Source organism: Lactuca sativa, chromosome 8, assembly GCF_002870075.4.
Source record: "Lactuca sativa cultivar Salinas chromosome 8, Lsat_Salinas_v11, whole genome shotgun sequence".
Lineage (NCBI taxonomy): Eukaryota > Viridiplantae > Streptophyta > Magnoliopsida > Asterales > Asteraceae > Lactuca > Lactuca sativa.
Genome location: NC_056630.2, coordinates 23,760,900 through 23,832,988, shown reverse-complemented (window position 1 = coordinate 23,832,988; position 72,089 = coordinate 23,760,900). Strand labels below are relative to the sequence as shown.

The following is a 72,089-nucleotide window of genomic DNA, read 5'->3' as shown; positions in this document are numbered from 1 at the left end:
AGTATGCAAATTCAAGTGTTTCGGCTGACATAGTTGTCGGTGTGAGTAGTTGGTGTGACGCGGATGATAATTGTCATATTTATTGTCGAGTTGTTATGCCAGCTAACAATATAGTTTTAAAAATATTTAGCATTTCAGTTAAATTTATATGAAATCAAAAGTATAAGCTAAAATAAAAGGAGTTAAATTGACTTGTCAAAGTAATTACCTTTTTGTGTGACTGTTACGACCGGTGTTAATTTGCTCAAATCCTTGACGCATTAAAAATTTGATCAAATCCTTTATAGTGTATGATATAAAATGATATAGAGCTAGGTGTGAGACCATGTATTACATGAGTTTATTTTAAAAAATATATATATAGAATTTTAACAATTTGAAAATTTTGAATTTGTAAGAAAAATAAGAAAAATTTTGAATTATTAAAATTAGTGAGCCTTTAATGTATTGAATACATCTTCTACCCTAATAAATAAAAATGATTTTGCCACATGTCATTCTCTCATTCAATTGGCCACTTGTCATTTTGTCATTATTTTGAGATATATTTATTTTCCACTAGTCATTTACTTCATTTTTTATTTCCAATATATCATTAATATAACTTCCATAAATTAAAACTACCATAATGACTATTAATTTCAAATTTCAAATTCTAAATTTTAATTTCAATTTCAAATAAATTTACAGTTTAAACCTTTATGTTTAGCATTTTGTTATAATTTACCCGTTTAGTACACAAATTTGATAACTAAACACATAATTTTAATTAATTTATTTTTTGCATGTTTTTTTCTCATAATTTTCAGTTATCTTAAATTTCAAATTCAAATAAATTTTCCATTTAATCATTTATATTAACATTTTGTTTTAATCAACCCGTATAATATACGGGTCTCACACCTAGTTACATATATACACCATTTTTAATAAATACCTTACATATATATTACCTTACATATTAAATGTGAAATTTTAATTTAATAAAATAAAAATACAATAAAATGACTAATGGAAAATAGAAAATTTAAAAATTCTACAAAATGCCATGTGTTCAAATTAATGAGTAGAGGACATGTGGCAAAAAAAACTTTCATTTATTATAGTAGATATATTTCTATTGGTAAATGTTAAATATTTTATCTTTTAGTTTTAGTTAATATAAGATAATATAGATATGTGAAATCCTGATATTGAGGTAGGTTAGTATCATGCTTATCCACAAACCAAACCCTACTTTTCAAGTATCTAATAAATATACATACATCGATCATCAAGCTACCATATATAAACTCTATCAATGGCTTCCGAAGACATGATCACGCTTAAGCTTTTAGTCCACAAGGGAACCCAAAAGGTCTTATATGCAGAAGCCCCTAAAGAGTTTGTGGATTTCCTTCTGCACTTGTTCTCTTTGCCTCTCGGCACAATCAACCAACTCCTGGGCTCCAAACATATGGTCGGTGGGTTAGGTAAACTAAAAGAAAGCGTCGAAAGCCTTAATCCGATTTACTTTCAACCTGGCATCAATAAAGATAATATCTTTAGTTCCAAAACAGCGTTCAATGGGAACATGTTTCTGCTGTTGGATGATGTTTCTGCTAATGAGAGATTACCGGTTACATCAACAAAAAAAGTCTACACGTGTAGTTATTTTGGCATAAGTAGGAACGGTTATCAACATCAATATTGTCTTAGTACGACTGAGAATCCGGCTACTTTGTGTCCTACTTGCAGCCGTTCCATGAATGTCCCTTTGAACCTCATTGGAACACCGGTGGTAAATTTAAAGGAAGCTGATCAGGAGAAACCGAAGGCAGGTTTTGTGAAAGAAGTGGTGACTTATATGGTGATGGATGATTTGGTGGTGAAGCCTATGTCCACTATTTCAAGCATAACTCTCATCAATAGTTTTGCAGTCAAGGATCTGAGTCAGCTTGAGGAGAAAACATTACCTTTCGGAAAAGATGAGGTAATTAGTATATTTAATGATATACTTTCTTTAATGAAATACATGTACATACGATACGATGATTCTTTTACTTATTTATTTGTTTATTTTTCCTAAAAATCGACAAGGACCATTAACTCCCCCAAGATCTACCCTCAACCCTCAATGAATACCATTTCTCCATTAATTTCTCTTTCTTTTACACTATAACTAGTGACGAAAGGCTTTTTTGGCCTAATCGCTCAAAGTCACCCTCAACGCCATTTCCAAATGAATTTGGGTTTTCTAGCTAATTCATTTTCATGGCATAAGGTAAGAGAACCATGGGATGTCGATTAGATTTACATTACATAACGGAAGAAGAAGGTCCAAGAAGAAGGTAATTTTGATGTGGAAATTCATAGGTTTGAAATTCATGCTTTTGACTAGAGCTTTCCTGGAATGGTGACGAGAGGTTGATGTTGGAGAAGCGGGTGTGATGGACTTGGTTGCATGCTCACCGGCAAATTTCAAATAGAGAGGTGGGAATAGCCTCGAGTACAAAACTCTTGATAATATAAAGTGGAAACCCAAAGAACGGAAAACCCAACTATGGTCGACACTTATTAGATTTAAGACATCCTAATGGCTTTAATTTATAGCCTAATAATAGAACTCAAAAAACTCATAATAACATGAAAACTTCTTAATTAATTAATGGTGTTTATCAAGATAACACCTTAATAATGAAGAAAATTCAGTTTGCCCAGCAGCAAATGCTAACACTTTTCAAAAAAAGACTGTGTTAGGTTCATCAAAATCATATAATGCAAAATAGGGCTTTAAAGCAATATCAAACATGTTTTAGTACTGTCAACTTTGTTGTCTATATATATCTCTCTTGATAGGCATTTATTTGTTTAAATATTGACAGGCATTGACGCTCTTGAGGGCATCTTTATCAACCAATGAAGTGCTAACCACTCTATATCAGAAAACAAACGATGCTTAGATCATTGTTCTTGCTATCTTTTTGAGGGCTTTGACTTTAATTTTATATGACTGTTTTCATGATTTGATGTTGTCTATGATCTTCTTATTTAAGGTTTGAACGGTTAGATATTCTGCTTTAATTTCCTAATGAGGAGTGTTACTATATTTTTTGTTTATGAATTATGACTTTATTTGATTTTGTCCTATCTTATAATGTGTAAATTTAATAAGTATGCAACAGAAAAGGAAAAATGTACATTCTTATATGTATATATTAGGTGTGACATCCATGTATTACATGAGTTTAATTAAAAAATAAATATAAAATTTTAATAATTTGAAAAGTTTGAATTTATAAGAAAAAATGAGAAAAATTTGAATTATTAAAATTAGTGAGACTTTAATGTATTGAATACATTACATATATAAACCTTTTCTAATAAATACCTTACATATTAAATATGGAATTTTAATTTAATAAAATGAAAAATAAAATAAAATGACAAGTGGAAAATAGAAAATTTAAAAATTCTAGAAAATGCCATGTGTCCAAATAAATGAGAAGATGACATGTGGCAAAAAAACATTCATTTATTATAGTAGACTAGGCGAATGCCCGCGCGTTGCGTGGGATATAAAAAAAATATTTTATATTAAAAATAACTAAAACATTGTTATTAACAATTAAATAAAAATTTCATAAAAATATAAAAAATGATTTTTAGTATAGTTATTATGTTGAACTATATTATAAGAGATAATGTTGGAACTTGAAGATGTTTTTTATATACAAAGTTATATGATTAAAATATAAAAAAATTAGTTTTTAAAAATAAATAAATCGTTATTGTTATCTATTAAATAATAATTTCATATTAAATTAAAACGTTTATATTAAATATTATCATTATGTAGAAAATACGATAATAGAAACATCTTTTTATCTATCTTAAATTTTATCATTCTATACAACATATAATAATAGAGACAACTTTTTATCTTAAATAGTAAAAAAAATGTTTTGTATCATAAATATTACCATAATTATGTAGAACATATGATAATAGTGACGTCTTTTATAAGGTTAAAACTTTAAATTGTATTACATACATGGTTGTAAAACTTGGCTAACACAACCAAATACTCGGCATGTTACTTAAACTCAGCCTCCAATGGAAGCGAGTTTGCCTAACTCAGCCAGCCTCCAATGGAAGCGAGTTTGCCTAACTCAGCCAGAAGACACTCGGATCCTTATTAAACTTGAACCAAATCTAAAAGATATGGTCCAAAATCATTTTCGAAATTCCGAAATTTAATTAGTCACTTGTCGACAAAGACAATCTCACCAAAGAATACACTCAACGTCCTACAAAGTTAGATGCAAGGAAGATCTCATGGCCTAGTCCCTTTAAAATATTTCATAACCTTTCCTATTTATAGAGGAGAATACATTCTCTTGTTTACTCTCACGATCAATGAAGGATGAAGACATTTTAATTAAACTCATTTCTTTATTTGCCAATAATTTCATTTTGTTAAATAAAATATTAAATAATAAATATAAAACGTTATCTAGAAAATTTATTGTTCAATAGTTCAATTTTTCAGTAATCTCGTAAGTTGCTATAAAAAATGAAGTTTTTATTGAATAACTTTTTGTTAAATCCTAAAATCATAAATTCAGTTAGGTACTTAATATAGAAAGTTTGTTTATGTAACAATCGTAAAAATTAGGTCGAGGTCCACCGTATAACGACCATAACTAATTGTGATGGAGGACTTAATGTACGATGTTCTTATAAAAATAAGTATATATTTATAATAATAAGAATCGTTTAATATATATTATTATTGGAATGCGACTTATTATTGGAATACGACTAGTTATATGCTAATAAAATCAATAAGATACATACAATTATGTTTATGTAGTGAAAGAGTTATATTTATAAAAATATCTAAGTCCTTACAAATGTTATATGTAATAATAAGGGGACTTGATTATTATATGACAAAAATATAACAAAATAAATAGGTATGAGATGTATGTATGTGTGTATATGGTTAGATGTCTCGAAAGTTATCCATAAAACCCCAAGAATCCATTTATGACACTACACCAATTTAAGAACTAGTACATACAATTAACTCTTAATATAACAAGAATTAGCATTGAAGGCCAAGTCAACTCCTAAGAGTCTACCTCTTCCTATTCACGTAATTAAGGCATTCCAACCAAAAATGCCTCAAATTCTCATTATGAAGGAAGTACCACTCATTAAAAGAGGTTGCTTTAAAGTCTCACTTTGAAGTACAATGTAAATGAGAGACTTTAACACACAAACACATTCACCTCACGTTTCCTTTCTTCTTTCTTTTCTCCCTCACATATTTCTCCACTCATGGAAGTTACTAGTACACATGCATGATGAATGTATGACAAAACTTCTAACTTTCCTCCATGAGTCAAATCCATCTTGAAGCATAAATACCCAGCTATGTTATAATTCTTTTCCTTTACACATTTCAGCCCCAAACTCACCAAAACACCTTAGCCTACCTGTTCTTTCTTTTCTGCATCGTGATCCCCAAGAACACCTCTATTCGGAGGTGTTGTGCACCTGTTTTTCCAGAAAGAAAATAGAACAACAAAGCTGTCAATTTTTCCATGTCTTTGCTGACAATATAAGCTCCAAACACTCAGAGGGTGTTTGTTTTTTCTCTGCAGGTCTACGTGACCTCTTCTGTCTGCGAGGCGCAGACCACGCGCAGACATAATGGTTTGCAGTCTGTTTGTTTTTCTTAAGTGCGCAGACATAAAAACGTCTGCGCGAGGTCTTCACCACACAGATATGGGATAGCATCTTCTAAAGTCTGCAAGCCCTTTAACCTAAAAAAAACGCGTCTTTTTTTTTTTTTTGTTTGCTTCCGCCTCCAGTCCTCGTCCAACCCTCCCAGAAAAACCCTCGATCGATCGATCGTACTCCACCTTGCATCGACCGCCACCGTCGCAACCCTCCTCTCCGATCAAAACCATCGATCGCCGCCTTCCTCTCTGATCCGGCGTCCTCCGATTTTCCGACCATCACAGTCGATTGCAGCAGCCAGCGAACAACAAGGTCACAACGACAACTTCAACTAGCGACCAAGCGACGACTCCTCCCCTGCTCGCCGCCGTTAACCAGCGCCTCCCCTGTGAAGCCACCGGCCGGAGACCGTCGCCCCCACAGCTACACCGGAGACTTCGACCTCACAGCTACAGGTTCGTTTTTTTTTCCTGCTGTCAGTCTTCCTTCTTCTCCCGACTTTCTGTTATTCCCTTCTTATCCGTTGCATTGAAGCTATAGTTCAGAATTTATGTTAATTGATGCATAACTCATAAAAGAGCTGTAAAATAAAAACATTTGTAATGAAAGTAATTTATCTTTGAATGTGAAATTGGATTTGATTTTGAATGAAATACCGAGATGTTAAACTTGTAACATCTCCAGCTTGGTCTGTTTGATCGAAAAAGTCCAATTGTGTATGTGTTTGTGCTTCAATTAGCAATTGAACCTAGATGTTAAACCTGTAACAGTAGCACCCAAATTTTCTGTTTAATTCTGTTATTGTCAAGCCTGGGCATGCCTCCTGTTGTTTTGAATGATGTTCTTATGATGCTTATATGATACCTTGAATGTAATTTAGGTTATGTACACCAACAATGTTAAATTTCCACTCACCCATATTATCAACAATGCTTATAATTAGAATTGATTGTATTACTTAAATATGCAGTAATTCAAAGTTGTATATATATATATATATATATATATATATATATATATATATATATATATATATATATATGATTATTGATTGTGTATATTTATATGATAGTGTATATGTATATGATTGTTGATTTTGTATGTATATGATAGAAAGCATCAAAAAGAGACATAAGTTTTGTTTATTTGATAGAAGTAAAGTTTTTGTCGTTAAAGTGAAGTTTATTTGATTTATAAAGTTTAGAAAACTTTGAATTAAAACACTCTAATTGAGGTTATTTATAATTGAATAAAAAGTTTCACATTATTGTGATTGAAAATAAAACAAAATTACAAATTTGTCGTGAAAATAAAAACTTTTTCTTGAAATAATGATGTTACTTGTTCACTGTTTATTGTTATTTGGTTATTAGAGATCGGAGAAAAACAACAATGGACCAATGAGCACTTAAAATGCTTATTGGATACTTGTATTGAAGAAGTAGAGAGTGTTGGTAGAAAAGGATTGAGTTTGCAGAAAGATTCATGGATAAGGCTTGGAAGAGTTCTTAAGGAGAAATTTGGGGTTGAGTTGACTCAAAAACAAATGAAAAACGCATATGACAATCTGAAAGCTAAATACACTGGATGAGTATATTTAAAAAACAAAACCGGTAATATATACAATTCTCAAACAAACACTTTTAATTTAACAGCCGAGGAGTGGGATGATTTTAAGAAGGTACATATACATTAATATACAATAATATATATATATATATATATATATATATATATATATATATATATATATAACATTTACGTTTGAAGTTGCCAAATATTCTTATACTATTTCTTGTTACATTTGGGTTTAGGGGCATCCGAAAGCTGCTTCTTTGAGAACAATTCCACTGCCTTTTCCAGATCTTTGTGCACGTCTTTTTGTTGGAAATAGTGCTACTGGTAATTTTAGGAGTTACTCAACCCAATCATCATCAGTAGCTGGCGCATCCTCCTGTCGTGTTCCACCACTTCAGATCACCGCCACCCCTTTTGATGCAATGGATGATGATGGTGTTGACACTTCTCATCATGAGCCACCACCTTCTACTGCTTCACCTTCTGCAGCTTCACCTTCTGCTGGTTCACCTTCTGCTGCTTCACCTTCTGCTGGTTCACCATATACTGCTACACCATCCAGTAACCCCAACAAAAGGGCTAAACCCTCAACTCCTGTAGCTCCTAGTGCCTCACCGTCTGCTTCTTCACCTGATGGAACTTCTGTTACTGCTGACGATTTAGCATTTGAAATGAAGAAAGCTCTACAAAGTTTGACTAAAGGGTATACAATTCCTCAGTGTTTAGAGAAGTTAGAGGTCCTTCAGTTAGGCCCTACAGATCCTTTACGCTTTGTCGCATATCATATTTTTGGAGGAACCATGAACATGAAAGAGATGTGGACTGCATTTGCCCGATGTTCCCGAGATATTACGAGGGTGGCTTGAGATGACGGGTACCAGTTTAGGAGTTTCGAAGGATGGGAAGATTGTTCGATGATTTTCTAGTGTTGAAAGTATTTGTTATGTCTCTTTGCCCTTGTTGGAACTACTTTGTTAAATGTTTTTGCCTTTGTTGGAACTATTTTGTTAGGACTTTTTTCCCTTGTTGGAACTACTTTGTTAAATGTTTTTGCCTTTGTTGGAACTATTTTGTTAGGTCTTTTTGCCCTTGTTGGTACTTGAAATATGATTAATGGAATGTTTATTTGATACTTGAAATATGGTTTATGTAATGTTATTTTGGCTTGAAATATGATAAATGGAATGTTTATTTGATACTTGAAATATGGTTTATGTAATGTTTTTTAAAGTTCTACTTTGTTGATTTTAGGTTCATATGGATCACGATCAAAAGTTACTTCTCGTAATTCTAATGTACCTATACATCCGTTATTTTTGGAAGAGGGGTGTGAAACGATTGCGGGATAATGATTCGGAAATGACGGGACACGAATACACATTGGAGTTATTACACCGTAATCGTTTACAATGTGTTGAAGTATTACGCATGTCCCGTGAATCTTTTGTACGACTATGTGCTCATTTTAGAGCAAATTACTCATTAAAGGACAGCAAACATGTATCAGTTAAGGAAAAGATGGCTATGTTTTTGATGATGATCGGACATAATCAACGTTACGTGATTATCAAGCGGAAATTTCAACACTCGAAGCAAACAATTCATAAATTTTTTTATGAAGTGTTGGAAAAAATGATGCTTTTCGCACAAGATGTTATAGTACCAACATCTTTTAATCCGAATCCAAACATTCCAGGACATAATAGGAGGCTACGAAGGGTTTTCAAAGGAGCAGTTGGTGCACTTGATGACACTTTGATACATGCTGTTGTCCCTGCTAAGAAACAAGACTTATATAGAAGTAGGGGAAAGGGAGATTGCTACCAAAACGTATTGGCAAAATGTGACTTCAATATTATTTTTACATTTGTTGTGACCGGGTGGGAAGGGGTAGCGCATGACTCTAGAATATTATCAGAAGCAGTAGCCGATCCACAAGCATCATTCCCGTTTCCACCACCAGGTAATTTTTTGTTTTTTTTTTTAATATTTTAATTTTAATTTGAAAATTGATTAGTGTTTTGCATTTTTTTCAGACAAATATTATCTTTGTGATGCCGCGTATGCACACACTCGAGGATTTATGGCCCCTTATCGTAATGTGAGGTATTGGTTTGGAGATTTTCGTCAAAGACGTGCATTGACCAATAAAGAAAAATTTAACCATGGACATGCAAAACTTCGGAATGTCATTGAGCGTGCTTTTGGTGTTTTGAAAGCACGTTTCCCTATATTGAAGAGGATGGCACCATTCCCGTTTGTGACACAAAGAAACATTGCCATGGCATGCTTCGCGCTTCATAATTATATAAGGAAAGAAGGATTGAGTGATGAGTATTTCGCACGATACGATGAACCCAATGTCCCGTTTCGAAATAACAATGTGGCCATTGATGATGATGAAGACGGGATTCCAACACATGGTACTGCAGCAGACGGTGAATATATGACTCAGTTACGTGATGAAATTGTTGATCAGTTGATGCACAATATAGATTGAATTGTTTTAAATGAAATTGTTATTGTAAAACATTTTTTTTATTGTATGACTAATTTAGTTGCATGAATTTTATTTTCAATGTTATAAGACTATTATTATTAAAATTTTGGTGTTGAAAAATCATTTTAAGTTTGTAAAATAATTTTATTTAAAATTCAGTTTATTTCAGCAGCCTGCAGACGTTAAAAAACAAACAGTCTTCTTATTGCAGACTGTAGACGTTTGGTCCACCTCTTCTGCTGCAGAGGCTTGCAGATGTGGTCCACAGACTGCAGACATTTTGGCTTCAGAAAAACAAACAACACCTCACTGTTTTCGCCCCTACCTGCTGCTCTCTCCTTTGTACGAAACAGCTTCAAAAACAGAAAAAATTAGGAGGCAAAGAGGTTGCCGAAACAGCCCCTGCCACCTTTTCGCTGTCGAGAACCACCAAAACGGTGGAAACACTTCATGTTTTCTTACCTTTTCGACCCAGTAACAGTCCCATAATCATCATTTCAGCAGGATGGAATAGTTTCGGGCCTTCTTCCAAGAGTTGGTGAAGAGTTACGACAAGAGATTTCCGAGAAGTCAAACCAAACCGAACCGAAAATCACGCTCCAAATGTGAGTCTTTATGGCCCCGTTTTTACATTTTTACTTATTTGGGGGGAGACACATACTTGAGTATTTTGATATAATAAAATGGCAAAAAGTTTATATGTTACATGCATGCACAGTTAGTACTAGATGCAAAAATTGTTAGAGTCAATGTTTATTATAGATACTATTTTTACAAATGACGTTTGTTAAAAAGGTGGTGGTTAGTAATGGTTATACACAAAAATTTTATAAAATGTTAGACATATTTACAAGCACTTGTGTAAACAAAAAGTTAGATAAAAATAATCTAGTGTTATATTATTTGTCGGGACAAATAAAAGTATCGTTAACAACTTATGTCAAAATTTTGATAAATGAACATGTTTAACTTGTCATGATAGGTATAACCATATGACTTGTGTATATTAGGGCATTAAGCTTATTTTTCATCAATTATTGATAGTAAAGATTTAAACGAGATGATAAAATAAAAATATACAAATGAATTATAAAATGATATCAAGAGTATGAGAATAAACCACAAGTAGTTATATATTATGTTATAATACGAAATCTTGTTGATAAATAATGTGTTTGTATTTTTAAGACTAAAGTTTACTTACAAACAAAAATAATACGTTTCAACATTAAGTAAATATTAAAAATACAAAAATATTCGATTAAAGCAACAACCGGTCAACCGACGTAAAACTGACACGTATGAAGTACTCGACTACGCTAAAGGAACGTCTTTCCTATCGGTTGGTAGATTGAAATTATTTGAGTCAACACCGTCTCTTTATTTGAAAGCTAAGTTAAATTTAATATTTAACTAAATGCACTAGATAAAAATAAAATCATAAACAAAGACTCGCGTTGGCGATCATTGGAAGCGGCGGATTTTTATTGTCATGTATTTCGCGGATTGTGTATCCTGTGTGTGCTTGTGGGAGGAATGTATCGAAAGGGGTGGAGGAGAGAGTTTGTTGATGGTGTGTTTTTTCCTTGTAAGGATCCGATCTTGGAATCGACACCTAGCTCTATAACCGTTAATCCAGGAGGAATCATATACTGTAGGTTTATGTACACGGCATAGATTTATAATAAAGAACTTTGGTGTAGATCTAATTCTTATGGAAAGATTTATACGAATGGTTATTTTCCATCTGTGGTTGCTAGCTACAACTTCGTCTGACGAGGCAACAGGCGTCAAGTGTTTCTTTCTTCGTTACTATATGACTGGTTTTAAACGTTAGTAATGATCTCGATTCCTCAATATTTATTTGTATTGTGCCTGTGTGGCTTGTTTATTGCGCTTATGCGATTTGTGGAGGAGCGACGAATAGTATCGGTTATGGGCAAATTAATATATTGAAGATTTTTTTTACTCGAATATGTATAGATCTAGATTGAGTCAATTCTCCCAATTTGGGACCGAGAGTGTCGAGTGTTAGGACGTTATATAGTTCTCCTTACGACATAATTTTTCGTAACGGACAAGATCTAGAGAATAAAAATCGTCATGAAAATAACTAATATTTATTGTTTAAAAAGTGGCTGAATAGAAAAATATGCTTTATAATTTTAGCGGTCTTTGGAAACATTATTTTGAATTATAAAAATCATCGGCGTCAAAAGAAAACCTATAAAGCTCACCAACATTATTGTTGACGTATTTTCAAAATGTATATGTTTCTAGGTGTTCAAGGTGGCCAGAAGAACTCTCACCACGTGTGAGGATGATGGGTTTGACGTTGAAAATAAATTGTTGGCACTATAGTAGCCTTTTGTCTCTTTTATGTTGTAAGAAATTGAAATATGCGTATAACGCTTTTGGACTATTAAACAGTGTGTTTTGTCATATTCATACTTCGGATGAATGTAATGTCGAATAACTTCTATTATTATATCATTATATGTTGTTGACTATGATCCAAATGTTTAAGTCGCAACCCCGGCATTTCCGCCATTGGTCGGGTGTGACAGATTGGTATCAGAGCTAACGACTATAGAGAATTAGTACTTTCCTTAAAAGAGAACAACTATAGTCTACGGGCTTACTCTAATAGGTTTAAGTATTCCTCAAACCTATATCATACCACTAATAGACTTATTCCTATAAGTCTAATAATTAGTACGCGTAGGTTTCCCCCATAGGTCGATGATCCTATGATCAAATACTTGTTCATATAAACTACGCGTGATAAAATAAAATCAAAAACCTAAGGAAATGTAATCATACAAGCGACATCTATAAGTTATAAATAAATTAAAAATTTTGAATAAGTTAAGTTAACAAGAGTTTAAAAGTCAAATAATCAATTAGGTTCTCTAGTACATAGGTCGTACCACAACTAAACCTAGTTGCGCGCCTACGTTTTATTTTGGTAAGATTCTACGCACTATTGAAACTAAGTGAATTAGTTGATCTATTAAAAAAAAGGGTAAAAAAAACATACTCGTGAATAATTAAAACTGTGTAGTAGTTTTATGGTAATGCAAGCGAATGTAAAACTTGGAAATGACTATGTGAAATATATGAAGCATATATTATTATTATTATTATTATTATTATGCGTTGTTACGGGATGATTGTTGTGTTAGTTGATTAAAATTCATTCGGAAATACTTGCAAAACATTATAAATTATTAAAAACATGGTTTATTAAACACTTACAATTAAAATGACTAATATATCAAAATCATGACGCCAAGAAAGAGGAGTGAGCGACTAAGAAATCGATCCCAACCCGAAAGATTGGAAACGACAGTTCCACCCACAACATCTCGACCTAGGAGGGGCCGACCCAACTCTCGGCCAACGGAAATTCTGATTGTGGATATGCCGACTGTTGCTGCACCAACCCCTGAGATGGGACTCCCACAAACAACAGCAGAGCAGGAACGAATAATTGCAGACCGACTTGCGATCGCTATGACAAACACGGGAAGCGCAAATGCAAGAAACCCTGTAACATCCCGAAATTCAAGGCCAAGAATTTCTTTTTAATAGAACATTACATTAAACAAGACATCATTCCAAAACATAATCTGAGTATAAGTTTTCAAAACACAGGTTTATTATCAGAGTAAACATTCCCAGGCTGACTAATCTATGGTGTGTGCCATGCGATCACCCCGAGCTCCTCCCTCCGCTACCGGAAGTACCTGAAAACAAAACTGAAAACCGTAAGCACGAAGCTTAGTGAGTTCCCCACCTTACCACATACCATGCAAAATCACATACTGCACATACTGGGCCACGCCCGCTATCCTAGGCCTCGCCCTCTACTTCGGGCCTCACCCGCTACAACGGCCCCGCCGCTCCAGGCCCCGCCTGGCTTCGAGCCCCGCTCGGATACAGATCTGTTTTACTTAGGCCTCGCCTGTCACAGGGCCTCGCCCCTAACATATAATAGCACATAAACATATCACATAACATTACATAAACTAAACATATACTAACAACTCTTGCTCTAAGGCCTCGCCTATCTCTGGGCCCCGCCCGTGTCCTGCTACTGATGAGTCATGGAACCTCATCCATACTCCTACTGATAGTGAGATACGGGCCCAGCCCACCCTCACTCCTTTCCTGATTTGGGCCTCGCCCCTGCTCTGCTGCTACTGAGATGTGGAACACCATCCACACTCTGCTATTGGTGAGATACGGGACCTCGCCCACACTCACCCCCCTACCAGGCACATACAAGTATCACACAGAAAACAAGTATAAACTATCACATAAACCGCTCCTTGGGCACCCTCCCTCTATCATTGGACCTCGTCCAAATATCATACTAGCATATTGTGCCTAGGGCTAACCCCCGGGTCTTCTACTCATAACTACATGGGCCGGCATTGTGGCCGTAGACCCATTCATACAAAGGGAAACTCACCTGATACTGCTGAACTGCTGCTGCTAACCCCTTTGACCGCTACCTGACCACTGACTCCGAATTGCTGCTCCGCTAGCTCCCCGAGCTACCAATATCAACATAACACTTAGTCTAACTGACCTTCAAAGGTCAACCAAGTCAACTCTGGTCAAAGTCAACGTCCTGGTCAAAGTCAACCTTCCAGGTCAACCCTACTCGTCGAGTCACCCTACTGACTCGCCGAGTTCATAAGTCTAGAGTCCTTCCACTCGCGACTCTACTCGCCGAGTCAGCCCCTGACTCGCCGAGTCTACTGATTCCCGATTCCTGTCCTGTCCAACTCACTGAGTCCTGGCTCGACTCGCTGACTCGAGACTCAACTCGAAGGGTTTGGGACCACGCGACCTGACTCGCCGAGTCTAAGAACAGACTCGCCGAGCACACGGTAATCTTCATCCAACTCGCCGAGTTGTTCATCCAACTCGCCGAGTTCATGCCTATCTTCATCCGACTCGACGAGCTGTTCATCCCACTCGTCGAGTTCCTCCTCATCTTCAAGCTACCCGCCGAGTCCACTCGAAGGACTCGCCGAGTCCAATAAGATCCACTTACATGCAGAGGACTTCCGAGTCATGCATGAACTCCAAACTGTAGATCTACCCTTCCCAAGCCTATCCCCCACGTAAAGTTGCAAACTTTACGCGTAGAGAAGGAGATCTAGGCACAATCCACCATAAACTAGGGTTTAAGGCCAAGAAGGATCCAAAATCGACTCAAGGGCTGATACTTTATGCTTCCCCATCTCATAACACACTTGGATCTGAAGTAGCAACTCCAGATCCGGCTTCTAGCTCACTTGGGTGGCAAACCATGGCTTAAAAGCCCCAAATCTCACAACCATAGAAGATCTAAAAGAGAGAAACAACTTATTACCTTCAGATACTCATAAATGCTCCCCAAGTCTTCAGATCCAAGACCACTTCTTGAAGCCTCAACGATTTCCCCTTCTTCTTCTTCCTTCACTTCACTCAATATGGCTTGGGAGCTTTAATGGGCAACAATAGGGTTTAAGGTTCCATGCTCTGGGTGCAAGAGGCAGTAAAGGGACCCTAGGAAGGAGGTTAAGGCGTTTAAATAGGCTCCAAGCCCCGAATTTAGGGTTTTCCTCGCACAGACCAGACTCGCCGAGTCCACTTGGCCGACTCGTCGAGTTGGTCACTTACTCCTCGACCCGGATCCCGCTCCGACTCGTCGAGTCTCTCTTAAATTTAGGGTTTCCTTTACTTTCTTGGCTTTCAAAATCTTGGGTGTTACAAACCCCATCATTGAAATTGGAGAACTCGAGGCTAGGTGTGGAAGTAGTTCAAACATTAATCCTACCGAGACTCGAAGGGTTTTCACCTATAAGGACTTTATGAACTGCAAGCCCAAGTACTTCTATGGAAACGAAGGTGTTATCGGTCTTACCCGGTGGTTTGAAAGGATAGAGTATGTATTTCAAATCAATTACTGTGCTGAAGATAGCAAGGTGCGCTTTGCTGCCTGTACTTTCATGGATGCGACACTAACTTGGTGGAACGACCAAGTTAAGTCACTAGGCATTATCCCTGCCAACTCTTTGACCTGGAGTGAACTGAAAACCATGCTGATAGGAGAGTATTGTCCCATAGACGAAGTTCAAAATCTAGAAAACGAGCTGTGGAACCTTAAGATGAAAGGTTCAGAAATTAAAGCCTACACAACCAGATTTAACGACCTCTCCTTGCTGTGTCCAACTCTAGTAACCCCTGAGCATGTGAAGGTGGAACATTATATTTGGGGTCTGTCTCCTAATATCAAGGGTATGGTCATGTCTTCGAGACCTACAACCTTTGAAAGCGCCAAGAATATGGCTAAACGACTGACCAACAATGAGGTTAGTCAGGGAAACATGGAGGCTAGAGGTGAAAACCCCAAGTCTGAATCAAACAAGAAAATGAAATTTCTTGGAGGAAAATCAAACCCACCAAAGAAGCAAGAAACTAAGAAGGTCTATGCGATAACTCCAGTCGTAGCAACAAAACCTGCACCGCAAAGGAACTACACAAACAATTACCCAAAGTGTAACGTCTGCTATAAAAAAAACCATACTAGAGAGTGTTACCATTGCACCCAGTGCAACAAGAAGGGACATACTAAAAATTATTGTAAGAAAGTTATGAATACAGGAGGAAATCGAAATTTCGATACCAGGGACAGCAATGGGGAAGAAAGGACATGTTACAACTGTAGGGAGAAAGGCCATATCTCAAGAAACTGTCACACCCCCAAACCGGAACGGCGGAATCGTTCGGGGGCGGAGGACATCATATTCAGTATCATAACAGTTCATAGAAAGGAAAGTACACACCACCATAATATAAATATGTTTGAAAAGTTTACATGATTGTAGGTGTTACATGTTTGCAAAAGAAATCAAATATAAAATGGTGATCCAAAATATGTTACTAACGCCAATGCGTTAGTCTTCAGAAGTAGTTGCTACCTGGCTAGCGGTTTCCTGTGAATACAAGTTATTTCAAAGAAAAAGTGTCAACATTTAAGTTGGTGAGTTCATAAGTAGTGTTTTGAGAAGATGTATGCCATTCGAAAGTGTTTGCATGTTTTCCAGAAAAACCCTTATTTTCTTATTAAAGTATGCAATGCATATGAATGTTCGTGATGTAAATTGCAACTAATTGTACCAAGAAAATCCCTTATTTTCCTATTAGTTGTTTGGTTTGTATACAGGAAAAACCCTTATTTCCCTGACATAGCTGGCAGTCTCTAAGACCGAAAATCGCAAGCAATCGACGTGCTCGAAAGGTGTGGCATAGTTTTACATAGTAAAGCTATACGAAGATCGCACTTATTAGATGAAGAATAGTTTTAATGACTACTCGTTCATAAAAGCATAATACCATAATAATTGTATATCCGATGAGTTTTATAACCATACTAAACATAATATGCCTGTAGCGACGTTCTTCAGGCGTCGTAGCGTTATGACAATTGTCACCCCAAAAGACGGACTGTAGCTAACAGTCAGGGCGCGGGATCATGACTTCCCGTATAGATCTATACACATTTGACACGTTCTCCGAACGGGAGACTCTGGTTATAGACAGGACTTGTTGCATTATTTTCTAATAAAGAAAGTAACGTTTGAAGATATACACGACTCATGGATTCTCAACTAAGTCCGTAATAAGGTAGTAGTTTGTATGCAAAGTTTAACCTCTTTCACAATGTTTGACAAAGCATAATCATAAGTTCTTTGAATGCATGAAATGATTTAGTAAAGAATGTTACCCTTGATATGATGTGTTTGTATGTAAACGTATAAATAAAACATATTTCTATTTATAAACATATTATATCCCAAAGAGGGTAAAGCTGTGTTGTGAGGGGTTTTGTATCATAATAACTTCACCAGATAGTTAAAACAACAGTATGAAAAGTATACCAAAAGGTTAATGTTTCACACGAATTTAGTCATGTGTTAACTTGTATTCCTCCCTAAAAAGAGTATAAAACATTTAAAATGTATTTAAAGAGTGTTCAAAGGGGATATGAACTCACTTGATAGTTTGAAGATTGTGAGGTGGAAAACCGAGCAGAGTTTCGTCTCGGGAAACTGATTTTTCTTGGGATTCTCGGGAATCTCGGGAGTAGAATCGGCCTTCGGGACTTGAGCCAAAAAGACCAGAGCTTCGGGTTTGAACGGACACGGAAAACGAGGAAATGCTGAGAGAGAGAGAAGAGAAATGAACCCTTTCTTTGGAAACCCTCGCATTCTATTTATAGGAAGGCAAGTCTGCCTCGGTACGCGGGGCGTACGCTCGTACGCGCTGCGTACGCGTACGTCATGCATGACCGAAGCCTCGACTGCCTCGGTTCGGATGGGACGGGTTCTTGGGTTATCGGGTCGGATGGGACGGGTTGCTGGGGAGGTGGGTCGGATGGGACGCCGGGTCGGATGGGACGTCGGGTCGGACGGGTCGGACGGGTCGGACGGGTCGGCTTCCTCGGATATGGCGACGTGGACGATCCGAGGCCAATCCTCTCGGTTACGCGGGGCGTACAGGAGTACGCAGCGCGTACTTCGGAGAAGGACGCTGACTCCTCTTCGGATAATATCCGAATTTTGAATTAAATAATTAATTAATTTATTTAATAAACTTCAAAAATCCATATCTTCTTCATATGAACTCCGTTTTCGATGGTCTTTATATCCACGCGTAGGTGAGACTACGATCTACAACTTTCGTTTAGACTCCGTTGGCAAATTCCAAAATTATTTTTATTATTTATTTTATAACTAATCGTTTTTAAGGAATTTCTTTGAAAAATCATAACTTCCTCATGCGAAGTCAGATTTGGACGTTCTTTTTGTGTACGCTCACGGTTTAATGTTATCTATGACTTTCATTTAGATACCTAAGGCTAAATGTTATCGTATTGAAACTTTGCGTTTTTCGTTTGATCGGTGTTGTCGGTTTTGACAGAAATCTTAGAATGGTCATAGCTTCTTCGCCATAACTCAGATTTTAGTGTTCTTTATTTATTTGGAACCTTTAAGACGATATCTACTACATAGCGTACTCCAAATCAGAGCTTTTGAACAATTCATTTATCGATGATATTCCCATTACATTCAAAAAGGGTTACAAGACTCGGTTTATAATGCCCGGGATAACGGGTTGTTACATCATCCCCCCGTTAAACGGAATTTCGTCCCGAAATTTAATACAAGGTAAGAGTTTTAGGGGCTGAGGAAGAGATGCGGATACTTTTGTAGCATTTGGTCTTCCCGTTCCCATGTGAATTCGGGTCCTCTCTTAGCATTCCATCGAACTTTTACTATTGGAATGCGACTCTGTTTGGTCCTTTTAACTTCCCTATCCATGATCTCGACGGGTTCTTCCACAAAGTTGAGATTTTCGTTTAACGCGATTTCATCGAGTGGAATTACAAGTGTTTCGTCGGACAAACACTTTTTCAGGTTCGACACGTGGAATACTGGATGCACTTTGTTAAGCTCGATTGGAAGTTGGAGTTTGTAGGCCACTGGACCAACTCTCGAAATGATTTCGAAGGGTCCAATGTACCTGGGGTTTAGCTTTCCACGCTTCCCAAAGCGTATCATGCCTTTCCAGGGTGAGACCTTTTGCCAATTGGGTGTCGCCCACTTCCGTCCAGCACAGGGGTGATCTGCACTTACGGCCGTAAAGGGCTTCGAACGGAGCGGTCTTGATACTAGTATGATAACTATTGTTATAAGAGAACTCGACCAAAGGCAAGTGAATATCCCATGCCTTGCCAAAGTCGATTACACATGCTCGCAACATGTCTTCCAAGGTTTGGATCGTCCTCTCACTCTGTCCGTCAGTTTGAGGGTGGTATGCTGTACTCATGTCCAACCTTGTTCCCATGGATTTTTGCAGTGATTGCCAAAATCTGGAAGTGAACCTGCTGTCTCTATCTGAGATGATGGACATTGGTACTCCATGAAGTCGTACGATCTCCCGGATGTAGGTTCTTGATAGTTTTTCCATCCTATCGGTTTCCTTGATAGGTAAGAAATGGGCTGATTTGGTTAATCTGTCGACGATTACCCAAATAGTATCTTGGCCACTCTGAGTTTTGGGCAGTTTGGTTATGAAGTCCATGGAAATCTGCTCCCATTTCCACTCAGGTATATCAGGTTGTTGGAGTAGGCCTGAGGGTTTTTGGTGTTCTATTTTTATTTTGGCGCAAGTTAAACACTTGCCCACGTACGTAGCGATCTCCGCTTTCATGTTTGGCCACCAGTAGAGTTGCTTGAGATCTAGATACATCTTGTCTGACCCCGGGTGTACGGAGTATGGGGTCCTGTGTGCCTCGCTCATAACTACCTCTCTGAATCCCCCAAACTTTGGTGTCCAGATCCGGTTCATGAGGTAGCGTGCTCCGTCACTCTTGATTTCTAAGTTCTTGTCCATTCCTCTAAGGGCCTCACCTGCCACGTTTTCGGGTTTCAAGGCCTCTAATTGAGCTTCCTTGACTTGCGTTGATAGGTGCGAATGGATCGACATAGCTAATGACTTCACTCTCCGGCCTGAGTACTCCTTTCGACTAAGGGCATCGGCTACGACGTTTGCCTTTCCCGGATGATAGCGAATATCGCATTCGTAATCACTGAGTAGCTCGACCCATCGCCGTTGTCTCATGTTGAGCTCCTTCTGATCGAAAATGTGTTGTAAGCTCTTGTGGTCGGTAAAGATAGTGCTCTTCGTTCCATACAAGTAATGTCTCCAGATCTTCAGGGCAAACACTACTGCTCCTAGCTCAAGATCGTGGGTCGTGTAGTTAACCTCATGTGTTTTCAACTGTCTTGAGGCGTAGGCGATGACCTTACCTCGCTGCATCAGAACACATCCGAGTCCTTGGTTTGATGCATCGCAATAAACTACGAAGTCTTCTATTCCTTCAGGAAGGGATAGTATTGGTGCGGTGCACAAGGCTCGTTTGAGCGTTTGGAACGCTCTTTCTTGTTTCTCTTCCCAGTCAAAGGCCACACCTTTCTGGGTTAGGGTTGTAAGAGGCTTTGCTATTCGTGAGAAGTTCTGAATGAACCTGCGGTAGTAGCCAGCGAGACCTAGAAATTGGCGAATTTCTGTAGGAGTCTTCGGTGCTGACCAGTTCTCAATGGCCTTAATTTTGGATGGGTCCACGTGGATTCCCTCTTCGCTTACCACGTGTCCTAAGAATTCGACTCTTCGGATCCAAAATTCACATTTCGAGAACTTCGCATAAAGTTTCTCTTTTCGTAATATCTCTAGAACCTGTCGCAGATGATCGCCATGCTCTTTCTTACTTCGGGAGTAGATCAGGATGTCGTCAATGAAAACGATGACGAACTGATCCAAGTAAGGTCGGCATACTCTATTCATCAGATCCATGAAGACTGCGGGCGCATTGGTCAATCCGAATGGCATCACTACGAACTCGTAATGTCCGTAACGAGTTCGGAAGGCGGTCTTCGGCACATCCTCCTCTAGCACTCGTAACTGGTGATACCCGGATCTCAGATCAATCTTAGAAAAATAGTTCGCCCCTTGCAGTTGGTCGAATAGATCATCTATGCGCGGTAGAGGATAACGATTCTTGACCGTCAGTTTGTTGAGTTCTCTGTAGTCGATGCACATTCTGAACGATCCATCTTTCTTTTTCACAAACAACACGGGTGCTCCCCAAGGTGAGAAGCTCGGTCTGATGAATCCTTTTCCCAGTAGTTCATTCAGTTGACTGGATAGCTCCTGCATCTCTGCCGGGGCTAATCGATAGGGTGCTTTGGCTACTGGGGTAGCTCCGGGAATCAGATCGATTCTGAATTCGACTTGTCTTACGGGTGGTATCCCTGGAAGGTCCTCGGGAAATACATCGGGAAAATCGCATACGTCGGGCACATCCTTGATGTCCCGGACTTCGCGTTTCACGTCTACAACGTGTGCAAGAAATGCGTGACACTCCTTTCGTAAGTGCTTCTGAGCTTGGATACTTGAGATGATTCTAAGAGTGGTACTAGGTTTGTCGCCCAAGACGAGGAAGGTTTCGCCGGTTGGCAGATTAAGGCGAACGGCCTTATCGTAACATAGAATGTCCGCACGATGTGAACTCAGCCAATCCATGCCAATGATGACATCGAAACTCTTAATCGATACTGGCATGAGGTTGATTTGAAAGGGATTATCGTTTAGAGTTAGGGTGCAGTTTAAGTATATCTCTTTAGTGCCTTCAGTTTTCCCGTTGGCCATTTCTACTATGAACGGTTCACTTAATGATTGTGGTATTGGTTTTAGCATGCTTTTAAAGTCGGAACATGCAAAACATGTAAGTTAGTTTAAATAGCAACTACTCCTATAGCATTTAAATTATTGTGTTTGATTCTAATAACGGTTTGGTAAGTTTTTAAAATTTGTTGTCCACTGCAGACACCCCTCGGCACACGTTAGTCGGCTCTCGGACAAATATAGTTGATCAGGCTATATCCTTCCCAGTTCCGATTACATGTCCCAAGGCGTACCTGTACTGCACAACTCATTAATAATACTTCTAATATGGTACGATGTGGAACTGTTATTTATTACTAAATGAATGCATGCTTACTTACAAAAACTAAATAGATTTAATTTCAAAAGCATGACTCTTCTCAGAGTGTTTTTGCCCAGTTGAGTTTATAGTTGTATATAAAAAAAATGGTTTTGATATACTTAATTCACTATAAACGAAGCTCTGATACCAATCTGTCACACCCCCAAACCGGAACGGCGGAATCGTTCGGGGGCGGAGGACATCATATTCAGTATCATAACAGTTCATAGAAAGGAAAGTACACACCACCATAATATAAATATGTTTGAAAAGTTTACATGATTGTAGGTGTTACATGTTTGCAAAAGAAATCAAATATAAAATGGTGATCCAAAATATGTTACTAACGCCAATGCGTTAGTCTTCAGAAGTAGTTGCTACCTGGCTAGCGGTTTCCTGTGAATACAAGTTATTTCAAAGAAAAAGTGTCAACATTTAAGTTGGTGAGTTCATAAGTAGTGTTTTGAGAAGATGTATGCCATTCGAAAGTGTTTGCATGTTTTCCAGAAAAACCCTTATTTTCTTATTAAAGTATGCAATGCATATGAATGTTCGTGATGTAAATTGCAACTAATTGTACCAAGAAAATCCCTTATTTTCCTATTAGTTGTTTGGTTTGTATACAGGAAAAACCCTTATTTCCCTGACATAGCTGGCAGTCTCTAAGACCGAAAATCGCAAGCAATCGACGTGCTCGAAAGGTGTGGCATAGTTTTACATAGTAAAGCTATACGAAGATCGCACTTATTAGATGAAGAATAGTTTTAATGACTACTCGTTCATAAAAGCATAATACCATAATAATTGTATATCCGATGAGTTTTATAACCATACTAAACATAATATGCCTGTAGCGACGTTCTTCAGGCGTCGTAGCGTTATGACAATTGTCACCCCAAAAGACGGACTGTAGCTAACAGTCAGGGCGCGGGATCATGACTTCCCGTATAGATCTATACACATTTGACACGTTCTCCGAACGGGAGACTCTGGTTATAGACAGGACTTGTTGCATTATTTTCTAATAAAGAAAGTAACGTTTGAAGATATACACGACTCATGGATTCTCAACTAAGTCCGTAATAAGGTAGTAGTTTGTATGCAAAGTTTAACCTCTTTCACAATGTTTGACAAAGCATAATCATAAGTTCTTTGAATGCATGAAATGATTTAGTAAAGAATGTTACCCTTGATATGATGTGTTTGTATGTAAACGTATAAATAAAACATATTTCTATTTATAAACATATTATATCCCAAAGAGGGTAAAGCTGTGTTGTGAGGGGTTTTGTATCATAATAACTTCACCAGATAGTTAAAACAACAGTATGAAAAGTATACCAAAAGGTTAATGTTTCACACGAATTTAGTCATGTGTTAACTTGTATTCCTCCCTAAAAAGAGTATAAAACATTTAAAATGTATTTAAAGAGTGTTCAAAGGGGATATGAACTCACTTGATAGTTTGAAGATTGTGAGGTGGAAAACCGAGCAGAGTTTCGTCTCGGGAAACTGATTTTTCTTGGGATTCTCGGGAATCTCGGGAGTAGAATCGGCCTTCGGGACTTGAGCCAAAAAGACCAGAGCTTCGGGTTTGAACGGACACGGAAAACGAGGAAATGCTGAGAGAGAGAGAAGAGAAATGAACCCTTTCTTTGGAAACCCTCGCATTCTATTTATAGGAAGGCAAGTCTGCCTCGGTACGCGGGGCGTACGCTCGTACGCGCTGCGTACGCGTACGTCATGCATGACCGAAGCCTCGACTGCCTCGGTTCGGATGGGACGGGTTCTTGGGTTATCGGGTCGGATGGGACGGGTTGCTGGGGAGGTGGGTCGGATGGGACGCCGGGTCGGATGGGACGTCGGGTCGGACGGGTCGGACGGGTCGGACGGGTCGGCTTCCTCGGATATGGCGACGTGGACGATCCGAGGCCAATCCTCTCGGTTACGCGGGGCGTACAGGAGTACGCAGCGCGTACTTCGGAGAAGGACGCTGACTCCTCTTCGGATAATATCCGAATTTTGAATTAAATAATTAATTAATTTATTTAATAAACTTCAAAAATCCATATCTTCTTCATATGAACTCCGTTTTCGATGGTCTTTATATCCACGCGTAGGTGAGACTACGATCTACAACTTTCGTTTAGACTCCGTTGGCAAATTCCAAAATTATTTTTATTATTTATTTTATAACTAATCGTTTTTAAGGAATTTCTTTGAAAAATCATAACTTCCTCATGCGAAGTCAGATTTGGACGTTCTTTTTGTGTACGCTCACGGTTTAATGTTATCTATGACTTTCATTTAGATACCTAAGGCTAAATGTTATCGTATTGAAACTTTGCGTTTTTCGTTTGATCGGTGTTGTCGGTTTTGACAGAAATCTTAGAATGGTCATAGCTTCTTCGCCATAACTCAGATTTTAGTGTTCTTTATTTATTTGGAACCTTTAAGACGATATCTACTACATAGCGTACTCCAAATCAGAGCTTTTGAACAATTCATTTATCGATGATATTCCCATTACATTCAAAAAGGGTTACAAGACTCGGTTTATAATGCCCGGGATAACGGGTTGTTACAGAAACTGCCCAAAAGGGAAGAATAAAGATGGGAACGCCCGTGGGAGAGCTTTTGTGATAGGAAACAAGGACACCATTATGGATCCGCCAGTGGTCACTGGTACGTTCCTTGTTAATAACCTGTATGCTACAATACTTTTTGACTCTAGTGCCGATAAAAGTTTTATAACTCCATCTTTTCAACAACTTTTAAATCACGAGTCTAACAAATTAGAAACAGCATATGAAGTAGCAAATGGACAGATAGAAAGCACAACCGAAATCCTAAGAGATTACTTGTTAACTCTAAACAACCACACTTTCCACATAGATCTCTTGACTATTCCCATAGGTAGTTTTGACATTATCATAGGAATGGATTGGCTTTCTCCTCACCACGCTGAGATTTTGTGTTATGAGAAGGCCGTACGATTAACCCTACCAAGCGGAGAGATCCTAACCATTTATGGGGATAAGTCGGGGAAAAACCTTAAGCTCATTTCTTGCACGAAGACGCATATATATCTACATAAGCAATGTTATGCCTTTATGGCTCACATAGTGGATAAGAAGAATGGAACAAAGGAATTGAGAGACATACCTCAGGTATGTGATTTTCCTGACGTCTTTCCCGAGGATCTACCTGGATTACCCCCGAACCGACAAGTTGAGTTTAGAATCGACCTAACCCCAGGCGCCGCACCAGTAGCTAAGTCACCCTATAGATTGGCTCCTTCCGAGATGCAAGAGCTTGCAAGCCAGTTACAAGAACTTTTGGACAAGGGTTTCATACGACCAAGTTTCTCTCCTTGGGGAGCCCTGGTCCTGTTTGTCAAGAAGAAGGATGGATCATTTCGGATGTGTATTGATTACAGAGAACTAAATAAGTTAACGATAAATAATCGATACCCACTCCCTAGAATCGATGATTTGTTCGATCAACTGCAAGGGTCTAGCTACTATTCCAAGATTGACCTAAGGTCCGGTTACCACCAACTCAGGGTATTGGAAACCGACATACCAAAGACCGCATTCAGAACTCGGTATGGTCATTACGAGTTTCTTGTCATGCCTTTCGGCCTAACGAATGCCCCAACAGTATTCATGGATCTAATGAATCGTGTTTGTAAACCTTACCTGGATAAGTTTGTGATAGTATTCATTGACGACATCTTGATATACTCACAAACAAAGGAGGAACACAACCAACATCTACGATTGACATTGGAACTGTTGAGAAAGGAAAAATTATATGCAAAATTTTCCAAATGTGAATTTTGGATAAGAGAAGTGCATTTCCTAGGGCATGTTGTTAGCAATAGAGGGATACAAGTGGATCCCGCAAAAATTAAAGCAATCAAGAATTGGGAGGCACCGAGAACACCGACAGAAGTGCGCCAATTTTTAGGACTCGCTGGTTACTATCGAACGTTTATCGAAAATTTCTCCAAAATGGCCAAGCCTCTCACTGCACTAACACAGAAAGATGTGAAATTCAACTCGGAAGATAAGCAGGAAGCTGCATTCCAAAAATTAAAACACATGTTGTGTAGGGCACCAATCCTATCACTCGCTGATGGGACAGAAGACTTTGTCGTTTACTGTGACGCATCTCGTCAAGGGCTGGGTTGTGTATTAATGCAGAGTGGAAAGGTGATTACTTATGCTTCGCGACAACTAAAAGTGCACGAGGTCAACTACACTACTCATGATCTTGAGCTTGGAGCGGTAGTTTTTGCACTAAAGATTTGGAGGCATTACTTATATGGTACTAAATGCACAATCTTTACAGATCACAAGAGTCTCCAGCATATCTTCGACCAAAAAGAACTCAACATGAGACAACGAAGGTGGTTCGAACTGCTAAATGATTACGACTGTGAAATTCGTTATCACCCTAGCAAGGCTAATGTAGTGGTAGACGCTCTGAGTCGGAAAGAGCATGTGAAGCCAAGACGTGTGCATGCACTAAACATGACCATTCATTCTAATCTAAGTACACAAATACAGGAAGCCCAACTCGAAGCTGTAAAAGAAGAAAACATTGCGGAAGAAGCCCTGCGAGGAATGGAAAAGCAATTTGAGCTTAGGGATGATGGGACACGATATTTCATGAACCGAATCTGGACGCCCAAATTCGGAGAAATTAGGAGTCTAGTCATTGACGAAGCTCACAAAACGAGATATTCTGTCCATCCCGGATCCGACAAGATGTACCAAGACCTAAAGAGGTTGTACTGGTGGCCGAACATGAAAGCAGAAATTGCTACGTATGTAAGCAAGTGCTTGACTTACTCAAAAGTTAAAGCCGAGCATCAAAAGCCCTCAGGATTACTTCAACAACCAGAGATTCCAGAATGGAAATGGGAAATGATCACTATGGACTTTATCACTAAGCTACCCCGAACGCCGAGTGGTTATGACACCATTTGGGTGGTAGTGGATAGGTTGACCAAGTCTGCTCACTTCCTACTAATCAAAGAGATAGACAAGATGGATAGGTTGACCAAGTCCGCTCACTTCCTACCAATCAAAGAGATAGACAAGATGGAAAAACTGACCCGAACCTACCTTAAGGAAATCGTCAAACTTCATGGGGTGCCAATCTCTATCATTTCTGACAGAGACAGTAGATTTACCTCACAATTTTGGCAGTCCCTCCAAAAGTCCTTAGGAACACGTTTGGACATGAGCACGGCTTATCACCCACAAACAGATGGCTAGAGTGAACGAACCATCCAAACCTTAGAGGATATGCTCCGATCTTGTGTATTAGATTTCGGAAACTCGTGGGATATTCATTTACCCTTAATTGAGTTTTCGTACAACAACAGCTACCACTGCAGCATAAAATTTGCACCATTTAAGGCGCTATACAGAAGAAAATGCCGTTCACCGCTATGTTGGGAAGAAGTTGGAGATACACAACTATCCAGGAGGCATTATAGAGATACTCTATGGACCGGACCCGAAATAATCCACGAGACGACTGAGAAAATCATGCAAATCAAAGAGCGATTGAAAGGCGCACGTAGTCATCAGAAAAATTATGCGGACGTAAGACGTAAACCCTTGGAATTCCAGGTGGGCGATAGAGTTATGCTAAAAGTATCACCCTGGAAAGGGATGATTAGATTCGGAAAGAGGGGAAAACTAAACCCACGGTACATTGGACCCTTCAAAATTCTTGAAAGAATTGGGCCTGTTGCTTATCGCCTCCAATTACCTCAAGAATTGGAAAAAGTACACAATGTTTTCCATGTCTCAAATTTGAAAAAGTGTCTGCCCGATGACACTCTTGTCATCCCTCTCGACAAAATCGAGTTAAAAACTGATCTACACTTTATTGAAGAACCAGTTGAGATTATGGACCGTGAAATCAAGAAACTGAGACAAAGTCGCATTCCTATTGTGAAAGTGCGTTGGAATTCAAAAAGGGGACCAGAGTTCACGTGGGAACGAGAGGACCAAATGCAGAAGAAATACCCCCAATTGTTCGACAATAATACACCTATCAATTGAATTTTGGGACGAAATTCTTTTAACGGGGGGAGAATGTAACAATCGTAAAAATTAGGTCGAGTTTCACCGTATAACGACCATAACTAATTGTGATGGAGGACTTAATGTACGATGTTCTTATAAAAATAAGTATATATTTATAATAATAAGAATCGTTTAATATATATTATTATTGGAATGCGACTTATTATTGGAATGCGACTAGTTATATGCTAATAAAATCAATAAGATACATACAATTATGTTTATGTAGTGAAAGAGTTATATTTATAAAAATATCTAAGTCCTTACAAATGTTATATGTAATAATAAAGGGACTTGATTATTATATGACAAAAATATAACAAAATAAATAGGTATGAGATGTATGTATGTGTGTATATGGTTAGATGTCTCAAAAGTTATCCATAAAAACCCAAGAATCCGTTTATGACACTACACCAATTTAAGAACTAGTACATACAATTAACTCTTAATATAACGAGAACTAGCATTGCAGGCCAAGTCAACTCCTAAGAGTCTACCTCTTCCTATTCACGTAATTAAGGCCTTCGAACCAAAAATGCCTCAAATTCTCATTATGAAGCAAGTACCACTCATTAAAAGAGGTTGCTTTAAAGTCTCACTTTGAAGTACAACGTAGATGAGTGACTTTAACACACAAACACATTCACCTTACGTTTCCTTTCTTCTTTCTTTTCTCCCTCACATATTTCTCCACTCATGGAAGTTACTAGTACACATGCATGATGAATGTATGACAAAACTTCTAACTTTCCTCCATGAGTCAAATCCATCTTGAAGCATAAATACCCAGCTATGTTATAATTCTTTTCCTTTACACATTATCAGCCCCAAACTCACCAAAACACCTTAGCCTACCTGTTCTTTCTTTTCTGCATCGTGATCCCCAAGAACACCTCTATTCGGAGGTGTTGTGCACCTGTTTTTCCAGAAAGAAAATAGAACAACAAAGCTGTCAATTTTTCCATGTCTTTGCTGTCAATATAACTCCAAACACTCACTGTTTTCGCCCCTACCTGCTGCTCTCTCCTTTGTGCGAAACAGCTTCAAAAACAGAAAAAATTAGGAGGCAAAGAGGGTGCCGAAACAGCCCCTGCCACCTTTTCGCTGTCGAGAACCACCAAAACGGTGGAAACACTTCACGTTTTCTTACCTTTTCGACCCAGAAACAGTCCCATAATCATCATTTCAGCGGGATGGAATAGTTTCGGGCCTTCTTCCAAGAGTTGGTGAAGAGTTACCACAAGAGATTTCCGGGAAGTCAAACCAAACCGAACCGAAAATCACGCTCCAAATGTGAGTCTTTATGGCCCCATTTTTACATTTTTACTTATTTGGGGGGAGACACATACTTGAGTATTTTGATATAATAAAATGGCAAAAAGTTTATATGTTACATGCATGCACAGTTAGTACTAGATGCAAAAATTGTTAGAGTCAATGTTTATTATAGATACTATTTTTACAAATGATGTTTGTTAAAAAGGTGGTGGTTAGTAATGGTTATACACAAAAATTTTATAAAATGTTAGACTTATTTACAAGCACTTGTGTAAACAAAAAGTTAGATAAAAGTAATCTAGTGTTATATTATTTGTCGGGACAAATAAAAGTATCGTTAAGACCTTATGTCAAAATTTTGATAAATGAACATGTTTAACTTGTCATGATAGGTATAACCATATGACTTGTGTATATTAGGGCATTAAGCTTATTTTTCATTAAGTATTGATAGTAAAGATTTAAACGAGATGATAAAATAAAAATGTACAAATGAATTATAAAATGATATCAAGAGTATGAGAATAAACCACAAGTAGTTATATATTATGTTATAATACGAAATCTTGTTGATAAATAATGTGTTTGTATTTTTAAGACTAAAGTTTACTTACAAACGAAAATAATACGTTTCAACATTAAGTAAATATTAAAAATACAAAAATATTCGATTAAAGCAACGACCGGTCAACCGACGTAACACTGACACGTATGAAGTACTCGACTACGCTAAAGGAATGTCTTTCCTATCGGTTGGTAGATTGAAATTATTTGAGTCAACACCGTCTCTTTATTTGAAAGCTAAGTTAAATTTAATATTTAACTAAATGCACTAGATAAAAATAAAATCATAAACAAAGACTCGCGTTGGTGATCATCGGAAGCGGCGGATTTTTATTGTCATGTATTTCGCGGATTGTGTATCCCGTGTGTGCTTGTGGGAGGAATGTATCGAAAGGGGTGGAGGAGAGAGTTTGTTGATGGTGTGTTTTTCCCTTGTAAGGATCCGATCTTGGAATCGACACCTAGCTCTATAACCGTTAATCCAGGAGGAATCATATACTATAGGTTTATGTACACGGCATAGATTTATAATAAAGAACTTTGGTGTAGATCTAATTCTTATGGAAAGATTTATACGAATGGTTATTTTCCATCTGTGGTTGCTAGCTACAACTTCGTCTGACGAGGCAACAGGCGTCAAGTGTTTCTTTCTTCGTTACTATATGACTGGTTTTAAACGTTAGTAACGATCTCGATTCCTCTATATTTATTTGTATTGTGCCTGTGTGGCTTGTTTATTGCGCTTATGCGATTTGTGGAGGAGCGACGAATAGTATCGGTTATGGGCAAATTAATATATTGAAGATTTTTTTTACTCGAATATGTATAGATCTAGATTGAGTCAATTCTCCCAATTTGGGACCGAGAGTGTCGAGTGTTAGGACGTTATATAGTTCTCCTTACGACATAATTTTTTGTAACGGACAAGATCCAGAGAATAAAAATCGTCATGAAAATAACTAATATTTATTGTTTAAAAAGTGGCTGAATAGAAAAATATGCTTTATAATTTTAGAAGTCTTTGGAAACATTATTTTGAATTATAAAAATCATCGGCGTCAAAAGAAAACCTATAAAGCTCACCAACATTATTGTTGACGTATTTTCAAAATGTATATGTTTCTAGGTGTTCAAGGTGGCCAGAAGAACTCTCACCACGTGTGAGGATGATGGGTTTGACGTTGAAAATAAATTGTTGGCTCTATAGTAGCCTTTTGTCTCTTTTATGTTGTAAGAAACTGAAATATGCGTATAACGCTTTTGGACTATTAAACAGTGTGTTTTGTCATATTCATACTTCGGATGAATGTAATGTCGAATAAATTATATTATTATATCATTATATGTTGTTGACTATGATCCAAATGTTTAAGTCGCAACCCCGGCATTTCCGCCATTGGTCGGGGTGTGACAGTTTATATGTATTTTCATGATTCAAAATGTCATTATACAATGAATTCATTTATAAAATATAATCGAGTATATATTTCGTGATTTTGAATCAAAGTGATTTTCCAAACAATTATAATTTATGTTTAACTAGATTTTTTTTTATATTTATATAACATTATGTAACTTATAATATTATTATAAACAATTTGAATAATCATGAGAGTTTCAAATGTATGTAGTGAAAGAAAATGCTTCATTTATCTGTCCAAATTGATCAAACTCGGACCGATTTAGCTTAATATACCAAACTACATAACGTTTTTTTTTTATTGAAACCCGGTTTGTATATATTTTGTGTTTTTGAATCAAATTTATTTTTCAAACAATTATAATTTTATGTTTAGGTAACTTATTTATAATATTATTAGAAACAATTTGAAAAATCACGGGAGTTTCAAATGTATGTGATGAAAGTAAAATGCTTCCTTTATCGGTCCAAATTGATCAAACTCGGATCGATTTAACTCAATTTACCAAACTGCATAACGGTTTTTCAACTGAAACTCTGTTTGAACCTAAAAAATCTTGTTCAAAACCATTTTCGGGATTCTAAAACTTAAATGGACAGTTGCCAATAAAGATAATCTCACCAAAGAATACCCTCAAAATCCTAAAAAGGTAGGCATAAGGAAGTTCTCATAGTTTGCTTCATTTGAAACATTTCACAACCTTTCCTATTTATAGAAGAGGAAACATTCTCTTGTTTACTCTCACCATCGATGTGGGATGAAGACATTGTAATAAAACACAGTTTCTTGTTAATAAAACATTATTCAATTTATTTAGTGAAACACCTTTATCTTGTTTACCCTTTCTTTATTGTTCAATCGTTTCATTTTTCTATAATCTCGTAAGTTGCTATCCAAAAAAATAAGTTTTTATTGAATAACTTTTTGTTCAATTCTAAAATCATAAATTCAGTTAGGTACTTAATATAGAAAGTTTGTTTATATGTATTTTCAAGATTTAAAAGTTCATTATAAAAGAATTCATTTATAAAATATAATCTGTGTATATATTCCGTGTTTTTTATCAAATCGAATTTTCAAACAATTATAATTTTATGTTTAGGTAGATGTTTTTTTTATATTTATATAACATTATGTAACTTTTTTAAAATATCATTGGAAACAATTTGGAAAATCACGGGAGTTTCAAATGTTTGTAATGAAAGGAAAATGTTTTTTTATGGTCCAAATAGATCAAACTCGGACCGATTCAACTAAATATACCAAACTACATATTATTTTTTTCTAGTGAAACCCGGTTTGTATATATATTTCATGCTTTTGAATCAAAGTGATTTTTCAAACAGTTATAATTTTAGGTTTAGGTAGATGCTTTTTTATATTTATATAAAATTATGTAACTTATTTATAATATTATTAGAAATAATTTGAAAAATCATGGGAGTTTCAAATGTTTGTTGTGAAAGGAAAATGATTCATTTATAGGTCCAAATTGATCCAACTCCGGTTCAACTCAATATACCCAACTACATAATTTTTTTCTATCTGAAACACGATTTAAACCTGAAAAAATTCGGTTCAAAACCATTTTTGGAATTCTAAAAGTTAACTGAACACTTGCCAATATAGACAATCTCACCTAATAATACCTTCAAAATCCTACAAAGATAGGCATGAGGAAGTTCTCATGGTTTGGTCCCTTTGAAACATTTCACAACATTTCCTATTTATAGAAGAGGAAACATTCTCTTGTTTACTCTCACCATCGATGTGGGATGAAGACATTGTTTTAAAACACCCTTTTCTTGTTTATAGAACATTATTTACCTTATTTATAATATTATTGTAAAGAAATTGAAAAATCATGGGAGTTTCAAATTAATGTGGTGAAAGGAAGTTAAAAAAGGGGGTTTCAAATGCATGAGATTCAAGAAAAATGCTAGCTTTATAAGTATGTATGATAAGTATTACGAAGAAAGCCCCTATGGAGCCTAAGAGTTGCAATTTTAAAATCTCACACCAAGGTCTAAAGTTGAAATTTTGGCATGTCCAAAATATTACCGGTATTTTATATATGATTGATTTTATATATGATTGATCTTCCACGAAGGCTTTGAGATAAATTAATTAACATGAGCCACAATTTGAGGTTTATCTTTTTTTTATAAGTATTCAAAAAATATAATTTTGCATATATAACACATTTTTGATTTTGCAAAAAGGTAAATAGAATAGATGGTTAAAATTATATACCAACGAAAATCAAAGCAAACTGATACATACAAGTTATGTTGTGAAATATAGCATTTACATGTAAACCATAATTTGGTTTGTACTTTTCCTACCTACAAATTAGTAACCTTGTAAATCTTTGATTTATATTCGAGAGTAAATTACATGAATGCTAAGAATTTTGCCTGCAATAGCGGAGACGGATTTGTCGCCGCTAAAAGTATTCGTCGCCGCTAAAGGCTTTTGTTGGCGATCTGCGTCATTTCAATCTAAACCGTCGATTTAAGAGATGATCATACGACTAGGGTGACATAAGAAACCCCATGTTGTTTTCCTTCCGGCGAGTCGCCGCTAAAGAGTGTGCATCGCCGCTAAAAGCTTATTTTGGCGATCCGCATCATTTCAATCACATTCGTCGATTTAAGCGATGATCCAACAACGTAGAAAATTCTGTGTTGTTTTCCCTCCCACATGTCGCTGTCAATGAGTACGCGTCGCCACTAACGGCCATCGACAATAAAACCCTCTTTGTTCTCACTTTATTTTCCCAATCTTCTGTGTTTTCCCTTCTTCTTTCTGCTCAACCTCATCGGAATTTCACAAAAAACCTCACAATTTCACCCCTCCCTACTCCATTTTTCTCATTTTCTTTTCCTTTTCTCTTCTCCCTACAATTTTTCTAGCATTTGAAATGGTTGCCGGAATTTTGAGATCTCTCACCCTTCTCGCCGGAATATACCCTCACCACCACTGTTATCGCCGAAATATTGATTTTGTAGATGTGTATTTGTATGTCTATTTTGTGTTAGTAGATATGGATGTGTATTTGTATGTGCATTTGTATGTATATGTGTATTTTGAATGAATTTTATGTATGTATATATATATATATATATATATGTGTGTGTGTGTGTGTGTGTGTTTTTGTATGTGCAATTCTATGTATATGTGTTTTTATGTATACGTATGTGTATTATGTATGTATATGTGTATTATATGAATAGAAATACATATAAATAGTGGCAACATCTTTAGTGGCGACGGAGAGCATAAGTGATGACGCATCTTTAGCGGAGACGAAAAACATAAGTGGCAACCAATGAAACATTAGCGACGAACCAACAACGGCGTTAATAGCTTCAGCGGCGACATGTCGCCGCTAATACCTTCAGCGGCGACAGGTTGAACCTTTAGCAGCCACGGGCTAAAGATTAAAATTCCTGGTCTCTATAGTTTGGAGCAATCAATGAATTTGGTGCCTAAATCTTTTCTTAAGTTATATATGTACGTAGTGAAATATTGCATTAATTTGGATGTGAACAAAAGTTTGGTTCGGAGTTCTCTTACTTTTGTGCTATTGATCACTTGTATAAATGATGAACTACCTCCACAAAACAAATCAACTTGTATAGAAACTCTAATCTTTTACTTTGATTTTGCTTTCAGTTTCCAAATTGTATCACGGAAGAAAATTATACATAAATAAATATATATAAAAAATGGAATTATCAGAAACAGCTAATTCGTACCCATCATCACCACCGGATAAGATAAGATCAAAACAACTAAAAAAAGAGTAAAGCCTTTTTATTATTTTTTCATGGAAGGAATGTTCTTCATTGACCTTCGATACAATCTACAAATTATAGAATTTTGCTCTTGGTAATGCATCGCAAAGTCTTCCTAATTCCTAGTCATTAGAATTCGGTAGTGTTTTTGTTAAGTATTTATAATTTTAGTTTAACGATTTCTTAGAATTAATGTTGTTGTTGTTGTTTATTTATTTATTTATTTTGGTTTTGTGGCCAAAATGGCATTGGACGAATTGGCAGTGGAAGGATCAGACGAATCAAGAAAGCGGAGCAGGGAAGTAGGCGGAGGCGGAGCGGTGGAGCATGTTTGAGATATCACGATTTTTTTTTTGGAAGAATCGTGATACTTTTGGAATTTTAAAATTGAAATAACTAATTATATTCTTATTTCACGTACCCTTTCCTTCTTATAATGAATTATTTGATTTGATAAGGATTGATATGTTGGTTTATTTGATAATAGATTTATGGTGTTTGCATTGTGGATTAGTATATTGGTTTATTTGATAAAAGATTTATGGTGTTTGCATTGTGGATTAGTACATCAAGTTTTATATCGATATCTCTTAAAGATTTAACTTATTTCACATCTATAAATAAGAATTATTTGGTTTTGTGCATCGTATATTTATGCTTTGTGTTTTGACAAAACTGCAAAAATAGTCCTTGTGGTTTCTCATTTTATGTGGTTACGGTCCAAACGTTTAAAAAGTTGTAGATTTGGTCCTTTTCAACAAGTTTTGTTGTGGTTTTGGTCCCTCATCCGTTAAGTTCCTTAAAATGACAATTTTACCCCCAGGGACCATTTTCACAGTTTTGTCTTTTATTATACTATTAGGACCAATTTTGCATACATTCTTTTTTATTTTAATGAAATATTATATATTAATAGATATTATTTTTAATATATAATATATATTAACAAATATTTTTTTATTGGATTATTAATTTATTTTAGTTGATTTTTAAAAAAAAAATTGTTGGAGTAATTCTTTTTTATTAAATTATTATATATCAATACATATGGTTTTTAATATATAATATTTATATCATAATAAATATTATATTATTAGATTATTAATTTTTTTAGTTAATTTTTTTAATTTTTAATTATTTTTTATTGTATTGTTACTTTTTATTTATTATTTTCTTCATATACTAAATGTTGTTTTATTGGATTATTAATTTATTTTAGTTAATTCTTTTTATTTTTTTTATTTTTTTTGTCGAAGTAATTCTTTTTTATTGAATTATTATATATCAGTACATATAGTTTTTAATATATAATATTTATATCATAATAAATATAATATTATGAGATTATTACATATTACAAAACATTATTTTATTGGATTATTAATTTCTTTTAGTTGATTCTTCTTATAATTTATTTTTGTTGGAGCAATTCGTTTTTATCAGATTATTATATATCAACAAATATTATTTTTAATATATAATATTTACATCGTAATAAATAATACATTATTGGATTATTAATTTTTGTAATTTGTTTTTTTGAATTATTAATTTATTGAAATATTAATTTTAATTTATTATTTTTTTAATATAATAAATATTATCTTATTGGATTGTTATTTTATTTTGAATTTATACTATTAATTGTTTTTAATTTTATTAGTTTCACCATAATGTCGTCGAAATACGTAAAAGTGTCGCTTATCATCGTCAAAAATTAGCAGGATCACCTCCAAACACCTTCATCGGAGGTTCAATAGATACCATACCCTATTCCACCCAGCGTTGTTGGTAGCCACCTGCGACAACCTCTTCATAATCCACTGGAATCCTTCATATCCCACATAATGCGCAACAAACCCCGATAAAATTTATAAGTGGTGGTGGTGACCGAGTGATGGTGGTTGTATTTTCCCAATGATTTCTCATTATAAGCTAGATGAAATGAAAGTGTTTGGCAGCGATCCTAACAATTTCGATGATGAGAGACGACGATTTCACGTATCCCATGGCTTTATGGTGGAACCAATAAAATTAACAAGAACTATTATTATAATCCGATAAAATAATATTTAGTATATGAAGAAAATAATAAATTAAAAGTAATAATCCAATAAAAAATAGTTTTAAAAAAGTTACAAAAATTAACTAAAAGATAATAATAATCCAATAATATAATACTTATTATGATATAAATATTATATATTAAAAATTATATGTATTGATATATTATAATTCAATAAAAAAATAATTACTTCGACAATTTAAAAAAAAGAATTAACTAAAATAAATTAATAATCCAATAAAATAATATTTAGTATATGAAGAAAATAATAAATTAAAAGAAATAAAAGAAATAATCCAATAAAAATAATTCAAAAAAAAAGAATTAAAAATATTAACTAAAGAAAATTAATAATCCAATAATATAATATTTATTATGATATAAATATTATATATTAAAAACTATATGTATTGATATGTAATAACTCAATAAAAAGAATTACTCTAACAAAAAAACTAAAAAAAATCAACTATAATAAATTAATAATCCAATAAAACAATATTTATTAATATATAATAGTATATATTAAAAATAATATTTACTAATATATAATACTTCAATAAAATAAAAAAGAATGTATGCAAAAATGGTCTTTATGGTATGGTAAAAGACAACTTTGAAAATGGTCCCTGAGGGTAAAATTGTCATTTTAAAAAAGTGAACAGCCAATCAGTTAAACTTAACGGACGAGAGACCAAAACCACAATAAAACTTGTTGAAAATGACCAAATCTGTAACTTTTCAAACGTTTGGACCATAACCACATAAAATAAGAAACCACGGGGACCATTTTTGCAAGTTTGTCTCGTGTTTTGGAATTTATAAAGGAAATTGACTTATTAGAGTAATTATTTTTTTTGTTTGTTCATGTTTGAATAAAAAAAATTTGTACACATTTAGGCAACGAATTTGCTGGAAGTGTTCATATATGGCTGTTATAACCGATTGTAGCAAATTACAACCGGTCGTAATGGTCATATGTGACCACTACTTACAATTTCGTTACCTAGATGTGTACAAAAAAATATTACCTAAATATGAACAAAACGAAAAACTAATTACCACGATAAGTCAATTTTCCTTTTCACTAGCAGTTGATTCTAATGTCTGCAATATTAATAGATTCAGTTAATTTTTCTTAAAACAATATTTATGAAAATTTATGAGTATTTAAATTGACTACGACATGTTTGTAGTTGTTTTTGGTAGCATAATTATCAAATAGCTTTATATATATGAGATAAGAGCAATGTTATCGATGCACATAAAAAATCACTTCTATTTTTTGTATATTTTAAATTCATGTAACATGGAACAAACTTCATTGAAGATGATGTTCTTTTTTATGTTATTCGTCTCCATCTCTAGTATTTTTTTTTGTCTTTATTACAATTCTCTGGTTTCTAAGTGTTGTTTGTTTTTCACTAACGAATTGAACATGCTTTGCAAGTATGCAAATTCAAGTGTTTCGGCTGACATAGTTGTCGGTGTGAGTAGTTGGTGTGACGCGGATGATAATTGTCATATTTATTGTCGAGTTGTTATGCCAGCTAACAATATAGTTTTAAAAATATTTAGCATTTCAGTTAAATTTATATGAAATCAAAAGTATAAGCTAAAATAAAAGGAGTTAAATTGACTTGTCAAAGTAATTACCTTTTTGTGTGACTGTTACGACCGGTGTTAATTTGCTCAAATCCTTGACGCATTAAAAATTTGATCAAATCCTTTATAGTGTATGATATAAAATGATATAGAGCTAGGTGTGAGACCATGTATTACATGAGTTTATTTTAAAAAATATATATATAGAATTTTAACAATTTGAAAATTTTGAATTTGTAAGAAAAATAAGAAAAATTTTGAATTATTAAAATTAGTGAGCCTTTAATGTATTGAATACATCTTCTACCCTAATAAATAAAAATGATTTTGCCACATGTCATTCTCTCATTCAATTGGCCACTTGTCATTTTGTCATTATTTTGAGATATATTTATTTTCCACTAGTCATTTACTTCATTTTTTATTTCCAATATATCATTAATATAACTTCCATAAATTAAAACTACCATAATGACTATTAATTTCAAATTTCAAATTCTAAATTTTAATTTCAATTTCAAATAAATTTACAGTTTAAACCTTTATGTTTAGCATTTTGTTATAATTTACCCGTTTAGTACACAAATTTGATAACTAAACACATAATTTTAATTAATTTATTTTTTGCATGTTTTTTTCTCATAATTTTCAGTTATCTTAAATTTCAAATTCAAATAAATTTTCCATTTAATCATTTATATTAACATTTTGTTTTAATCAACCCGTATAATATACGGGTCTCACACCTAGTTACATATATACACCATTTTTAATAAATACCTTACATATATATTACCTTACATATTAAATGTGAAATTTTAATTTAATAAAATAAAAATACAATAAAATGACTAATGGAAAATAGAAAATTTAAAAATTCTACAAAATGCCATGTGTTCAAATTAATGAGTAGAGGACATGTGGCAAAAAAAACTTTCATTTATTATAGTAGATATATTTCTATTGGTAAATGTTAAATATTTTATCTTTTAGTTTCAGTTAATATAAGATAATATAGATATGTGAAATCCTGATATTGAGGTAGGTTAGTATCATGCTTATCCACAAACCAAACCCTACTTTTCAAGTATCTAATAAATATACATACATCGATCATCAAGCTACCATATATAAACTCTATCAATGGCTTCCGAAGACATGATCACGCTTAAGCTTTTAGTCCACAAGGGAACCCAAAAGGTCTTATATGCAGAAGCCCCTAAAGAGTTTGTGGATTTCCTTCTGCACTTGTTCTCTTTGCCTCTCGGCACAATCAACCAACTCCTGGGCTCCAAACATATGGTCGGTGGGTTAGGTAAACTAAAAGAAAGCGTCGAAAGCCTTAATCCGATTTACTTTCAACCTGGCATCAATAAAGATAATATCTTTAGTTCCAAAACAGCGTTCAATGGGAACATGTTTCTGCTGTTGGATGATGTTTCTGCTAATGAGAGATTACCGGTTACATCAACAAAAAAAGTCTACACGTGTAGTTATTTTGGCATAAGTAGGAACGGTTATCAACATCAATATTGTCTTAGTACGACTGAGAATCCGGCTACTTTGTGTCCTACTTGCAGCCGTTCCATGAATGTCCCTTTGAACCTCATTGGAACACCGGTGGTAAATTTAAAGGAAGCTGATCAGGAGAAACCGAAGGCAGGTTTTGTGAAAGAAGTGGTGACTTATATGGTGATGGATGATTTGGTGGTGAAGCCTATGTCCACTATTTCAAGCATAACTCTCATCAATAGTTTTGCAGTCAAGGATCTGAGTCAGCTTGAGGAGAAAACATTACCTTTCGGAAAAGATGAGGTAATTAGTATATTTAATGATATACTTTCTTTAATGAAATACATGTACATACGATACGATGATTCTTTTACTTATTTATTTGTTTATTTTTCCTAAAAATCGACAAGGACCATTAACTCCCCCAAGATCTACCCTCAACCCTCAATGAATACCATTTCTCCATTAATTTCTCTTTCTTTTACACTATAACTAGTGACGAAAGGCTTTTTTGGCCTAATCGCTCAAAGTCACCCTCAACGCCATTTCCAAATGAATTTGGGTTTTCTAGCTAATTCATTTTCATGGCATAAGGTAAGAGAACCATGGGATGTCGATTAGATTTACATTACATAACGGAAGAAGAAGGTCCAAGAAGAAGGTAATTTTGATGTGGAAATTCATAGGTTTGAAATTCATGCTTTTGACTAGAGCTTTCCTGGAATGGTGACGAGAGGTTGATGTTGGAGAAGCGGGTGTGATGGACTTGGTTGCATGCTCACCGGCAAATTTCAAATAGAGAGGTGGGAATAGCCTCGAGTACAAAACTCTTGATAATATAAAGTGGAAACCCAAAGAACGGAAAACCCAACTATGGTCGACACTTATTAGATTTAAGACATCCTAATGGCTTTAATTTATAGCCTAATAATAGAACTCAAAAAACTCATAATAACATGAAAACTTCTTAATTAATTAATGGTGTTTATCAAGATAACACCTTAATAATGAAGAAAATTCAGTTTGCCCAGCAGCAAATGCTAACACTTTTCAAAAAAAGACTGTGTTAGGTTCATCAAAATCATATAATGCAAAATAGGGCTTTAAAGCAATATCAAACATGTTTTAGTACTGTCAACTTTGTTGTCTATATATATCTCTCTTGATAGGCATTTATTTGTTTAAATATTGACAGGCATTGACGCTCTTGAGGGCATCTTTATCAACCAATGAAGTGCTAACCACTCTATATCAGAAAACAAACGATGCTTAGATCATTGTTCTTGCTATCTTTTTGAGGGCTTTGACTTTAATTTTATATGACTGTTTTCATGATTTGATGTTGTCTATGATCTTCTTATTTAAGGTTTGAACGGTTAGATATTCTGCTTTAATTTCCTAATGAGGAGTGTTACTATATTTTTTGTTTATGAATTATGACTTTATTTGATTTTGTCCTATCTTATAATGTGTAAATTTAATAAGTATGCAACAGAAAAGGAAAAATGTACATTCTTATATGTATATATTAGGTGTGACATCCATGTATTACATGAGTTTAATTAAAAAATAAATATAAAATTTTAATAATTTGAAAAGTTTGAATTTATAAGAAAAAATGAGAAAAATTTGAATTATTAAAATTAGTGAGACTTTAATGTATTGAATACATTACATATATAAACCTTTTCTAATAAATACCTTACATATTAAATATGGAATTTTAATTTAATAAAATGAAAAATAAAATAAAATGACAAGTGGAAAATAGAAAATTTAAAAATTCTAGAAAATGCCATGTGTCCAAATAAATGAGAAGATGACATGTGGCAAAAAAACATTCATTTATTATAGTAGACTAGGCGAATGCCCGCGCGTTGCGTGGGATATAAAAAAAATATTTTATATTAAAAATAACTAAAACATTGTTATTAACAATTAAATAAAAATTTCATAAAAATATAAAAAATGATTTTTAGTATAGTTATTATGTTGAACTATATTATAAGAGATAATGTTGGAACTTGAAGATGTTTTTTATATACAAAGTTATATGATTAAAATATAAAAAAATTAGTTTTTAAAAATAAATAAATCGTTATTGTTATCTATTAAATAATAATTTCATATTAAATTAAAATGTTTATATTAAATATTATCATTATATAGAAAATACGATAATAGAAACATCTTTTTATCTATCTTAAATTTTATCATTCTATACAACATATAATAATAGAGACAACTTTTTATCTTAAATAGTAAAAAAAATGTTTTGTATCATAAATATTACCATAATTATGTAGAACATATGATAATAGTGACGTCTTTTATAAGGTTAAAACTTTAAATTGTATTACATACATGGTTGTAAAACTTGGCTAACACAACCAAATACTCGGCATGTTACTTAAACTCAGCCTCCAATGGAAGCGAGTTTGCCTAACTCAGCCAGCCTCCAATGGAAGCGAGTTTGCCTAACTCAGCCAGAAGACACTCGGATCCTTATTAAACTTGAACCAAATCTAAAAGATATGGTCCAAAATCATTTTCGAAATTCCGAAATTTAATTAGTCACTTGTCGACAAAGACAATCTCACCAAAGAATACACTCAACGTCCTACAAAGTTAGATGCAAGGAAGATCTCATGGCCTAGTCCCTTTAAAATATTTCATAACCTTTCCTATTTATAGAGGAGAATACATTCTCTTGTTTACTCTCACGATCAATGAAGGATGAAGACATTTTAATTAAACTCATTTCTTTATTTGCCAATAATTTCATTTTGTTAAATAAAATATTAAATAATAAATATAAAACGTTATCTAGAAAATTTATTGTTCAATAGTTCAATTTTTCAGTAATCTCGTAAGTTGCTATAAAAAATGAAGTTTTTATTGAATAACTTTTTGTTAAATCCTAAAATCATAAATTCAGTTAGGTACTTAATATAGAAAGTTTGTTTATGTAACAATCGTAAAAATTAGGTCGAGGTCCACCGTATAACGACCATAACTAATTGTGATGGAGGACTTAATGTACGATGTTCTTATAAAAATAAGTATATATTTATAATAATAAGAATCGTTTAATATATATTATTATTGGAATGCGACTTATTATTGGAATACGACTAGTTATATGCTAATAAAATCAATAAGATACATACAATTATGTTTATGTAGTGAAAGAGTTATATTTATAAAAATATCTAAGTCCTTACAAATGTTATATGTAATAATAAGGGGACTTGATTATTATATGACAAAAATATAACAAAATAAATAGGTATGAGATGTATGTATGTGTGTATATGGTTAGATGTCTCGAAAGTTATCCATAAAACCCCAAGAATCCATTTATGACACTACACCAATTTAAGAACTAGTACATACAATTAACTCTTAATATAACAAGAATTAGCATTGAAGGCCAAGTCAACTCCTAAGAGTCTACCTCTTCCTATTCACGTAATTAAGGCATTCCAACCAAAAATGCCTCAAATTCTCATTATGAAGGAAGTACCACTCATTAAAAGAGGTTGCTTTAAAGTCTCACTTTGAAGTACAATGTAAATGAGAGACTTTAACACACAAACACATTCACCTCACGTTTCCTTTCTTCTTTCTTTTCTCCCTCACATATTTCTCCACTCATGGAAGTTACTAGTACACATGCATGATGAATGTATGACAAAACTTCTAACTTTCCTCCATGAGTCAAATCCATCTTGAAGCATAAATACCCAGCTATGTTATAATTCTTTTCCTTTACACATTTCAGCCCCAAACTCACCAAAACACCTTAGCCTACCTGTTCTTTCTTTTCTGCATCGCGATCCCCAAGAACACCTCTATTCGGAGGTGTTGTGCACCTGTTTTTCCAGAAAGAAAATAGAACAACAAAGCTGTCAATTTTTCCATGTCTTTGCTGACAATATAAGCTCCAAACACTCAGAGGGTGTTTGTTTTTTCTCTGCAGGTCTACGTGACCTCTTCTGTCTGCGAGGCGCAGACCACGCGCAGACATAATGGTTTGCAGTCTGTTTGTTTTTCTTAAGTGCGCAGACATAAAAACGTCTGCGCGAGGTCTTCACCACACAGATATGGGATAGCATCTTCTAAAGTCTGCAAGCCCTTTAACCTAAAAAAAACGCGTCTTTTTTTTTTGTTTGCTTCCGCCTCCAGTCCTCGTCCAACCCTCCCAGAAAAACCCTCGATCGATCGATCGTACTCCACCTTGCATCGACCGCCACCGTCGCAACCCTCCTCTCCGATCAAAACCATCGATCGCCGCCTTCCTCTCCGATCCGGCGTCCTCCGATTTTCCGACCATCACAGTCGATTGCAGCAGCCAGCGAACAACAAGGTCACAACGACAACTTCAACTAGCGACCAAGCGACGACTCCTCCCCTGCTCGCCGCCGTTAACCAGCGCCTCCCCTGTGAAGCCACCGGCCGGAGACCGTCGCCCCCACAGCTACACCGGAGACTTCGACCTCACAGCTACAGGTTCGTTTTTTTTTCCTGCTGTCAGTCTTCCTTCTTCTCCCGACTTTCTGTTATTCCCTTCTTATCCGTTGCATTGAAGCTATAGTTTAGAATTTATGTTAATTGATGCATAACTCATAAAAGAGCTGTAAAATAAAAACATTTGTAATGAAAGTAATTTATCTTTGAATGTGAAATTGGATTTGATTTTGAATGAAATACCGAGATGTTAAACTTGTAACATCTCCAGCTTGGTCTGTTTGATCGAAAAAGTCCAATTGTGTATGTGTTTGTGCTTCAATTAGCAATTGAACCTAGATGTTAAACCTGTAACAGTAGCACCCAAATTTTCTGTTTAATTCTGTTATTGTCAAGCCTGGGCATGCCTCCTGTTGTTTTGAATGATGTTCTTATGATGCTTATATGATACCTTGAATGTAATTTAGGTTATGTACACCAACAATGTTAAATTTCCACTCACCCATATTATCAACAATGCTTATAATTAGAATTGATTGTATTACTTAAATATGCAGTAATTCAAAGTTGTATATATATATATATATATATATATATATATATATATATATATATATATATATATGATTATTGATTGTGTATATTTATATGATAGTGTATATGTATATGATTGTTGATTTTGTATGTATATGATAGAAAGCATCAAAAAGAGACATAAGTTTTGTTTATTTGATAGAAGTAAAGTTTTTGTCGTTAAAGTGAAGTTTATTTGATTTATAAAGTTTAGAAAACTTTGAATTAAAACACTCTAATTGAGGTTATTTATAATTGAATAAAAAGTTTCACATTATTGTGATTGAAAATAAAACAAAATTACAAATTTGTCGTGAAAATAAAAACTTTTTCTTGAAATAATGATGTTACTTGTTCACTGTTTATTGTTATTTGGTTATTAGAGATCGGAGAAAAACAACAATGGACCAATGAGCACTTAAAATGCTTATTGGATACTTGTATTGAAGAAGTAGAGAGTGTTGGTAGAAAAGGATTGAGTTTGCAGAAAGATTCATGGATAAGGCTTGGAAGAGTTCTTAAGGAGAAATTTGGGGTTGAGTTGACTCAAAAACAAATGAAAAACGCATATGACAATCTGAAAGCCAAATACACTGGATGAGTATATTTAAAAAACAAAACCGGTAATATATACAATTCTCAAACAAACACTTTTAATTTAACAGCCGAGGAGTGGGATGATTTTAAGAAGGTACATATACATTAATATACAATAATATATATATATATATATATATATATATATATATATATATATATATATATATATATATATAACATTTACGTTTGAAGTTGCCAAATATTCTTATACTATTTCTTGTTACATTTGGGTTTAGGGGCATCCGAAAGCTGCTTCTTTGAGAACAATTCCACTGCCTTTTCCAGATCTTTGTGCACGTCTTTTTGTTGGAAATAGTGCTACTGGTAATTTTAGGAGTTACTCAACCCAATCATCATCAGTAGCTGGCGCATCCTCCTGTCGTGTTCCACCACTTCAGATCACCGCCACCCCTTTTGATGCAATGGATGATGATGGTGTTGACACTTCTCATCATGAGCCACCACCTTCTACTGCTTCACCTTCTGCAGCTTCACCTTCTGCTGGTTCACCTTCTGCTGCTTCACCTTCTGCTGGTTCACCATATACTGCTACACCATCCAGTAACCCCAACAAAAGGGCTAAACCCTCAACTCCTGTAGCTCCTAGTGCCTCACCGTCTGCTTCTTCACCTGATGGAACTTCTGTTACTGCTGACGATTTAGCATTTGAAATGAAGAAAGCTCTACAAAGTTTGACTAAAGGGTATACAATTCCTCAGTGTTTAGAGAAGTTAGAGGTCCTTCAGTTAGGCCCTACAGATCCTTTACGCTTTGTCGCATATCATATTTTTGGAGGAACCATGAACATGAAAGAGATGTGGACTGCATTTGCCCGATGTTCCCGAGATATTACGAGGGTGGCTTGAGATGACGGGTACCAGTTTAGGAGTTTCGAAGGATGGGAAGATTGTTCGATGATTTTCTAGTGTTGAAAGTATTTGTTATGTCTCTTTGCCCTTGTTGGAACTACTTTGTTAAATGTTTTTGCCTTTGTTGGAACTATTTTGTTAGGACTTTTTTCCCTTGTTGGAACTACTTTGTTAAATGTTTTTGCCTTTGTTGGAACTATTTTGTTAGGTCTTTTTGCCCTTGTTGGTACTTGAAATATGATTAATGGAATGTTTATTTGATACTTGAAATATGGTTTATGTAATGTTATTTTGGCTTGAAATATGATAAATGGAATGTTTATTTGATACTTGAAATATGGTTTATGTAATGTTTTTTAAAGTTCTACTTTGTTGATTTTAGGTTCATATGGATCACGATCAAAAGTTACTTCTCGTAATTCTAATGTACCTATACATCCGTTATTTTTGGAAGAGGGGTGTGAAACGATTGCGGGATAATGATTCGGAAATGACGGGACACGAATACACATTGGAGTTATTACACCGTAATCGTTTACAATGTGTTGAAGTATTACGCATGTCCCGTGAATCTTTTGTACGACTATGTGCTCATTTTAGAGCAAATTACTCATTAAAGGACAGCAAACATGTATCAGTTGAGGAAAAGATGGCTATGTTTTTGATGATGATCGGACATAATCAACGTTACGTGATTATCAAGTGGAGATTTCAACACTCGAAGCAAACAATTCATAAATTTTTTTATGAAGTGTTGGAAAAAATGATGCTTTTCGCACAAGATGTTATAGTACCAACATCTTTTAATCCGAATCCAAACATTCCAGGACATAATAGGAGGCTACGAAGGGTTTTCAAAGGAGCAGTTGGTGCACTTGATGACACTTTGATACATGTTGTTGTCCCTGCTAAGAAACAAGACTTATATAGAAGTAGGGGAAAGGGAGATTGCTACCAAAACGTATTGGCAAAATGTGACTTCAATATTATTTTTACATTTGTTGTGACCGGGTGGGAAGGGGTAGCGCATGACTCTAGAATATTATCAGAAGCAGTAGCCGATCCACAAGCATCATTCCCGTTTCCACCACCAGGTAATTTTTTGTTTTTTTTTTTAATATTTTAATTTTAATTTGAAAATTGATTAGTGTTTTGCATTTTTTTCAGACAAATATTATCTTTGTGATGCCGCGTATGCACACACTCGAGGATTTATGGCCCCTTATCGTAATGTGAGGTATTGGTTTGGAGATTTTCGTCAAAGACGTGCATTGACCAATAAAGAAAAATTTAACCATGGACATGCAAAACTTCGGAATGTCATTGAGCGTGCTTTTGGTGTTTTGAAAGCACGTTTCCCTATATTGAAGAGGATGGCACCATTCCCGTTTGTGACACAAAGAAACATTGCCATGGCATGCTTCGCGCTTCATAATTATATAAGGAAAGAAGGATTGAGTGATGAGTATTTCGCACGATACGATGAACCCAATGTCCCGTTTCGAAATAACAATGTGGCCATTGATGATGATGAAGACGGGATTCCAACACATGGTACTGCAGCAGACGGTGAATATATGACTCAGTTACGTGATGAAATTGTTGATCAGTTGATGCACAATATAGATTGAATTGTTTTAAATGAAATTGTTATTGTAAAACATTTTTTTTATTGTATGACTAATTTAGTTGCATGAATTTTATTTTCAATGTTATAAGACTATTATTATTAAAATTTTGGTGTTGAAAAATCATTTTAAGTTTGTAAAATAATTTTATTTAAAATTCAGTTTATTTCAGCAGCCTGCAGACGTTAAAAAACAAACAGTCTTCTTATTGCAGACTGTAGACGTTTGGTCCACCTCTTCTGCTGCAGAGGCTTGCAGATGTGGTCCACAGACTGCAGACATTTTGGCTTCAGAAAAACAAACAACACCTCACTGTTTTCGCCCCTACCTGCTGCTCTCTCCTTTGTACGAAACAGCTTCAAAAACAGAAAAAATTAGGAGGCAAAGAGGTTGCCGAAACAGCCCCTGCCACCTTTTCGCTGTCGAGAACCACCAAAACGGTGGAAACACTTCATGTTTTCTTACCTTTTCGACCCAGTAACAGTCCCATAATCATCATTTCAGCAGGATGGAATAGTTTCGGGCCTTCTTCCAAGAGTTGGTGAAGAGTTACGACAAGAGATTTCCGAGAAGTCAAACCAAACCGAACCGAAAATCACGCTCCAAATGTGAGTCTTTATGGCCCCGTTTTTACATTTTTACTTATTTGGGGGGAGACACATACTTGAGTATTTTGATATAATAAAATGGCAAAAAGTTTATATGTTACATGCATGCACAGTTAGTACTAGATGCAAAAATTGTTAGAGTCAATGTATATTATAGATACTATTTTTACAAATGACGTTTGTTAAAAAGGTGGTGGTTAGTAATGGTTATACACAAAAATTTTATAAAATGTTAGACATATTTACAAGCACTTGTGTAAACAAAAAGTTAGATAAAAATAATCTAGTGTTATATTATTTGTCGGGACAAATAAAAGTATCGTTAACAACTTATGTCAAAATTTTGATAAATGAACATGTTTAACTTGTCATGATAGGTATAACCATATGACTTGTGTATATTAGGGCATTAAGCTTATTTTTCATCAATTATTGATAGTAAAGATTTAAACGAGATGATAAAATAAAAATATACAAATGAATTATAAAATGATATCAAGAGTATGAGAATAAACCACAAGTAGTTATATATTATGTTATAATACGAAATCTTGTTGATAAATAATGTGTTTGTATTTTTAAGACTAAAGTTTACTTACAAACAAAAATAATACGTTTCAACATTAAGTAAATATTAAAAATACAAAAATATTCGATTAAAGCAACAACCGGTCAACCGACGTAAAACTGACACGTATGAAGTACTCGACTACGCTAAAGGAACGTCTTTCCTATCGGTTGGTAGATTGAAATTATTTGAGTCAACACCGTCTCTTTATTTGAAAGCTAAGTTAAATTTAATATTTAACTAAATGCACTAGATAAAAATAAAATCATAAACAAAGACTCGCGTTGGCGATCATTGGAAGCGGCGGATTTTTATTGTCATGTATTTCGCGGATTGTGTATCCTGTGTGTGCTTGTGGGAGGAATGTATCGAAAGGGGTGGAGGAGAGAGTTTGTTGATGGTGTGTTTTTTCCTTGTAAGGATCCGATCTTGGAATCGACACCTAGCTCTATAACCGTTAATCCAGGAGGAATCATATACTGTAGGTTTATGTACACGGCATAGATTTATAATAAAGAACTTTGGTGTAGATCTAATTCTTATGGAAAGATTTATACGAATGGTTATTTTCCATCTGTGGTTGCTAGCTACAACTTCGTCTGACGAGGCAACAGGCGTCAAGTGTTTCTTTCTTCGTTACTATATGACTGGTTTTAAACGTTAGTAATGATCTCGATTCCTCAATATTTATTTGTATTGTGCCTGTGTGGCTTGTTTATTGCGCTTATGCGATTTGTGGAGGAGCGACGAATAGTATCGGTTATGGGCAAATTAATATATTGAAGATTTTTTTTACTCGAATATGTATAGATCTAGATTGAGTCAATTCTCCCAATTTGGGACCGAGAGTGTCGAGTGTTAGGACGTTATATAGTTCTCCTTACGACATAATTTTTCGTAACGGACAAGATCTAGAGAATAAAAATCGTCATGAAAATAACTAATATTTATTGTTTAAAAAGTGGCTGAATAGAAAAATATGCTTTATAATTTTAGCGGTCTTTGGAAACATTATTTTGAATTATAAAAATCATCGGCGTCAAAAGAAAACCTATAAAGCTCACCAACATTATTGTTGACGTATTTTCAAAATGTATATGTTTCTAGGTGTTCAAGGTGGCCAGAAGAACTCTCACCACGTGTGAGGATGATGGGTTTGACGTTGAAAATAAATTGTTGGCTCTATAGTAGCCTTTTGTCTCTTTTATGTTGTAAGAAATTGAAATATGCGTATAACGCTTTTGGACTATTAAACAGTGTGTTTTGTCATATTCATACTTCGGATGAATGTAATGTCGAATAACTTCTATTATTATATCATTATATGTTGTTGACTATGATCCAAATGTTTAAGTCGCAACCCCGGCATTTCCGCCATTGGTCGGGTGTGACAGATTGGTATCAGAGCTAACGACTATAGAGAATTAGTACTTTCCTTAAAAGAGAACAACTATAGTCTACGGGCTTACTCTAATAGGTTTAAGTATTCCTCAAACCTATATCATACCACTAATAGACTTATTCCTATAAGTCTAATAATTAGTACGCGTAGGTTTCCCCCTTAGGTCGATGATCCTATGATCAAATACTTGTTCATATAAACTACGTGTGATAAAATAAAATCAAAAACCTAAGGAAATGTAATCATACAAGCGACATCTATAAGTTATAAATAAATTAAAAATTTTGAATAAGTTAAGTTAACAAGAGTTTAAAAGTCAAATAATCAATTAGGTTCTCTAGTACATAGGTCGTACCACAACTAAACCTAGTTGCGCGCCTACGTTTTATTTTGGTAAGATTCTACGCACTATTGAAACTAAGTGAATTAGTTGATCTATTAAAAAAAAAGGGTAAAAAAAACATAGTCGTGAATAATTAAAACTGTGTAGTAGTTTTATGGTAATGCAAGCGAATGTAAAACTTGGAAATGACTATGTGAAATATATGAAGCATATATTATTATTATTATTATTATTATGCGTTGTTACGGGATGATTGTTGTGTTAGTTGATTAAAATTCATTCGGAAATACTTGCAAAACATTATAAATTATTAAAAACATGGTTTATTAAACACTTACAATTAAAATGACTAATATATCAAAATCATGACGCCAAGAAAGAGGAGTGAGCGACTAAGAAATCGATCCCAACCCGAAAGATTGGAAACGACAGTTCCACCCACAACATCTCGACCTAGGAGGGGCCGACCCAACTCTCGGCCAACGGAAATTCTGATTGTGGATATGCCGACTGTTGCTGCACCAACCCCTGAGATGGGACTCCCACAAACAACAGCAGAGCAGGAACGAATAATTGCAGACCGACTTGCGATCGCTATGACAAACACGGGAAGCGCAAATGCAAGAAACCCTGTAACATCCCGAAATTCAAGGCCAAGAATTTCTTTTTAATAGAACATTACATTAAACAAGACATCATTCCAAAACATAATCTGAGTATAAGTTTTCAAAACACAGGTTTATTATCAGAGTAAACATTCCCAGGCTGACTAATCTATGGTGTGTGCCATGCGATCACCCCGAGCTCCTCCCTCCGCTACCGGAAGTACCTGAAAACAAAACTGAAAACCGTAAGCACGAAGCTTAGTGAGTTCCCCACCTTACCACATACCATGCAAAATCACATACTGCACATACTGGGCCACGCCCGCTATCCTAGGCCTCGCCCTCTACTTCGGGCCTCACCCGCTACAACGGCCCCGCCGCTCCAGGCCCCGCCTGGCTTCGAGCCCCGCTCGGATACAGATCTGTTTTACTTAGGCCTCGCCTGTCACAGGGCCTCGCCCCTAACATATAATAGCACATAAACATATCACATAACATTACATAAACTAAACATATACTAACAACTCTTGCTCTAAGGCCTCGCCTATCTCTGGGCCCCGCCCGTGTCCTGCTACTGATGAGTCATGGAACCTCATCCATACTCCTACTGATAGTGAGATACGGGCCCAGCCCACCCTCACTCCTTTCCTGATTTGGGCCTCGCCCCTGCTCTGCTGCTACTGAGATGTGGAACACCATCCACACTCTGCTATTGGTGAGATACGGGACCTCGCCCACACTCACCCCCCTACCAGGCACATACAAGTATCACACAGAAAACAAGTATAAACTATCACATAAACCGCTCCTTGGGCACCCGCCCTCTATCATTGGACCTCGTCCAAATATCATACTAGCATATTGTGCCTAGGGCTAACCCCCGGGTCTTCTACTCATAACTACATGGGCCGGCATTGTGGCCGTAGACCCATTCATACAAAGGGAAACTCACCTGATACTGCTGAACTGCTGCTGCTAACCCCTTTGACCGCTACCTGACCACTGACTCCGAATTGCTGCTCCGCTAGCTCCCCGAGCTACCAATATCAACATAACACTTAGTCTAACTGACCTTCAAAGGTCAACCAAGTCAACTCTGGTCAAAGTCAACGTCCTGGTCAAAGTCAACCTTCCAGGTCAACCCTACTCGTCGAGTCACCCTACTGACTCGCCGAGTTCATAAGTCTAGAGTCCTTCCACTCGCGACTCTACTCGCCGAGTCAGCCCCTGACTCGCCGAGTCTACTGATTCCCGATTCCTGTCCTGTCCAACTCACTGAGTCCTGGCTCGACTCGCTGACTCGAGACTCAACTCGAAGGGTTTGGGACCACGCGACCTGACTCGCCGAGTCTAAGAACAGACTCGCCGAGCACACGGTAATCTTCATCCAACTCGCCGAGTTCATGCCTATCTTCATCCGACTCGACGAGCTGTTCATCCCACTCGTCGAGTTCCTCCTCATCTTCAAGCTACCCGCCGAGTCCACTCGAAGGACTCGCCGAGTCCAATAAGATCCACTTACATGCAGAGGACTTCCGAGTCATGCATGAACTCCAAACTGTAGATCTACCCTTCCCAAGCCTATCCCCCACGTAAAGTTGCAAACTTTACGCGTAGAGAAGGAGATCTAGGCACAATCCACCATAAACTAGGGTTTAAGGCCAAGAAGGATCCAAAATCGACTCAAGGGCTGATACTTTATGCTTCCCCATCTCATAACACACTTGGATCTGAAGTAGCAACTCCAGATCCGGCTTCTAGCTCACTTGGGTGGCAAACCATGGCTTAAAAGCCCCAAATCTCACAACCATAGAAGATCTAAAAGAGAGAAACAACTTATTACCTTCAGATACTCATAAATGCTCCCCAAGTCTTCAGATCCAAGACCACTTCTTGAAGCCTCAACGATTTCCCCTTCTTCTTCTTCCTTCACTTCACTCAATATGGCTTGGGAGCTTTAATGGGCAACAATAGGGTTTAAGGTTCCATGCTCTGGGTGCAAGAGGCAGTAAAGGGACCCTAGGAAGGAGGTTAAGGCGTTTAAATAGGCTCCAAGCCCCGAATTTAGGGTTTTCCTCGCACAGACCAGACTCGCCGAGTCCACTTGGCCGACTCGTCGAGTTGGTCACTTACTCCTCGACCCGGATCCCGCTCCGACTCGTCGAGTCTCTCTTAAATTTAGGGTTTCCTTTACTTTCTTGGCTTTCAAAATCTTGGGTGTTACAAACCCCATCATTGAAATTGGAGAACTCGAGGCTAGGTGTGGAAGTAGTTCAAACATTAATCCTACCGAGACTCGAAGGGTTTTCACCTATAAGGACTTTATGAACTGCAAGCCCAAGTACTTCTATGGAAACGAAGGTGTTATCGGTCTTACCCGGTGGTTTGAAAGGATAGAGTATGTATTTCAAATCAATTACTGTGCTGAAGATAGCAAGGTGCGCTTTGCTGCCTGTACTTTCATGGATGCGACACTAACTTGGTGGAACGACCAAGTTAAGTCACTAGGCATTATCCCTGCCAACTCTTTGACCTGGAGTGAACTGAAAACCATGCTGATAGGAGAGTATTGTCCCATAGACGAAGTTCAAAATCTAGAAAACGAGCTGTGGAACCTTAAGATGAAAGGTTCAGAAATTAAAGCCTACACAACCAGATTTAACGACCTCTCCTTGCTGTGTCCAACTCTAGTAACCCCTGAGCATGTGAAGGTGGAACATTATATTTGGGGTCTGTCTCCTAATATCAAGGGTATGGTCATGTCTTCGAGACCTACAACCTTTGAAAGCGCCAAGAATATGGCTAAACGACTGACCAACAATGAGGTTAGTCAGGGAAACATGGAGGCTAGAGGTGAAAACCCCAAGTCTGAATCAAACAAGAAAATGAAATTTCTTGGAGGAAAATCAAACCCACCAAAGAAGCAAGAAACTAAGAAGGTCTATGCGATAACTCCAGTCGTAGCAACAAAACCTGCACCGCAAAGGAACTACACAAACAATTACCCAAAGTGTAACGTCTACTATAAAAAAAACCATACTAGAGAGTGTTACCATTGCACCCAGTGCAACAAGAAGGGACATACTAAAAATTATTGTAAGAAAGTTATGAATACAGGAGGAAATCGAAATTTCGATACCAGGGACAGCAATGGGGAAGAAAGGACATGTTACAACTGTAGGGAGAAAGGCCATATCTCAAGAAACTGCCCAAAAGGGAAGAATAAAGATGGGAACGCCCGTGGGAGAGCTTTTGTGATAGGAAACAAGGACACCATTATGGATCCGCCAGTGGTCACTGGTACGTTCCTTGTTAATAACCTGTATGCTACAATACTTTTTGACTCTAGTGCCGATAAAAGTTTTATAACTCCATCTTTTCAACAACTTTTAAATCACGAGTCTAACAAATTAGAAACAGCATATGAAGTAGCAAATGGACAGATAGAAAGCACAACCGAAATCCTAAGAGATTACTTGTTAACTCTAAACAACCACACTTTCCACATAGATCTCTTGACTATTCCCATAGGTAGTTTTGACATTATCATAGGAATGGATTGGCTTTCTCCTCACCACGCTGAGATTTTGTGTTATGAGAAGGTCGTACGATTAACCCTACCAAGCGGAGAGATCCTAACCATTTATGGGGATAAGTCGGGGAAAAACCTTAAGCTCATTTCTTGCACGAAGACGCATATATATCTACATAAGCAATGTTATGCCTTTATGGCTCACATAGTGGATAAGAAGAATGGAACAAAGGAATTGAGAGACATACCTCAGGTATGTGATTTTCCTGACGTCTTTCCCGAGGATCTACCTGGATTACCCCCGAACCGACAAGTTGAGTTTAGAATCGACCTAACCCCAGGCGCCGCACCAGTAGCTAAGTCACCCTATAGATTGGCTCCTTCCGAGATGCAAGAGCTTGCAAGCCAGTTACAAGAACTTTTGGACAAGGGTTTCATACGACCAAGTTTCTCTCCTTGGGGAGCCCTGGTCCTGTTTGTCAAGAAGAAGGATGGATCATTTCGGATGTGTATTGATTACAGAGAACTAAATAAGTTAACGATAAATAATCGATACCCACTCCCTAGAATCGATGATTTGTTCGATCAACTGCAAGGGTCTAGCTACTATTCCAAGATTGACCTAAGGTCCGGTTACCACCAACTCAGGGTATTGGAAACCGACATACCAAAGACCGCATTCAGAACTCGGTATGGTCATTACGAGTTTCTTGTCATGCCTTTCGGCCTAACGAATGCCCCAACAGTATTCATGGATCTAATGAATCGTGTTTGTAAACCTTACCTGGATAAGTTTGTGATAGTATTCATTGACGACATCTTGATATACTCACAAACAAAGGAGGAACACAACCAACATCTACGATTGACATTGGAACTGTTGAGAAAGGAAAAATTATATGCAAAATTTTCCAAATGTGAATTTTGGATAAGAGAAGTGCATTTCCTAGGGCATGTTGTTAGCAATAGAGGGATACAAGTGGATCCCGCAAAAATTAAAGCAATCAAGAATTGGGAGGCACCGAGAACACCGACAGAAGTGCGCCAATTTTTAGGACTCGCTGGTTACTATCGAACGTTTATCGAAAATTTCTCCAAAATGGCCAAGCCTCTCACTGCACTAACACAGAAAGATGTGAAATTCAACTCGGAAGATAAGCAGGAAGCTGCATTCCAAAAATTAAAACACATGTTGTGTAGGGCACCAATCCTATCACTCGCTGATGGGACAGAAGACTTTGTCGTTTACTGTGACGCATCTCGTCAAGGGCTGGGTTGTGTATTAATGCAGAGTGGAAAGGTGATTACTTATGCTTCGCGACAACTAAAAGTGCACGAGGTCAACTACACTACTCATGATCTTGAGCTTGGAGCGGTAGTTTTTGCACTAAAGATTTGGAGGCATTACTTATATGGTACTAAATGCACAATCTTTACAGATCACAAGAGTCTCCAGCATATCTTCGACCAAAAAGAACTCAACATGAGACAACGAAGGTGGTTCGAACTGCTAAATGATTACGACTGTGAAATTCGTTATCACCCTAGCAAGGCTAATGTAGTGGTAGACGCTCTGAGTCGGAAAGAGCATGTGAAGCCAAGACGTGTGCATGCACTAAACATGACCATTCATTCTAATCTAAGTACACAAATACAGGAAGCCCAACTCGAAGCTGTAAAAGAAGAAAACATTGCGGAAGAAGCCCTGCGAGGAATGGAAAAGCAATTTGAGCTTAGGGATGATGGGACACGATATTTCATGAACCGAATCTGGACGCCCAAATTCGGAGAAATTAGGAGTCTAGTCATTGACGAAGCTCACAAAACGAGATATTCTGTCCATCCCGGATCCGACAAGATGTACCAAGACCTAAAGAGGTTGTACTGGTGGCCGAACATGAAAGCAGAAATTGCTACGTATGTAAGCAAGTGCTTGACTTACTCAAAAGTTAAAGCCGAGCATCAAAAGCCCTCAGGATTACTTCAACAACCAGAGATTCCAGAATGGAAATGGGAAATGATCACTATGGACTTTATCACTAAGCTACCCCGAACGCCGAGTGGTTATGACACCATTTGGGTGGTAGTGGATAGGTTGACCAAGTCTGCTCACTTCCTACTAATCAAAGAGATAGACAAGATGGATAGGTTGACCAAGTCCGCTCATTTCCTACCAATCAAAGAGATAGACAAGATGGAAAAACTGACCCGAACCTACCTTAAGGAAATCGTCAAACTTCATGGGGTGCCAATCTCTATCATTTCTGACAGAGACAGTAGATTTACCTCACAATTTTGGCAGTCCCTCCAAAAGTCCTTAGGAACACGTTTGGACATGAGCACGGCTTATCACCCACAAACAGATGGCTAGAGTGAACGAACCATCCAAACCTTAGAGGATATGCTCCGATCTTGTGTATTAGATTTCGGAAACTCGTGGGATATTCATTTACCCTTAATTGAGTTTTCGTACAACAACAGCTACCACTGCAGCATAAAATTTGCACCATTTAAGGCGCTATACAGAAGAAAATGCCGTTCACCGCTATGTTGGGAAGAAGTTGGAGATACACAACTATCCAGGAGGCATTATAGAGATACTCTATGGACCGGACCCGAAATAATCCACGAGACGACTGAGAAAATCATGCAAATCAAAGAGCGATTGAAAGGCGCACGTAGTCATCAGAAAAATTATGCGGACGTAAGACGTAAACCCTTGGAATTCCAGGTGGGCGATAGAGTTATGCTAAAAGTATCACCCTGGAAAGGGATGATTAGATTCGGAAAGAGGGGAAAACTAAACCCACGGTACATTGGACCCTTCAAAATTCTTGAAAGAATTGGGCCTGTTGCTTATCGCCTCCAATTACCTCAAGAATTGGAAAAAGTACACAATGTTTTCCATGTCTCAAATTTGAAAAAGTGTCTGCCCGATGACACTCTTGTCATCCCTCTCGACAAAATCGAGTTAAAAACTGATCTACACTTTATTGAAGAACCAGTTGAGATTATGGACCGTGAAATCAAGAAACTGAGACAAAGTCGCATTCCTATTGTGAAAGTGCGTTGGAATTCAAAAAGGGGACCAGAGTTCACGTGGGAACGAGAGGACCAAATGCAGAAGAAATACCCCCAATTGTTCGACAATAATACACCTATCAATTGAATTTTGGGACGAAATTCTTTTAACGGGGGGAGAATGTAACAATCGTAAAAATTAGGTCGAGTTTCACCGTATAACGACCATAACTAATTGTGATGGAGGACTTAATGTACGATGTTCTTATAAAAATAAGTATATATTTATAATAATAAGAATCGTTTAATATATATTATTATTGGAATGCGACTTATTATTGGAATGCGACTAGTTATATGCTAATAAAATCAATAAGATACATACAATTATGTTTATGTAGTGAAAGAGTTATATTTATAAAAATATCTAAGTCCTTACAAATGTTATATGTAATAATAAAGGGACTTGATTATTATATGACAAAAATATAACAAAATAAATAGGTATGAGATGTATGTATGTGTGTATATGGTTAGATGTCTCAAAAGTTATCCATAAAAACCCAAGAATCCGTTTATGACACTACACCAATTTAAGAACTAGTACATACAATTAACTCTTAATATAACGAGAACTAGCATTGCAGGCCAAGTCAACTCCTAAGAGTCTACCTCTTCCTATTCACGTAATTAAGGCCTTCGAACCAAAAATGCCTCAAATTCTCATTATGAAGCAAGTACCACTCATTAAAAGAGGTTGCTTTAAAGTCTCACTTTGAAGTACAACGTAGATGAGTGACTTTAACACACAAACACATTCACCTTACGTTTCCTTTCTTCTTTCTTTTCTCCCTCACATATTTCTCCACTCATGGAAGTTACTAGTACACATGCATGATGAATGTATGACAAAACTTCTAACTTTCCTCCATGAGTCAAATCCATCTTGAAGCATAAATACCCAGCTATGTTATAATTCTTTTCCTTTACACATTATCAGCCCCAAACTCACCAAAACACCTTAGCCTACCTGTTCTTTCTTTTCTGCATCGTGATCCCCAAGAACACCTCTATTCGGAGGTGTTGTGCACCTGTTTTTCCAGAAAGAAAATAGAACAACAAAGCTGTCAATTTTTCCATGTCTTTGCTGTCAATATAACTCCAAACACTCACTGTTTTCGCCCCTACCTGCTGCTCTCTCCTTTGTGCGAAACAGCTTCAAAAACAGAAAAAATTAGGAGGCAAAGAGGGTGCCGAAACAGCCCCTGCCACCTTTTCGCTGTCGAGAACCACCAAAACGGTGGAAACACTTCACGTTTTCTTACCTTTTCGACCCAGAAACAGTCCCATAATCATCATTTCAGCGGGATGGAATAGTTTCGGGCCTTCTTCCAAGAGTTGGTGAAGAGTTACCACAAGAGATTTCCGGGAAGTCAAACCAAACCGAACCGAAAATCACGCTCCAAATGTGAGTCTTTATGGCCCCATTTTTACATTTTTACTTATTTGGGGGGAGACACATACTTGAGTATTTTGATATAATAAAATGGCAAAAAGTTTATATGTTACATGCATGCACAGTTAGTACTAGATGCAAAAATTGTTAGAGTCAATGTTTATTATAGATACTATTTTTACAAATGATGTTTGTTAAAAAGGTGGTGGTTAGTAATGGTTATACACAAAAATTTTATAAAATGTTAGACTTATTTACAAGCACTTGTGTAAACAAAAAGTTAGATAAAAGTAATCTAGTGTTATATTATTTGTCGGGACAAATAAAAGTATCGTTAAGACCTTATGTCAAAATTTTGATAAATGAACATGTTTAACTTGTCATGATAGGTATAACCATATGACTTGTGTATATTAGGGCATTAAGCTTATTTTTCATTAAGTATTGATAGTAAAGATTTAAACGAGATGATAAAATAAAAATGTACAAATGAATTATAAAATGATATCAAGAGTATGAGAATAAACCACAAGTAGTTATATATTATGTTATAATACGAAATCTTGTTGATAAATAATGTGTTTGTATTTTTAAGACTAAAGTTTACTTACAAACGAAAATAATACGTTTCAACATTAAGTAAATATTAAAAATACAAAAATATTCGATTAAAGCAACGACCGGTCAACCGACGTAACACTGACACGTATGAAGTACTCGACTACGCTAAAGGAACGTCTTTCCTATCGGTTGGTAGATTGAAATTATTTGAGTCAACACCGTCTCTTTATTTGAAAGCTAAGTTAAATTTAATATTTAACTAAATGCACTAGATAAAAATAAAATCATAAACAAAGACTCGCGTTGGTGATCATCGGAAGCGGCGGATTTTTATTGTCATGTATTTCGCGGATTGTGTATCCCGTGTGTGCTTGTGGGAGGAATGTATCGAAAGGGGTGGAGGAGAGAGTTTGTTGATGGTGTGTTTTTCCCTTGTAAGGATCCGATCTTGGAATCGACACCTAGCTCTATAACCGTTAATCCAGGAGGAATCATATACTATAGGTTTATGTACACGGCATAGATTTATAATAAAGAACTTTGGTGTAGATCTAATTCTTATGGAAAGATTTATACGAATGGTTATTTTCCATCTGTGGTTGCTAGCTACAACTTCGTCTGACGAGGCAACAGGCGTCAAGTGTTTCTTTCTTCGTTACTATATGACTGGTTTTAAACGTTAGTAACGATCTCGATTCCTCTATATTTATTTGTATTGTGCCTGTGTGGCTTGTTTATTGCGCTTATGCGATTTGTGGAGGAGCGACGAATAGTATCGGTTATGGGCAAATTAATATATTGAAGATTTTTTTTACTCGAATATGTATAGATCTAGATTGAGTCAATTCTCCCAATTTGGGACCGAGAGTGTCGAGTGTTAGGACGTTATATAGTTCTCCTTACGACATAATTTTTTGTAACGGACAAGATCCAAAGAATAAAAATCGTCATGAAAATAACTAATATTTATTGTTTAAAAAGTGGCTGAATAGAAAAATATGCTTTATAATTTTAGAAGTCTTTGGAAACATTATTTTGAATTATAAAAATCATCGGCGTCAAAAGAAAACCTATAAAGCTCACCAACATTATTGTTGACGTATTTTCAAAATGTATATGTTTCTAGGTGTTCAAGGTGGCCAGAAGAACTCTCACCACGTGTGAGGATGATGGGTTTGACGTTGAAAATAAATTGTTGGCTCTATAGTAGCCTTTTGTCTCTTTTATGTTGTAAGAAACTGAAATATGCGTATAACGCTTTTGGACTATTAAACAGTGTGTTTTGTCATATTCATACTTCGGATGAATGTAATGTCGAATAAATTATATTATTATATCATTATATGTTGTTGACTATGATCCAAATGTTTAAGTCGCAACCCCGGCATTTCCGCCATTGGTCGGGGTGTGACAGTTTATATGTATTTTCATGATTCAAAATGTCATTATACAATGAATTCATTTATAAAATATAATCGAGTATATATTTCGTGATTTTGAATCAAAGTGATTTTCCAAACAATTATAATTTATGTTTAACTAGATTTTTTTTTATATTTATATAACATTATGTAACTTATAATATTATTATAAACAATTTGAATAATCATGAGAGTTTCAAATGTATGTAGTGAAAGAAAATGCTTCATTTATCTGTCCAAATTGATCAAACTCGGACCGATTTAGCTTAATATACCAAACTACATAACGTTTTTTTTTTATTGAAACCCGGTTTGTATATATTTTGTGTTTTTGAATCAAATTTATTTTTCAAACAATTATAATTTTATGTTTAGGTAACTTATTTATAATATTATTAGAAACAATTTGAAAAATCACGGGAGTTTCAAATGTATGTGATGAAAGTAAAATGCTTCCTTTATCGGTCCAAATTGATCAAACTCGGATCGATTTAACTCAATTTACCAAACTGCATAACGGTTTTTCAACTGAAACTCTGTTTGAACCTAAAAAATCTTGTTCAAAACCATTTTCGGGATTCTAAAACTTAAATGGACAGTTGCCAATAAAGATAATCTCACCAAAGAATACCCTCAAAATCCTAAAAAGGTAGGCATAAGGAAGTTCTCATAGTTTGCTTCATTTGAAACATTTCACAACCTTTCCTATTTATAGAAGAGGAAACATTCTCTTGTTTACTCTCACCATCGATGTGGGATGAAGACATTGTAATAAAACACAGTTTCTTGTTAATAAAACATTATTCAATTTATTTAGTGAAACACCTTTATCTTGTTTACCCTTTCTTTATTGTTCAATCGTTTCATTTTTCTATAATCTCGTAAGTTGCTATCCAAAAAAATAAGTTTTTATTGAATAACTTTTTGTTCAATTCTAAAATCATAAATTCAGTTAGGTACTTAATATAGAAAGTTTGTTTATATGTATTTTCAAGATTTAAAAGTTCATTATAAAAGAATTCATTTATAAAATATAATCTGTGTATATATTCCGTGTTTTTTATCAAATCGAATTTTCAAACAATTATAATTTTATGTTTAGGTAGATGTTTTTTTTATATTTATATAACATTATGTAACTTTTTTAAAATATCATTGGAAACAATTTGGAAAATCACGGGAGTTTCAAATGTTTGTAATGAAAGGAAAATGTTTTTTTATGGTCCAAATAGATCAAACTCGGACCGATTCAACTAAATATACCAAACTACATATTATTTTTTTCTAGTGAAACCCGGTTTGTATATATATTTCATGCTTTTGAATCAAAGTGATTTTTCAAACAGTTATAATTTTAGGTTTAGGTAGATGCTTTTTTATATTTATATAAAATTATGTAACTTATTTATAATATTATTAGAAATAATTTGAAAAATCATGGGAGTTTCAAATGTTTGTTGTGAAAGGAAAATGATTCATTTATAGGTCCAAATTGATCCAACTCCGGTTCAACTCAATATACCCAACTACATAATTTTTTTCTATCTGAAACACGATTTAAACCTGAAAAAATTCGGTTCAAAACCATTTTTGGAATTCTAAAAGTTAACTGAACACTTGCCAATATAGACAATCTCACCTAATAATACCTTCAAAATCCTACAAAGATAGGCATGAGGAAGTTCTCATGGTTTGGTCCCTTTGAAACATTTCACAACATTTCCTATTTATAGAAGAGGAAACATTCTCTTGTTTACTCTCACCATCGATGTGGGATGAAGACATTGTTTTAAAACACCCTTTTCTTGTTTATAGAACATTATTTACCTTATTTATAATATTATTGTAAAGAAATTGAAAAATCATGGGAGTTTCAAATTAATGTGGTGAAAGGAAGTTAAAAAAGGGGGTTTCAAATGCATGAGATTCAAGAAAAATGCTAGCTTTATAAGTATGTATGATAAGTATTACGAAGAAAGCCCCTATGGAGCCTAAGAGTTGCAATTTTAAAATCTCACACCAAGGTCTAAAGTTGAAATTTTGGCATGTCCAAAATATTACCGGTATTTTATATATGATTGATTTTATATATGATTGATCTTCCACGAAGGCTTTGAGATAAATTAATTAACATGAGCCACAATTTGAGGTTTATCTTTTTTTTATAAGTATTCAAAAAATATAATTTTGCATATATAACACATTTTTGATTTTGCAAAAAGGTAAATAGAATAGATGGTTAAAATTATATACCAACGAAAATCAAAGCAAACTGATACATACAAGTTATGTTGTGAAATATAGCATTTACATGTAAACCATAATTTGGTTTGTAGTTTTCCTACCTACAAATTAGTAACCTTGTAAATCTTTGATTTATATTCGAGAGTAAATTACATGAATGCTAAGAATTTTGCCTGCAATAGCGGAGACGGATTTGTCGCCGCTAAAAGTATTCGTCGCCGCTAAAGGCTTTTGTTGGCGATCTGCGTCATTTCAATCTAAACCGTCGATTTAAGAGATGATCATACGACTAGGGTGACATAAGAAACCCCATGTTGTTTTCCTTCCGGCGAGTCGCCGCTAAAGAGTGTGCATCGCCGCTAAAAGCTTATTTTGGCGATCCGCATCATTTCAATCACATTCGTCGATTTAAGCGATGATCCAACAACGTAGAAAATTCTGTGTTGTTTTCCCTCCCACATGTCGCTGTCAATGAGTACGCGTCGCCACTAACGGCCATCGACAATAAAACCCTCTTTGTTCTCACTTTATTTTCCCAATCTTCTGTGTTTTCCCTTCTTCTTTCTGCTCAACCTCATCGGAATTTCACAAAAAACCTCATAATTTCACCCCTCCCTACTCCATTTTTCTCATTTTCTTTTCCTTTTCTCTTCTCCCTACAATTTTTCTAGCATTTGAAATGGTTGCCGGAATTTTGAGATCTCTCACCCTTCTCGCCGGAATATACCCTCACCACCACTGTTATCGCCGAAATATTGATTTTGTAGATGTGTATTTGTATGTCTATTTTGTGTTAGTAGATATGGATGTGTATTTGTATGTGCATTTGTATGTATATGTGTATTTTGAATGAATTTTATGTATGTATATATATATATATATATATGTGTGTGTGTGTGTGTGTGTTTTTGTATGTGCAATTCTATGTATATGTGTTTTTATGTATACGTATGTGTATTATGTATGTATATGTGTATTATATGAATAGAAATACATATAAATAGTGGCAACATCTTTAGTGGCGACGGAGAGCATAAGTGATGACGCATCTTTAGCGGAGACGAAAAACATAAGTGGCAACCAATGAAACATTAGCGACGAACCAACAACGGCGTTAATAGCTTCAGCGGCGACATGTCGCCGCTAATACCTTCAGCGGCGACAGGTTGAACCTTTAGCAGCCACGGGCTAAAGATTAAAATTCCTGGTCTCTATAGTTTGGAGCAATCAATGAATTTGGTGCCTAAATCTTTTCTTAAGTTATATATGTACGTAGTGAAATATTGCATTAATTTGGATGTGAACAAAAGTTTGGTTCGGAGTTCTCTTACTTTTGTGCTATTGATCACTTGTATAAATGATGAACTACCTCCACAAAACAAATCAACTTGTATAGAAACTCTAATCTTTTACTTTGATTTTGCTTTCAGTTTCCAAATTGTATCACGGAAGAAAATTATACATAAATAAATATATATAAAAAATGGAATTATCAGAAACAGCTAATTCGTACCCATCATCACCACCGGATAAGATAAGATCAAAACAACTAAAAAAAGAGTAAAGCCTTTTTATTATTTTTTCATGGAAGGAATGTTCTTCATTGACCTTCGATACAATCTACAAATTATAGAATTTTGCTCTTGGTAATGCATCGCAAAGTCTTCCTAATTCCTAGTCATTAGAATTCGGTAGTGTTTTTGTTAAGTATTTATAATTTTAGTTTAACGATTTCTTAGAATTAATGTTGTTGTTGTTGTTTATTTATTTATTTATTTTGGTTTTGTGGCCAAAATGGCATTGGACGAATTGGCAGTGGAAGGATCAGACGAATCAAGAAAGCGGAGCAGGGAAGTAGGCGGAGGCGGAGCGGTGGAGCATGTTTGAGATATCACGATTTTTTTTTTGGAAGAATCGTGATACTTTTGGAATTTTAAAATTGAAATAACTAATTATATTCTTATTTCACGTACCCTTTCCTTCTTATAATGAATTATTTGATTTGATAAGGATTGATATGTTGGTTTATTTGATAATAGATTTATGGTGTTTGCATTGTGGATTAGTATATTGGTTTATTTGATAAAAGATTTATGGTGTTTGCATTGTGGATTAGTACATCAAGTTTTATATCGATATCTCTTAAAGATTTAACTTATTTCACATCTATAAATAAGAATTATTTGGTTTTGTGCATCGTATATTTATGCTTTGTGTTTTGACAAAACTGCAAAAATAGTCCTTGTGGTTTCTCATTTTATGTGGTTACGGTCCAAACGTTTAAAAAGTTGTAGATTTGGTCCTTTTCAACAAGTTTTGTTGTGGTTTTGGTCCCTCATCCGTTAAGTTCCTTAAAATGACAATTTTACCCCCAGGGACCATTTTCACAGTTTTGTCTTTTATTATACTATTAGGACCAATTTTGCATACATTCTTTTTTATTTTAATGAAATATTATATATTAATAGATATTATTTTTAATATATAATATATATTAACAAATATTTTTTTATTGGATTATTAATTTATTTTAGTTGATTTTTAAAAAAAAAATTGTTGGAGTAATTCTTTTTTATTAAATTATTATATATCAATACATATGGTTTTTAATATATAATATTTATATCATAATAAATATTATATTATTAGATTATTAATTTTTTTAGTTAATTTTTTTAATTTTTAATTATTTTTTATTGTATTGTTACTTTTTATTTATTATTTTCTTCATATACTAAATGTTGTTTTATTGGATTATTAATTTATTTTAGTTAATTCTTTTTATTTTTTTTATTTTTTTTGTCGAAGTAATTCTTTTTTATTGAATTATTATATATCAGTACATATAGTTTTTAATATATAATATTTATATCATAATAAATATAATATTATGAGATTATTACATATTACAAAACATTATTTTATTGGATTATTAATTTCTTTTAGTTGATTCTTCTTATAATTTATTTTTGTTGGAGCAATTCGTTTTTATCAGATTATTATATATCAACAAATATTATTTTTAATATATAATATTTACATCGTAATAAATAATACATTATTGGATTATTAATTTTTGTAATTTGTTTTTTTGAATTATTAATTTATTGAAATATTAATTTTAATTTATTATTTTTTTAATATAATAAATATTATCTTATTGGATTGTTATTTTATTTTGAATTTATACTATTAATTGTTTTTAATTTTATTAGTTTCACCATAATGTCGTCGAAATACGTAAAAGTGTCGCTTATCATCGTCAAAAATTAGCAGGATCACCTCCAAACACCTTCATCGGAGGTTCAATAGATACCATACCCTATTCCACCCAGCGTTGTTGGTAGCCACCTGCGACAACCTCTTCATAATCCACTGGAATCCTTCATATCCCACATAATGCGCAACAAACCCCGATAAAATTTATAAGTGGTGGTGGTGACCGAGTGATGGTGGTTGTATTTTCCCAATGATTTCTCATTATAAGCTAGATGAAATGAAAGTGTTTGGCAGCGATCCTAACAATTTCGATGATGAGAGACGACGATTTCACGTATCCCATGGCTTTATGGTGGAACCAATAAAATTAACAAGAACTATTATTATAATCCGATAAAATAATATTTAGTATATGAAGAAAATAATAAATTAAAAGTAATAATCCAATAAAAAATAGTTTTAAAAAAGTTACAAAAATTAACTAAAAGATAATAATAATCCAATAATATAATACTTATTATGATATAAATATTATATATTAAAAATTATATGTATTGATATATTATAATTCAATAAAAAAATAATTACTTCGACAATTTAAAAAAAAGAATTAACTAAAATAAATTAATAATCCAATAAAATAATATTTAGTATATGAAGAAAATAATAAATTAAAAGAAATAAAAGAAATAATCCAATAAAAATAATTCAAAAAAAAAGAATTAAAAATATTAACTAAAGAAAATTAATAATCCAATAATATAATATTTATTATGATATAAATATTATATATTAAAAACTATATGTATTGATATGTAATAACTCAATAAAAAGAATTACTCTAACAAAAAAACTAAAAAAAATCAACTATAATAAATTAATAATCCAATAAAACAATATTTATTAATATATAATAGTATATATTAAAAATAATATTTACTAATATATAATACTTCAATAAAATAAAAAAGAATGTATGCAAAAATGGTCTTTATGGTATGGTAAAAGACAACTTTGAAAATGGTCCCTGAGGGTAAAATTGTCATTTTAAAAAAGTGAACAGCCAATCAGTTAAACTTAACGGACGAGAGACCAAAACCACAATAAAACTTGTTGAAAATGACCAAATCTGTAACTTTTCAAACGTTTGGACCATAACCACATAAAATAAGAAACCACGGGGACCATTTTTGCAAGTTTGTCTCGTGTTTTGGAATTTATAAAGGAAATTGACTTATTAGAGTAATTATTTTTTTTGTTTGTTCATGTTTGAATAAAAAAAATTTGTACACATTTAGGCAACGAATTTGCTGGAAGTGTTCATATATGGCTGTTATAACCGATTGTAGCAAATTACAACCGGTCGTAATGGTCATATGTGACCACTACTTACAATTTCGTTACCTAGATGTGTACAAAAAAATATTACCTAAATATGAACAAAACGAAAAACTAATTACCACGATAAGTCAATTTTCCTTTTCACTAGCAGTTGATTCTAATGTCTGCAATATTAATAGATTCAGTTAATTTTTCTTAAAACAATATTTATGAAAATTTATGAGTATTTAAATTGACTACGACATGTTTGTAGTTGTTTTTGGTAGCATAATTATCAAATAGCTTTATATATATGAGATAAGAGCAATGTTATCGATGCACATAAAAAATCACTTCTATTTTTTGTATATTTTAAATTCATGTAACATGGAACAAACTTCATTGAAGATGATGTTCTTTTTTATGTTATTCGTCTCCATCTCTAGTATTTTTTTTTTGTCTTTATTACAATTCTCTGGTTTCTAAGTGTTGTTTGTTTTTCACTAACGAATTGAACATGCTTTGCAAGTATGCAAATTCAAGTGTTTCGGCTGACATAGTTGTCGGTGTGAGTAGTTGGTGTGACGCGGATGATAATTGTCATATTTATTGTCGAGTTGTTATGCCAGCTAACAATATAGTTTTAAAAATATTTAGCATTTCAGTTAAATTTATATGAAATCAAAAGTATAAGCTAAAATAAAAGGAGTTAAATTGACTTGTCAAAGTAATTACCTTTTTGTGTGACTGTTACGACCGGTGTTAATTTGCTCAAATCCTTGACGCATTAAAAATTTGATCAAATCCTTTATAGTGTATGATATAAAATGATATAGAGCTAGGTGTGAGACCATGTATTACATGAGTTTATTTTAAAAAATATATATATAGAATTTTAACAATTTGAAAATTTTGAATTTGTAAGAAAAATAAGAAAAATTTTGAATTATTAAAATTAGTGAGCCTTTAATGTATTGAATACATCTTCTACCCTAATAAATAAAAATGATTTTGCCACATGTCATTCTCTCATTCAATTGGCCACTTGTCATTTTGTCATTATTTTGAGATATATTTATTTTCCACTAGTCATTTACTTCATTTTTTATTTCCAATATATCATTAATATAACTTCCATAAATTAAAACTACCATAATGACTATTAATTTCAAATTTCAAATTCTAAATTTTAATTTCAATTTCAAATAAATTTACAGTTTAAACCTTTATGTTTAGCATTTTGTTATAATTTACCCGTTTAGTACACAAATTTGATAACTAAACACATAATTTTAATTAATTTATTTTTTGCATGTTTTTTTCTCATAATTTTCAGTTATCTTAAATTTCAAATTCAAATAAATTTTCCATTTAATCATTTATATTAACATTTTGTTTTAATCAACCCGTATAATATACGGGTCTCACACCTAGTTACATATATACACCATTTTTAATAAATACCTTACATATATATTACCTTACATATTAAATGTGAAATTTTAATTTAATAAAATAAAAATATAATAAAATGACTAATGGAAAATAGAAAATTTAAAAATTCTACAAAATGCCATGTGTTCAAATTAATGAGTAGAGGACATGTGGTAAAAAAAACTTTCATTTATTATAGTAGATATATTTCTATTGGTAAATGTTAAATATTTTATCTTTTAGTTTCAGTTAATATAAGATAATATAGATATGTGAAATCCTGATATTGAGGTAGGTTAGTATCATGCTTATCCACAAACCAAACCCTACTTTTCAAGTATCTAATAAATATACATACATCGATCATCAAGCTACCATATATAAACTCTATCAATGGCTTCCGAAGACATGATCACGCTTAAGCTTTTAGTCCACAAGGGAACCCAAAAGGTCTTATATGCAGAAGCCCCTAAAGAGTTTGTGGATTTCCTTCTGCACTTGTTCTCTTTGCCTCTCGGCACAATCAACCAACTCCTGGGCTCCAAACATATGGTCGGTGGGTTAGGTAAACTAAAAGAAAGCGTCGAAAGCCTTAATCCGATTTACTTTCAACCTGGCATCAATAAAGATAATATCTTTAGTTCCAAAACAGCGTTCAATGGGAACATGTTTCTGCTGTTGGATGATGTTTCTGCTAATGAGAGATTACCGGTTACATCAACAAAAAAAGTCTACACGTGTAGTTATTTTGGCATAAGTAGGAACGGTTATCAACATCAATATTGTCTTAGTACGACTGAGAATCCGGCTACTTTGTGTCCTACTTGCAGCCGTTCCATGAATGTCCCTTTGAACCTCATTGGAACACCGGTGGTAAATTTAAAGGAAGCTGATCAGGAGAAACCGAAGGCAGGTTTTGTGAAAGAAGTGGTGACTTATATGGTGATGGATGATTTGGTGGTGAAGCCTATGTCCACTATTTCAAGCATAACTCTCATCAATAGTTTTGCAGTCAAGGATCTGAGTCAGCTTGAGGAGAAAACATTACCTTTCGGAAAAGATGAGGTAATATTAATTAATATCTTTCTTAATTTATATACTCCACTTTCTTTAATGAAATACATGTACATCACATACATACGGTGATAATATAAACGGGAAACCCAAAGACGACTGGAAAACCCACGATATATGATACCTAGTTTTATATTTAATAAACCAGTTAGTTTAAATAAATATTATTTCTTTTACGTTATTTATTTATTTATTTTTCTAAAAATCGACTGACGACCATTAATTTAATTTCCCAACATCCACCCTCATGCCATTTCTTTATAGTAATTTCTTTTAAGCTATAATTAGGTGTGAGATCCAAAATTTTATTTAAATTTGAAATTTTAGATTTGAAATTTAAATTTAAAAGGAAACATATTAAATAC

At 34.9% G+C, this 72,089-nt stretch overlaps 5 protein-coding genes across 5 annotated transcripts in view; all 5 read left to right on the top strand.

The window, feature by feature from the left end:
* The first annotated feature begins 1,256 nt into the window (after nt 1-1,256).
* On the top strand, nt 1,257-3,195 carry LOC128127705 (uncharacterized). The gene is made up of 2 exons (XM_052766380.1): nt 1,257-1,972; nt 2,865-3,195. Exons 1-2 carry the CDS (start codon nt 1,301-1,303, stop codon nt 2,940-2,942), a joined length of 750 nt encoding a protein of 249 aa, XP_052622340.1. The 5' UTR covers nt 1,257-1,300; the 3' UTR covers nt 2,943-3,195.
* Nucleotides 3,196-8,667: 5,472 nt separating this feature from the next.
* On the top strand, nt 8,668-9,808 carry LOC128127663 (uncharacterized). The gene is made up of 2 exons (XM_052766321.1): nt 8,668-9,271; nt 9,345-9,808. The coding sequence occupies exons 1-2, from the start codon at nt 8,668-8,670 to the stop codon at nt 9,806-9,808; spliced, it is 1,068 nt and encodes a 355-aa protein (XP_052622281.1).
* A 30,534-nt stretch (nt 9,809-40,342) lies between these two features.
* LOC128125923 (uncharacterized) lies at nt 40,343-42,302 on the top strand. The gene is made up of 2 exons (XM_052766367.1): nt 40,343-41,079; nt 41,972-42,302. Exons 1-2 carry the CDS (start codon nt 40,408-40,410, stop codon nt 42,047-42,049), a joined length of 750 nt encoding a protein of 249 aa, XP_052622327.1. The 5' UTR covers nt 40,343-40,407; the 3' UTR covers nt 42,050-42,302.
* Nucleotides 42,303-47,778: 5,476 nt separating this feature from the next.
* Nucleotides 47,779-48,919, top strand: LOC128127662 (uncharacterized). Its single transcript, XM_052766320.1, has 2 exons — nt 47,779-48,382; nt 48,456-48,919. The coding sequence occupies exons 1-2, from the start codon at nt 47,779-47,781 to the stop codon at nt 48,917-48,919; spliced, it is 1,068 nt and encodes a 355-aa protein (XP_052622280.1).
* A 22,073-nt stretch (nt 48,920-70,992) lies between these two features.
* LOC111888946 (uncharacterized) overlaps nt 70,993-72,089 on the top strand; it is a 3,478-nt gene continuing 2,381 nt past the window's right edge. Inside the window, exon 1 of the mRNA XM_042897518.2 lies at nt 70,993-71,715. Within this exon, the coding sequence (XP_042753452.1) occupies nt 71,044-71,715 (672 nt within the window). The 5' untranslated portion in view covers nt 70,993-71,043. The remainder of the gene's footprint in view (nt 71,716-72,089) is intronic.

Excerpts from the sequence above, each read along its gene's own strand:
- LOC128127663 (XM_052766321.1), top strand. The coding sequence starts at position 8,668 with ATGACGGGACACGAATACACATTGGAGTTATTACACCGTAATCGTTTA. Across the intron at positions 9,272-9,344 it reads ATTCCCGTTTCCACCACCAG|ACAAATATTATCTTTGTGAT; the intron begins GTAATTTTTTGT and ends CATTTTTTTCAG.
- LOC128127705 (XM_052766380.1), top strand. The coding sequence starts at position 1,301 with ATGGCTTCCGAAGACATGATCACGCTTAAGCTTTTAGTCCACAAGGGA. Across the intron at positions 1,973-2,864 it reads TACCTTTCGGAAAAGATGAG|GCATTGACGCTCTTGAGGGC; the intron begins GTAATTAGTATA and ends AAATATTGACAG.
- LOC128125923 (XM_052766367.1), top strand. The coding sequence starts at position 40,408 with ATGGCTTCCGAAGACATGATCACGCTTAAGCTTTTAGTCCACAAGGGA. Across the intron at positions 41,080-41,971 it reads TACCTTTCGGAAAAGATGAG|GCATTGACGCTCTTGAGGGC; the intron begins GTAATTAGTATA and ends AAATATTGACAG.
- LOC128127662 (XM_052766320.1), top strand. The coding sequence starts at position 47,779 with ATGACGGGACACGAATACACATTGGAGTTATTACACCGTAATCGTTTA. Across the intron at positions 48,383-48,455 it reads ATTCCCGTTTCCACCACCAG|ACAAATATTATCTTTGTGAT; the intron begins GTAATTTTTTGT and ends CATTTTTTTCAG.